We start from the raw sequence: 72,089 nt of genomic DNA on the forward strand, positions 1-72,089 counted from the left end.
TGAAATTCGTTGAACAAGAAAGGAAAGTCTCTGGGTAGCGTCAAAGTGGTTAACTGGAAATGCATTTTGTTTACGCATGGAGGTATAAAGAGAGAGTCGTCTTTTGCTCGTGATTAGGACACCAAGACTGGGCAATACTGTATCGTGTTTCGAAAATCAATGTTGACCTGGCCTGACACGAGTATGCCCGTAGCCTATCGCGTTCATGGTAGGCCTGCCCGCAGCTATGTGTTGTGGTGGGACTGTGGTTTACTTGCACGCGTGCGAAATACAGCGTTTTGGTACCATTTAGATTTATACAAGCTGGCAGGATGGTGGACTTACGCACAAAATAAACCTATTTGCAACGTTTTGATTGATACCTGTCAATAGGCTTACGCCCATACCAGTCACAGTTCGATAGACACCATAGGACCTAAATATTTGCAATATAGCAACCTTGACATATGGTCTACAAAATCAATGTACAGAATTTTTATTGATCAATTTTTAATGTTACAAATTTACGTGCACTGTGATTTTGAAAAATACTGGCCCTCCCTCCCTATAATTTCTCTCGAGTCCCTTTCTGCATATGCACAGAATTCGCTGGTAATTCGCTGGTCCCGAGTTCATGCATTTAGAAGGCGGTGTTGAAGCCGGAATGTTGATTTATTCATGAAAATGAATCAATGAATTAAATTGGAGTGAAATGCGTCTACTTCTGGCTCGCGGCACGTGGCACGTGAATTAGGCTTACCCGTCCGTGAGAATTAACCAGACTCGCCGTACATCGGTGAGAATCAACCAGACTTACCATTTACTGGTAAGAATCAAGTAGACTCACAGTTCATAGGTGAGAATCAGTCAGACTCTGTGTATACATTTTCCATCTGTTGTATATCTGAAATAAGCGTGACTGTGTTAATTATTTGTTTTTTTTACATTTCGCGCCTCGTACAATGGCGTCTCGCGAAGAAATATGTTGTTACTAAGAATTGTTTCCTCTGGCACCGATGTTGAATGTAAAGTTGAAGACACCTCTGGTGATTTGAGTATAGGAGAATAACCCTTGTAACTTGTTTTAAACTTGCTGGCTTCACCATTGCAAGGATTGGGAAATATTGATCGCCGCATTGTCTGAGGAGAGGTGGCCGGCGGCCACGGGCAATTGCCTTTGCCCTGGTCGACACTGGTATTGCACTATTGCTTGTCGATTTGCTCGGTCATGTGTTGAATTTGTTAGCAGTCCCACTCAATAATAGTTACTCATTTGCTGTTGTTGATCTTCGTTTGCTATGTTTCCGATTAATATTGCTGACGTAAAATCTGGCAAGATTACGTAGTGGGTCAAGCTCGACTGGTAGAGATACTCTCGAGTCTACGACATTCTGTTGACATCAACAAATTCGCGACGCTTTTTAAAATCGATTTTTTTAGCTTTTTGCAACCAGACGAGAGCTTTGACGCCTTCGGTCGAGACTGCAGGAAGACTTGCAGATATCGACGGCTTATCGTGGCCGGTACCTTTTGTATCTTAGTCGCATTATCTTGTTCCGTCTGTGACTAGATATTAGTTTCACTTCGATAATATAACTCTGATTCCAAATGTTCGAAATACATACATTTCTGCCAATTGCAATCATTATTTTTTCCACAGATATACAATCCGCTTCAGTATTTATTGATGTTCAGGAGCTGACGAAAATATTTACCAAGGGAAAGTAGTACGGGATAACTAATTTGTTTTAATTTAGCGTGGAATAATTTCTTAAATTGGGCTTTCTATGTAAACATTACTTAATGGCACGTGACCTGTTTTCAAACTGCTTTGCAGTTTTGAAAATACGCAAAATATTTTACTGAAAGCAAGCGATTTCTAAAATTTTAAAAGCAGTGATAATTAGCGCAACCGAAGCTACAATACCTTTCTGTGAAAATAAACAAACTTTATTACGCTGCCAAGACATTGGTTATCTCCGGTACATAATGTACTAAAGGTTCATATTACTCTATGAGGAATAGGAGAATAGAAATACTCGCACAAAAAGCAACTTGAACAATACTCGTTTATGTGCATTTCATAATTTAAATCTGCCTACCTATTAGGTAAAGATGAGCATATGATATTTTGCTTCTTTCTTTTAGTGATTTACAAGTGTAGTTCCCCGATACAGTCATTTTTGTATTATACATCCGTAAGTTGTACGTGTCTCCGTCTATGACAAGTTCGTAGTGGTCTGCTGAGTCTTCTACAGTTTCGCCTATTGATATACGATTGTCTCCATGAAGCTTTTTCTCTCAGTTTTTCTTTGAATGTGCAGTTTAGTTGCGTACCATCGCCATGATAAACCACCGTATCTTCGGGTGTTACGATAAACAAGTCAGCATCTTGGGGAAGAAGGTATGACAGTAGACATCATGTACAATTCAACGGATATAATTACGTGGCATGTTTTCATATATGATATTTAATCATATCTCTCTCTCTCTCTCTCTCTCTCTCTCTCTCTCTCTCTCTCTTCTCTCTCTCTCTCTTTTCTCTCTCCTCACTCTCTCTCTCTCTCTCTCTCTCTCTCATATACAGATGTCCTCGTTGGAATTTACAGAGCCGATGCTGAAGCAGAGCATTATAAATAATACTTAAGTAAACTTAAGTTAATAGTCATTAGCTTGTACTAGTACATGAAGTAATTTGTTATATATATATATATATATATATATATATATATATATATATATATATATATATATATATATATATATAAATCGAAGTATACAGATGTCCTCGTACAAAGTAATATACACTGGACAAAATGCTTGATATGCGCTTAGCATATTTATGTATATTGACGTATATGGATCAAAATACTGAATGCATACGCAGTGTATATCTTTGTATATGGAACATTCCAATACATTGATATGCGTAGTGTATTTCTAGGCATATCATGAGTATACATAATGGACATCTTTGCACAATAAGTGTACACTGTAGTTTTGCATTTTATTAGCATACATACTGTATACTTAATGTATTTGACACATGTACAGAATCAGTATATGTGTGTATATTGTTGTATATCAAGCATTTTGCCCAGTGATATGTTACTTAAGTTTGATGTATCTTGCAATCACCCATTTGACTTTAATGCTGCGTCGCACACAGCCCACATTGAATATATCAAGACCAACCAATCAGCCAGGAGAAACAATAACAGCAAACGTAACATCACATGGTTCAACCCCCTTTCAGCAAGAACGTACAAACTAATATCGGCAAGAAATTTCATATATTATACTGTCGAGCTAAAAATCCTTTCACTATTTGTTCTGTCTGATGATTACAGGATGCACTGAGCTTTATATATAAGAAAAGCTACACATTGCCAATGCAAACAAATCTATGCGGTTAAACCAACGCTCTGATATTGTTTGAAAATAGTCCCAAGTACCATCGATCATATGTCACGGACATAAAATTGTGTTTTACACGAGCTGTCTCACTTATGTTGAACGTAAAGATTTTAACTACACATTTGGTTTTAATCCATATTCAACACAAACCTCTACGTGTGGCAGATATAAATATTGAATCGTATTTTGAAGGATTAACTCACCTGATAAAAAAAATACAAACAAGAAACAGGCGGTATTTGCACTGACTGAATCGCTATTCCTCTTCTTTACCATCGTTACATCATGGATAAATAATTCTATCGGTAAAATTTCAAATCGTGTTGTTACCCCTGACTGCACATGAACAACAACCAGTACGAAGGCAGGGAGCGAAAATGGCAACAAGAAATGTAATTTCTGTGTTCAGCGGCTATGCAAGCACAAATTTGGATACGCTACCGAGGAGATCGGCAAACATTCAACGGCAACCCAAGACTCGGCACTCACAACATTTCACGCTGAGGTCCGGACTCAGAAAGGCGAACTGTACTCGAAGAAGTCTTTGTGTTTTTGTGTCTTTGCATGTTTGCTTGTTCGGTTACGGCTCGGGCATCATCAATATTTCGATCATGACCACCATCCCTTGGGCAGGCAATAAATCGTGATATTGCCCTCGCTCTTATGTGCTATTATTTAATTATTACTTGTAAATGGTAACATGTAAAGAAAAACGAGTGTCTTCAATAATCTACATTTGACATTTTTGAAAAATATGACAAAATTTTAGCTAATCACCATATTATTAATAATCGAAGCGACTACAATGAAAAATAACAAATTATGATCGCAAAACAATTCCTTTTTTTTGCCAGTCCTATATACAATTGTATATAAAGATAGTATTCGAGGTCACATAGAGAAAAACAAAATCTAATTTTAACGATGTTTTTGGACAACAATTTTAGTGTAGAGAAAATGTTGATGATCCATGATTTTTTGCAAATCTACGGGAACAGCGTATTAGATTGGTTTCATTCATTTCATACAATATAATATATCTTAGAAGTTTTATTTTATCTATGACTCGGAGTCTGAATTTTTCAAAGTGTCCAAAATTAATCATGAGGAGTAAACTTTAAGGTAAAAATATATTAATATATATGTACAAATTCAATCCAAATCATCTTAGTCGCTAGACTAAAGGAAGTCATACTTAGTAATCGATAACAAAATATTTACGTGTAAATATCTCATCAATTGCAAAAATGTAGTACCAATCCTAATTATGCCACCTACGTCAATCTATCTCGTAATATCAATCGATCTCACAACTTAACGTCTACATCATGATAGTTTTCCCCACACAGTTTCAAGACATGGTGAGTATGGCTGATTTGCCCCAAAACTGCTATTCCCACCACGTCAGTGTAAATTCTGAGTTTGCTTTTTTCGTAAACTCAAAAGGGTGATGTCTATTTCAGGGCTCCAAAAGAGAGCTAAGCCGAGCAAGTAAAAACCCTACATGAGCAAAATAAACATACGCCTGAGCAAGAAAACTCCCAACATGAGTTAACAAACACTTTCCAGAGCACGAAAAACAAAGTGTTGCATCGTAGGTATTTTCAAGATGGCTCCCGCCATGACAGGCTTAAATGAAAGCTCTAGCGAGTACAAATTTTGGTCGATTGTACCGTTGATGAGCATTGTTTGGGAAAAATAAAAACATCAGAGTATGCAGCAGTGTTCCAAGTGTCCGGGCACATAGTTCATTACATAATAGAAGCTCAAAATACAAAGATAACTTAAACACAAAATCGATCAACGGGTGAATAACTGCTACATCTTTACTTCACAGTATGCTGTAACTGTGGACGAGACACTGAAGCAATGCATGTGCATGTTTACAAGTATTTCTTGGGTCATTAACACTGCATAAAAACCCTATAATACTTACTGTATTAACATGGATTATTGCCTGTATTTTAGCTGAAGAGTGCATATACAGATGAATACAGTCAATAATCCATTTTTGTATTCAGCAAGCCTGTATTCATGTGGATTCATGCGAATTCACGTGTATTATAGTATAATACAGGCAACTCATTAATGTGAATTTATCTGAATTATTGGGTTTTCATGCAGTGTAACATACTGTGTCCTCCATATGTTAACTTACCTTGCCTAGCATGTAAGACACATATCTTGAAATGCAGTCTTACAAATATAAATGTCAATTTTGTGTCTTTCATCTTATCTATGTTTGTATGGTAGTTAGTTGTATAATGAATTATTAATCATGATAGGTTTTATGAGACTGATATGGCGAAGAATGGCAGAGACATTACTTAATATTGACAGGAGGTATTTTATTTAGCCTAGTTCTAGCAAGTTCCAACAACTCAGTCCACTGAACACCATCCCAAATTATGTATAAGAGACGACTTATTCTCTCTCATTCATGAATTAATACTGAACCTTTATGTGAACTATCAAAAATGTTATTACCTCTGTAGTTTAAAAGCTCCTAAACTTTTCCTTCATTTACAACAGCATGCAACTTTAGATACCTTGTTGCATATCGATGATCACGGGTGTACTAATTGTCAGACGAAGATTATGGCAATAAGAATGTCACTCTAAGTCCAGATGACACAATAATGGTGAGACTGGAACAGCCGATGAAGCAATTGGTACTGATGAAAACGAAGGGATTCTAACATTCCGGTAAACACAAACTTATGTCTAAAGTAAATAACAAAATTTGTAGATTGTTCTACATGTTTTAAATCAGAGCAAGATGACGCACCTGTTATTTTATAGATATAAAAGCAGAATAGTAGGCATGAAAGGAAATATACTGAGTTCAACCAATTTCTGCATTGAGGTACCACTTTTTATTTTTATCTGCATTATTCTACATGTAATAATTAGGTCATAAACGTGCATTTACTTTTCCTTTATTAGGTACAGCTGGCAGTAATACTTTTCTAAAAGAAGAACATTAATCTCATTAGAACTGAGAAGGTGTTATCAACAATTGTGTGATACATCAAATGACTTTGTATATGGGACAGTAGCTGTAACATTTGATGATTATCTGATGTTTACTCTCTGTATTAATTTCAGTATTTTATTCACCCTGTATAACACATTATTTCAAGCTTATCAGCATAGCGTTGGCAGGTGTAAAGATCATCTTTAATTGCTGAAATATGAATTTAGTCCAGACAAATTATTGGTAGATACTATCAGTGTGCACTGTTACACATTAAACACTGTTAAGAAGTTGAACAACGGTATTTAACATATTTAAGGGAGTTTAACAAGAAACGGGTGTAACTGCACAGAGCAAAAACATTGAAAGAATCTTCAAAGTTGCTTGTACTGTCCTTTTATTATTTAATGGAGAGGCTCTTTGTATAAAAAGGGGCTTTGTGTCCTGTATGGTAACGACCATTAGAATTGTTTTTGTATTTATCATTTTCACTTCATTTAACCATATGATTTTATTTACCTGACCACCATAGCCTGGTTCAATTAGTTTCTTGATAAATATCACTTCTTTAAATAAAGGAGTAAGTATATATATATATATATATATATATATATATATATATATATATTATATATATATATATATATATATATAGATATATATATATATATATTATATATATATATATATATATATATATATTATATATACTTACTCCAGTATCATCTTCGGATTTCATGACATTACCCGAGTTAAGCATTTTGCACTATTGCTCTCAACCTAGTACTGGATAACCCACCTGATACATTATTCAACTTGCTTACCCTGGACGTGAATCAGAGAATATGACCCTCTATTGATTGGATTTAGGATTATAGTGCAGGCAGGGGTTAAAATAATTGTTATCAGAGTTACACCTCACTGTTCAAATCATTACTGGTATGCACAATGAGTAGAAACACATTAATGTTGTTTGCTGCCATGGCTAGTCCTATTCATTCTACTCAGCATGCTTTCACTGGTATTAGGTTGTGCACTATTATACAAAATGCTTGACTCTATGTTTAACAAAAAAAGGACTAAGGACGTCCTTGATCAATGTGTTGCACACTGTCCGCACATGTGATTTTATTCTAAAGTTTTCATATATTACAAGTTATGCCATTTTTTGATCAATGTCTAAAACCTCTGTGGTGATACCCTGGTCTTCAATTACAAATATATCATACATGTAATTTGTAGAAAACAAAACAACACTGATTCATCTGAATTACTAATAAAATAAAATATGACAAGTTAAGGACTGTATCTTCTTACATTTAAAATGCATGTGGTATAGGTTAGCAACACTGGGCCATAATAGCTTTTTTGTTGGTACATCTATTCCCTGATTTGAATTTTTTCCAATTTTTTCCAAGTCTAATCAACAAATTAAACTTCCTTCGAGTTTGTGGTAATGTCAAACACCCTGTGTCAAAACTCATCCCCCCCTTGCTGCCCCATCCAAGTGAGACTTCCCTACTGGTTTGTGTCTTGCTCATCTTCTGTTGCTTTTTTTGTTTGTTTGTTTGTTTGTCTCAGAGAAGCGGTTCTGGAAAACAAACGAGAAGCTGTCATGAGTTATAAAATATTTTAATTTTGATGATATATGCCAAGTTTAGCTGTAGATTAGTGTAAAGTACTAACAGTACAAATTTGATTAGTTTCTGATAACAAGACAGTTACTTCAAAACTGCTAGCCATGGTGTGACCTGTGCTTCAATTTAAATTTGGAACCCTCTAGAAAATACAGGAGCACAGAGAGTAAAAGAGAAATGATGTCAAAGACAACGACAGGCTAATCAAGATCTGAACCTCTATACGGTATTTCATGAAAAGATAATCATTTAATTTTTATTTAAAAGTCGACAAGTTTGACTGTTCAAATAAATGGGCAGTGGAATTCACAATTTTCATTGCACGATAAGCTGACGGTCTCTGACCCGTAACTATTCGTAACATTTCTGGGTTGTTACCACCATTATCATAGTGATATTTTGCTCTAATATAGCTTACACCTACATATATATGCTGTATGAGAGACTGCAGCTGATATAGTTCTTACAATTGAATGGTTAAAGCTGGATAGTGCAATTGTCAGAGTTACATCATTTGCCTGGCACTTGAATATTTCTTACAACAATGAATGGTATTGTTGTGCCGCTTCAAATGTCTATTTTGTACTGTCGCGATATGGTTAGTTATATTGCTGTGTTCACTGCCTTTTAATGGCTCCCTAATTATCTGCTAAATGGAAAAGCTCACACAAACATGCACACAATGCATGACAAATAGTAAGCAGTGACATTTTGAAGACATTTTTTCAATAATCTTTATCTTGAATGAAACATAATGTATTTTAAATCATCTGAATGTATATTAGGGATACATCTGACTGCACATTATAAATTCAACTGTCTATATGCACATATTTCATTACATCTCAGATTCTCAAACTATTCAGCACTAAAACTCTAAGTAGGTAAATGAATGTAGCTGTCAATTACCCACACATTTGAGCTGCAGGCTGTACTAGAGAATAAATCCATCGTTTGTCTGCTACACATTGTACGAAAGAGTCATTGCAATGCTTCAGAGAATCGGTAGCTCCGTGTTCACAATGTAATGAATGTGTACACAGTCTATCGAAAACCAATTTAGCGATATTGTGTTGAAATTATCTTTGTAGTTTGTAGTTTGAGCTTCTGCTATGTAATGAGCTATGTTCATAGCCACTTGAAACACTACTGCATACTCTGATGCTTTTATTTTTTACAACTAATGCTTATAAACGGTACAATTTACCAAAATATGTACTCACCAGAGCTTTCAGTATAGGCTGTCACGGCAGCTGCCATCTTGAAAATACCCACGATGCAACACGTTTTTTGCTCATGTAGGGCGTTTCCCGTGCGCAGGCAAGTGTATTTTAGCTTATGTAGGGTGTTTTCTTGCTCTCGCAAGCGTTTATTTTGCTCAGTAGGGTGTCCACATGCTCGACTTAGCTATCTCTGCTGGGAGCCCTGTATTATATCAGGTTTTATAACCCCAAACCATGGGCAGTGAATTAGGATTACTCTTTGTAACGATTCCGAATAAAGCAAGAAAACTGTGTAAGTTTCACATGTTTCACAAATACAACACTAACGCTCATTAAACAGGGAAAATATGCAGACCTTCACTGTTAAGTTTAGTGTTCAAGGATATAACACAAATTAAACCTGGTTAATTTTTTTTAACAGACGTGTGCAGATTTTGAACGCTACATGTTCATCAGACATTATATTGAACACCATGGTGTTCCATATATAAACACACTTGCATATGAAATGTCTTCAAAAAATTGAACGCATTTACTCGCTCGAAGGGCTGTAACACTTTTTGAACGCATGGACGCCGTTCAACGATAAGTGCCTTAAAGGCTCGAACACATGACGCGCGCTTGTTGAACAACTTTAATTATTGGGGTTCAGGGAGTGTTCAAGCCTTGAAAAAAACATTACAGACCACTGATATTCAGTAAAATCATTTCATTCTAAAAATACACAAAACATTCGTAGAGTAAAATACAATACTTTAGTGTAAAATGGGCAAATAAACATTGACAATTTGTAAAGATTGTCAGAGGAAAATACCAACTGAGTTAGCATCCTCCTATTAAAAACATAAGCAATAAATAATTACCATAAACACTGTAGATCGTTTTAAAAAATATGAACAAAGTAATTACAAACCAGGTTATTCTTAAATATTGTGGATTTCGTTCTATGTTCATACTGGTTTCAAAAATATAAACAATCATCTAACAAAGCTAAAAATTTGGTGTACGTATTGTGTTTAAAAAAAGTATATGTATGAAATGCATATTACATTTTTGTAAGATAGTTTCTTAAAGACATTTCCTATTGTATCGGCAATTGTAAATGTTGAAGAAGAAAAAGTTGGTCAAGGCGTCTCTGGTGCGCATGGTACATAGTTGTCCACACTAAAGTAAACACAACATGTCAAGTTGTTAAAGTGTCACAGTAAGGCACCACACGTGCTTTACGTGAAAGTGGGAAAGTAGGTACTTGGCAGCGTAAAATCTCTTTCCTTTTCCAAAAAGTCCGTCATAAACAAAAAGGGTTTGTTTGTAATATATTTAAATAAAGTCTGAAAATAAATCGTGACACTTCAAAAATCTATTCCTACAGAAATTAAAGACATATTAATTACTTTTGACTTCGTTTCATTACTTCTGTTCTGCGTTTCAATAACAATTTGCTGTTGAACCTGGAAATTTTAGTCCTTACTGAAATTCACTTGTTAAAGGAAACTGCCGTCTGAAACCAATGGCAACTAACTGAATACTAGCCATTTCCTCACCAATGTAGGAATACAACAAGCAGCCTAGCGGTCTACAGAGCTTGTTAGATTACGGTATTGAGCACTGTTTTACACCGTGAAGATTTCCGAATTTCATAGGAGCTTGTTGGATTATATAGAGCATCTTTGACAACTCACTTAAGGATGGCCTGACGAAAATTGGAAAATAGCTACAAAAATACGCCATTGAAGAGTTCATCCTAATTTAAACATATCAAAAATAGTATCATCCCTCAGAACAAAACTATTTGACGGGTAATTTTTGAGATACATTTTTTACCAAATGGTAAAAATCGCTCCCAAAATAAAAAAATATATAGATTTCACCATGCCTTTAATATATCACATACTGGTAATCCCTAATGTCTTTAAAATGACTTAAATGTCTCTAAAAGTGTCAAAATTACAATTTTGAAAATTTCTGCATATTTTTGAACAATCTAAAAAAGGCTATCAGTAGAGATCGAAGTCCCAATACCAACCTGTTCAAGTAATAGTTCTGAAGAAGATTTTTTTTGACAAAAAATTACAAAAGTTGCCATAAAATCTAAAAAAATTAATATTTCATCACAAGTAGCACAAATTTGACTAAGGTCATTCTTGAAGATATGTTTACCAATTATTGAAGATTGTAGAAAAACAAGAGAGGAATATTTTTGCCGAAAATAGTAAAATTAGCCTCAAAAATATAAATTCACATATTTCATCTTTACTTGAACATATCTGAATAGGGTAATCCCTTGGGACCTGTAATCCATATATTAAAGGATTCGTACAGTCTGCTTTGAATAAAAACCTTGGGATGTACAATTTTTAGGACAATGCTGCACACCGATCTATTTAGCTGACAGCTAAAAACCAGTTGCTAAGAACAACAGACGTGTTGAGCTACATACAAAACAATCTTAGCTTTGGTAAAAGGATATGATCGACTAAATGTTAACGAGGCGTAAGCTTTCAAAGACGTGAAGTCTCCTTCATCATGTGCGAGGGGGAATGAAGAATTGAAGAAGAAAGTGACAGAAGATTCAGAACGAAGCTTTCAGAAAGTTAAGTAATTCATAGTGGGCATTTTTAACTCTGAATTATCTGTCGCTTTCAGCTTTATTTTTCATTCCACTCTTGCATCTGATAAGGGAGACTACACGTCTGTGGAAGCTTATTCTCTGCCAACATTGAGTTGACCATATCATGCTATCAATATTTTGATTAGTTCAGAACAAAAATAAGAAACTTATCAAAATTTAGTTACTGACCCTTGAAAGTTTAAATCTACATTAGAGATGAACTGAGGTTCTCAAGCTTGTTTTCAGACAGCTACACTGTAAAAATAGCGGACGCTAGACGCGTCTTTACGCGTTCAAAATGTACGTGTCGGTGTTCAAATTTGAACGGCTAGTGTTCATATTGTTAACACTAGTGTTCATATTATTAAAAATGATGTTCTAAACCTGAACACGTAGTGTTAACAACCATCTCCTTCAAGTGTTCAAAAACTGAGCATCACAGAAATTTTACAATACTGTGAAACAATTAACAATCTTTTGTTTATTTTACTTTACAATGGCTATATTAAATTTACTATTGCCTCGCTGTCCGGCAAACGTACACGGACTTTGGTGTAACGAATTTCCCACTAAGTGAAAAATATTTCCGGTCTACAATTGCTGAAAGCATGTTATTTTCTAAAAGAGAAAGTATAAAAAATAATTTTACACGTTTATTACGTGTTGATATTTTGAAAATTTGAAAAGAAAATCAGAAAATCACAATGAACGTTTTGATTTTAACATCGGCATGCAAGAGGAGTTCTATTTCTAAACACTCGGTGTTCAAGTTTGGTGCTTTTTCCCATCCCATGATGCATCAAAACGGAAGTTGCGACATTTTTCTTCTAAGCGCACCCTGAAGCAGTGAAGTCGTGATCGTGCGGGAGCAAGACCTGAAAGGGTAAGTTTTCTCTCCAAAATAGTAACAGGTATTAGATTTTGAAGCATCTGTATTAATATCCTTCGAAATTAATCGTATTGTACTTTGAAATAGCTTAACTACGCGAAGAAACCTTTTTTCTTTCAGTGGCTAGTATACCAACAACAAGCTGTGAATACGCGGTGGTACTTTTGGCCATGGCATATCGATCGATCTCACTCGGGTCAAGGGTCATCGCAACCGTGACAACTGTAGCGATAACCCTTGACCTGAGCGCGATCGATACGCCTTGCATAGTACCGCTGCGTAATCACAGCTGACACATGTCTTTCAGTAGAGACAATCGTATGTAAAAAATCAATTGAACATTTTAGAGTATACAATGTATTGTTTCAGCATATGAGAGTTTGGCTTTTTTATTTTAATCAGTTGATGGCAAGAAGAAGCCAATATTTTGTAAGTATTGAAAAGAGGCACTGTATATATGAAAGTATCCCCTTTTCCTTAACCTAATCAGCCACTTGTCTTTCATTTAAAGTCTCATCTCGCCATATTACCTATTGTTGCATTATTTTCAGGATGTAAAACGTTGAATTTAACTGAAAAATCGAAGAGTTGTTACAGAAGCTGGTGGTACAGATAATGAAGAAGATGAGTGTAAAGGTAGCTGTGTTGAAACAAGCTTGATAACCTCAGTTCATCTCTAATGTAGATTGAAACTTCCAAGGGTCAGTAACTGAATTTTGATAAGTTTCTGTATTTTTTTCTGAATTAATCTAAGCTTTGGTAGCACGCTATGATCAACTAAATGTTGCCGGAGAATAAGCTTTCACAGACGTGTAGTCTCCTTTATCAGATGCAAGGGTGGAATGAAAATTAAAGCAGAAAGCGACGGAAAATTCAGAATAAACTGTCCACTCTGAATTACTGAATTTTCTGAAATGTTCACTCTGAATTTTCTGTCACTTTCTGCTTCAATTTTTCATTTCTCCTTGCATCTGATAAAGCAGACTTCACGTCTTTGGAAGCTTATGCCCCTATACAATTTGGTTGATCATAGCATGCTACCAAAGCTCAGAGAACTTTGTATTGTAACTCAACAGTCTCTTGTTCTTAGCAACTGGTTTATTTTTATTTTTATTTTATTTATTTATTCTTTAATTCGAGAACGTACTCTTAAAACCAGAGGAAAACACAAAAAAACTTACTCTACAAGAAAATAAAATAAAACTAGACATACTCTTCACTTGGAACAAAAGTACATAAAGTTTAAAAACATTCTGAAAAAATCTTGCGCCAAAAGATGCTGTGTCGAATTATATCAAAAGATAAAGCTGCTGCGATGAGATGATTTTCGCTTCCATCAAACGAACGTAAAAATTAGAACGAGCCATCCGTTGTTTACTTTGAAATGTCATGTTGCAATGACTGACAAAAGTTTCTGAAATACTCAATCGGTGTTTAATACCCAACAATATTCTAAAAGCGTTATTATATGCAACTTTGACATCATTGATACATTTCTCAGTGTAAATACTCCAAAGATGGGAACAATACAGAGCAGAACAATATGCCTTAAAAAGACATATTTTAACTGAAGAAGAACATTTATAGAAAGTCCTAATCAAAGAGTTGGCACTTGCATAGAAATTTCTCATCTGTCGCTTAATATCATCAACATCATTTCCTAAATTATTTAACATAACCCAAGGTACAAATGTTTCTTTACAAAAGTAAGTACTGAGCCATTTAAATACACATGAGGAATTCGAGTGATTCCGCATTGCTTTGGCATTACAAATATACACTTTGACTTATTTGCATTGAAGACAATATCATGTGAAGATGCATAATAACTACAAGTTTTTAAAAGTCTATTCAGACCTTTAACAGAGGGACATATAAGGACTATATCGTCAGCGTACATCAAATGGTTGAGACAATGTCCCGCAATGTGACAACCTATTTTAGTTTTACATAGCAAGTTGCTTAAGTTATCCATGTATATATTAAATAAACGAGGGGATAATACACCTCCTTGTTTAACACCATTGTAAACATGAAAATCTTCAGAAATGACAGAGCCCCATCTGACACGAAATTCTTGGTTTCGGTACCAACATATTAAGATTCTAACAATATACACAGGAACATTCCTGTCAAGTAACTTACGAAACAGAGTCCAATGATTGACTCTGTCAAACGCCTTTGTGGCATCTAAAAAGCACAAGAAAACTGGACTGTTATAACGTTTGTAAAAGTCTATGGTCTCTTTCAGAAGAAAAACACACATGTCTGTAGAATGGTGGGTCTTAAAACCAAATTGATGATCACTAGTATCAAGATATGTTTCACATCTGTGAAGTAACAAAAATTCATAAAGCTTAGAAATTGCAGTAGCAATAGCAATTGGGCGATAATTGCCAGTCAATGTAACATCGCCAGTTTTATCCTTGACAATGGGAATTAAGATTGTATCTAACATGCGAGATGGCAAATAACCATGAATATGAACACTTGTAAATAAAATTGACAGCAACAGTGAAGACGTCTGTCGGCATTTTTCAAATGCTCAGCAGAAATACCATCGGGCCCTACTGCTTTTCCACAAGCTAGATTACTGACACACGTAACAATCTCGTCTGTCCTAACAATCATGTCATTGTTAATATCAACAACTCCTAAAATACCATTCATAACATAGGATTCACTACCTTTGTCGGTGACAGATGACATTAGGCCTGCAAAATGGTCGCGCCACATTTTAGCGATATTATGTGGCCATAACATCCACCAACACATGAAGACAGAGGAGCAGATTTCTTATTACTACTTACTCCTCTCCAAAACACTGCATGAAAACGCAATAATACAGATAAATTCACATTAATGAGTCGACTGTATTATTGAATAATACATGTGAATTCACATGAATCCACGTGAATACAGGCTTGCTGAATACAAGCCATGGATTATTGACTGTATTCATCTGTATATGCACTCTTCAGCTAAAATACAGGCAATAATCCATGCAAATACAGTAAGTATTATTGGGTTTTCATGCAGTGAAACTGCTTTGTATTTCTATTTGAAAGGTGCTCAGCAAGGGCATCAGCTTATAGCTTTGCTGTCCGCTAAATAGGTGGATGAGTAGCATCGTCATCAAATCTGTACATCCCAAGGTTTTTTCTGCAAAACAGCCTGTATGAATCCTTTAATATTTGGATTACAGGTCCCCAGGGATTACCCTAATTACATATGTTCAAATTATGATGAACTATGCAAATTTATATTTTTGAGGCTAGTTTTGCTATTTTTGCCAAACATCTTCTTCTGTTTTACTGACGTCTTCAATATTTGGTAAACATGTCCTTAAGAATGACCCCGGTCAAATATGTGCTAGCTGTGATGAAATATTCAATTGTTTATATTTCATGGCAATTTTCGTCATTTTTGGTCAAAAAATCATTAAAAAATCTTCTTCAAAACTGCTAATTGAACAGCTTGATATTTAGGACATAGATCTTTACTGATAGCCTTTTTCAAATTGTTCAAATTATGCAGCAATTTTGAACTTTGTATTTTTTAGACATTAAAGACATTTCAGACATCTTTAAGATATGAGGGATTACCAGAATGTGATATATTCACATTATGATGAAATCTACATTTTTTTATTTAAGGGTGATTTCACCACTTTTGGTAAAAACATTTGTATAAAAATTAATAGCAATGTACACCATAATTCGAAAGGTCTTTACGAATATGTTTTTAATTTCTGAGAAGTAGATTTTTGAAATGTCACCGATTTATTTCATTGCTTATTTAAAGATATTACAAACAAACAAAGCTTTTTGTTCATGAAGGACTTTATTGGACAAGAAAATAGGTTTTACCCTGCCAAGGACCAACTTCCCAACTTTCTGCATGTGTGGCCTCACTGTGACACTTTGACAACTTGACATGTTGTGTTTACTTTAATGTGGACAACTATATACCATGTGCACTAGAGAAGCCTTGACTAACTTTTTTTCTTCAAAATTTACAATTGTCTATACAATAGGAAATGTCTTTAAGAAACCATCTTAAAACAATGAAGTATGCATTCCATACATATACGTGTTTTCAACACAATAAGTAAGCCAAATTTTGAGCTTTTTCAGATGATTTTTTGTACATTTTAAACAAGTATGAACCTTAAAACGTAATCCACAATATTTAAGTAAAACCTGTTTTGTCATTACTTTGTTCATATTTTTTATGTTTTTGATAGAAGGGTTTAACACCGTTGGTTTTTTCCTCTGACAAACTTTACATACAAATTGGCAATGTTTATTTGCCTATTTTACAGTAAATTATTGTATTTTACTCTAGAAATGCTTTGTGTATTTTTAGAATAAAATAATTTTACTGAATATCAGTGGTCTGTAATGTTAATTCAAGGCTTGAACACCCCCCTGAACGCCCAAAATTAACGGTGTTCAACAAGCGCGCATCATGTGTTCTAGCCTTTAACACACATCGTTGAACGGCGTCCATGCGTTCAAAAAGTGTTACAGCCCTTTGAACGCGTAAATGCGTTCAATTTTTTGAACACATTTCATGTGCAACGTGTGTTCAGATATGGAACACCATGATGTTCAATATAATGTCTGATGAACACGTAGCGTTCAAAATCTGCACACGTGTGTTCAAAAATTGAACGTTGGTTGAACACGTAGTGTTAACTTTCGCGAACGTCTAGACGCGTTCAAAAGTGTTACAAAAAGGCTTTTAATTGGTGTTCTATCATTTAACACTCCATTTTTCAGTGTACCCATACACTCATCTTCTTCAATATTTGTAGCACAAGCTTCTGTAACAAATCTTCGATTTCCAGTTAAATCCAACTTTTTACATCCTGAAAATAATGCAACAATAGGTAATATGGCGAGACGAGTCTTTAAATGAAAGACAAGGGGCTGATTAGCTTAAGGAAAAGGAGAGACTTTCATATACAGTGCCTCTTTTCAATACTGTTACAAAATATTTGCTTCTTCTTGTAATCAACTGATTAAAATAAAAAAAGTTTCATATGATGAAACAATACATTGGCTACTCTACGATGTTTAATTGATGTTTTACATGCGATTTTCTCTACTAAAAGACATGTGTTAGCGTGGTCACGCAGCGGTACTACGCAAGGCGTATCGATTGCGCTCAGGTCAAGGTAATTGCTAAAATTGTATTGCGATGACCCTTTACCCGAGTGAGATCGATTGATTGGCCATGGCCAAAAGTACCACTGCGTATTCACAGCTAGTTGTTGGTATACCACCACTGAAAGAAAAAAGGTTTTTTCACGTAGTTAAGCTACTTCAAAGTAAAAAACAATGAAATTCGAAGGATATACATACAGATGCTTCAAAATCTTAAACCTTTTACTATTTAGGAGAGAAAACTTACCAATTTTGGTCTTGTTTCCTCACGATCACGACTTCAGGGTGCACTGACAAGAAAAATGTCGCAACTTACGTTTTTATGCATCGTGGGATAGGAAAAGGCACCAAACTTGAACACCAAGTGTAAAGAAGTAGAACCCCTCTTGAAAAGTAGCGCGCAAACAAATCCTTTCAGACTCAAAATGACTTGTCTGCGACTACTGTGCGATTGTCATCTATGAATGATATTCCGTAATGCGTTCCTCCATAAATAAGACGAAGCTAATATCCGATCTAATCATCACGTGGTTTATTCGAATATAAGCAAGTCTTCCAGAGAACGTATAAGATCGTAATGGAACGATTAATTGAAATATATCAGAAAAATACAGAAACAATAAGAACTCACCTAAAATTCATACTCTGTAATGACCCAGGGGTCAAAGGTCAAATCAGTGGGTCAAGTCATAGGACCTGCCTCATTAAACGCGCCTCTAACGGTGACTGAACGCCTACCTTTGTTTACAAGATCTCATTTGCATAAGCAGCTTTGACTTACAAAGCATGAATAATTAAATGCTTTGCAACAGTTATAACTAAATCAAAGTTTCACGAAAATACAATCACTAAAGCAACTTAACTAATAAGTCTTAGATTAAACATGAATTAACTCAATCAATGTCCGTACGGGTGTTCTTCGTCCTTGGTCATTGTCCGTATAGATTGCCCTGCAGGGGCTACGCCCTTGTGTGCACATGGCCAATAGAAATCCGTGGAAAACTCATCTAGCTTATAACTCAATATACAATGAGATAGAAACTCACCAGATATTTTGTGGGTTCATAGACAACTGTAGCACTGAACAGGCTGAAATCTGTTCCGCAAAAACGTCTTTACATGCAATTCTGGCTAGGAAAAATGTGCTTCGATCTCCTTGACTTAAACCTTTCAAGGCGGCATTTCCCACACTAATGGCTGTTAGGTCACGTACTGTCGTTCTATGCATTGCGTTGTGTAACAGAAAGGTAAACACTGATTATCAATGAACTCAGTCTTCAAAACATGTCATAGGTCAACACACTCTACACTGATATCAACTGGAATCTGTAATCTCTTACTCAAAATAGTGAACAGAGAATTTTGGCCATAACAATCCGGTTCCCTAATTGTGTAGATGGTTTTTCGAACAATTATAAATTCAGTATGTCTAAAATGCCAAAATTCAACTCTAACTAAATAAATGCGAATAATATACTGTTTATAAATTGCTAATAAAGAAGGTTAAATCTCTTAACTGTTGTTGTGTCCTTCAGATGAATCGTCGATGACATCGGCCTCCAGGATCACACACAGTAGATCCACTAGGCGCTGTAGAGTAGTTGTTGTTGTCTTGACTTCTGCAAACCTGACAAGTCCCTTCTTTTCGTGCACGCCATTGTTAAAATTAAAACTTTCATGGTGGTTTTCTGATTTTCTTTTCAAATTTTCAAAATTTAAACAGATAATAAATCTTAAAATTATTTGCATACTTCCTTTTTTTAGAAAAAAAACATGCTTTCAGCAATTGTAGACCGGAAATATTTTTCTTTTAGTGGGCAATTCGTTACATCAAAATCCGTGTACGCTTGCCGGACAGCGATGCAGTAGTAAATTTAATATAGCCAATGTAAAGTAAAAAATACAAAAGATTGTTAATTATTTCAGAGTATTGTCAAATTTCTGTGATGCTGAGTTTTTGAACACTTGAAGGAGATTGTTGTTAACACTACGTGTTCAGGTTTATAACATCATTGTTAATAATATGAACACTAGTGTTAACAATATGAACACTAGCCATTCAAATTTGAACACCGACATGTACTTTTGAACGCTTAAAGACACGTCTAGCGTCCGCTATTTTAAAGTGTAGATAACCACACTGTAAAGTTAAGTGTTCAATGATAGGACACCAATTAAACACCTTTTTGTAACACTATTTGGACGCGTCTAGACGTTCACAAATTTAACACTACGTGTTCAACCAACGTTCATTTTTGAAGTAATTTTTGAAGTAATTAGTCAAACTCTCCGTAAAAGACGACAAAATGCATCAATCGTGTAAAAGGTCACATGTTTCCTTTGTATTTAAAAAAGTATGCTGGAGACATTGCTCAATATGTTAAGTGCTCAAACATCATACCAGCAAAACACCAAAAGCAGTAAATTTGAACTCAATTTTAAATTAGTATATGAATATTGATACAAATGTATTGCCTACCGACAGATATAAAATTTCTGCAGACAGTATGTCATCATTTGTTGTTTTTAATGTCTCAAAATTCGAGCAAGAATGCGCTTTTACCTTACCATGAAATGATAGCACACATAGACCTACTTAAAATATCTGCACTAATGATAAACTTAAAGGGATAGTAGCTGTAACTTTTGAGAATATTTTCACTATTTTTGTTGCACGTCGCGAACTATTCACATGATAAGCATAGTGTATCATGAACAATCACCTACTAATTGACCTCAGTACGTAATGTTTATCAATTCCTCGTGATAAAGAATGTTGACGAAGTGAATTTCTTGACGGAGAGAAATTCAACGGTGTTGACACACGGAATGCAACGTAGTCGACTTTGTACACATGTGCAAGAGCAGTACCGCACAGTTTAACTCTGGTTTGCCTCCACACCACAACGCAAGCAACCAGTGGGGTCGACCGAACAATGTATCTGCCATTCACATTGACAGCTGCAGCTGGGAATATTTTATTTTTATTTTATTTTTTTATTAATTCTTTATTTCTGACAATGAGCATGTCCATATATATAAATGGTTACAGGATTGGGAGAAAAGAATGATACAAAGAGGTTTCATCGAGAAATATTCATTTATTGGTTAGACCATGAAGACATATTTCTTTACAAAGATTAGAAGACTGAATTTATCCATCTTCTCCTCAAGTCAGAAGTGAAGTACACAAGTAGTAAGGAAATGTTCCTTTCTATGATAATAAGAATACAATCTACAGGGAATGAAGGGAAAATTCCCCATCCAGTAGCTAAGTGACCCTGACCTATATATAACTCACGTACGCGCGACAGCTGGCACATAATGACGATGAGTAATATACAGCAGATAGTGCATTGACCTGAACTCAGTGGGAAATTCCCTGCTGAGTCAGGTCCTGAATGAGACTTGCGCAATACAGTAGCTATGACTCACTGGGTAATCCACTATCAGAACATCTGTCGGAACAGCATTCTATTATCGGATCATTTGTTAGATAGATTCTGACTGAGATGTACCGGAGCGAGTCTGCTCTTACAAAGGCAACAGGGCCCGTTCCGGAGGTGATTCTCGTCTTCTGGATGTAAGTATGAATTTTATCAATATCTGTCGGCTGGTCCCTTTTCACTATGTTTCTCATTTTTCCTACGGAACAATATTAACACCTATGTTACCTATCGGAATGAGATTTTCAACCCCTACCGGAACCATAGGGATGTTGCGCAATACCTTTCCAATAGGGACTTTCCAGTAGGACTTTCGCAATACCGTTCCGGTAGGCTTCGAACGTTGCTTAGCAGCCTGTGATGTCATGACAGAGGTCTGTCATTCTACAGTTTTCATGAAAATTTTCTACAGAATTTTTTCTGAACTCGAGAGTTAACTAACTTTCATATCCATTTAATCCATAATGCCGCATGTATCTTTCTAGCGGCGGACTAAATCCTTCTTGTTTTTGTATTTCTAGTGCCTGATGAAATATGTCCTGAATAAGTTCTGAGGCCTCTTTTGTTGCGCCTTTTTCTTGTATTTGTGTAAGCAGCTGTTTATATTGAACGTAACAATGTTCATATTTCTCTCTTCTTTTTGATACTCCTGTTTTTCCTTGTATTACATCAATAATAACACCTGGTATAGGAGTTAAAGCTAAAAGAACTGGAACTGTCGGAATTGTTGCTATTACAGCTGAACTTACAGGAATTCCCTTAGTCACATTAAGAGCCATATCAATTCGACCCATTAATTTATAACTGCGGCGATATGCAGCGCTAGTTCTTTCGATATAGTCGGCCAATTGTTCAACGCTTTCAACAACTGAGACGTGCATTTTTTTTTACTGTATATGTAAGGGATGATAAAAAATAATTGTAGTAATATAGAGAGACAATATGGCAGAAGGAGGAGAAGATATACCACTCCAGGATTTCGATGATGCAAATTTGAATGATGATGATGATGCTACTGCTGAAACATTCTTTATAGACGATGATAATGCCCTTGCAGAAGCCGATCCTTTTCTGGCTAGTCCGTATGTGGATGTACGACTAAACATAGAGTAGAAATTACAAAGCAAATGGCTGAACAATTCTTAAATGAGAATAAAATTGAAAATCCGACAGCACGAAGCGAATTAATTTCGAATGCTAAGATTAGGAATGTAAGGCTGTATTATAAAAGTCTCAGGCTATCAAAACTTTCAGGACGTGGATTTAGATCGCTCAAGACAGTAAAAAGAGAAGGGGGAGGATATGAATTTGTAACTAAAGTATACAAATGGAGTGGAGTCGAATATCACTCTAGCGCAGAGCCCGAATTTGTGAGTTCAACATTGTATTCTGAAGATGTGAAAAACGATAAAATACCGGCTGAGAAGATGACACCAGAAGACATGGGTATATACAAAGATGAACTTACATTCTTACGGCAAGATGCTTCTGGTAATGCAGATAAAATACAAGCTTTTGAAAATAAAATCGATGAATGGAATAATCTAAACCCCGAATATAGAGCTATTAATGATGAATTAAGGATTGCGAATATGCGTCTTGACGAGCTTAACAATGAAAAAGATAAAATAAGGCTAGAGAAAAGAGACGTTGAAAAACAGTTAAAGGAAATCCTGTAGAACACACCCAAGGAAAAGAAAAAGCCGAGAAACTACTAGCTGAACTCATAACAAGAGAAGCTAAAATTGTTTATCGAATTGAATACAAACATGAAAGATCAGTGAGGCACGTGAAAGTCTGGCTACGACTAGGTCTCTTTGTGATGTAATTTCCGATCCAGAATTGTCACTCAGGCTGAAGCTGACAGAGTTATTTAAACGAAATGGTATTACAATCGCTGCAATACTGACTGCCCTTGGAATGACAATATCAACAATTGCCCTAGCTGTGACTAAAGGAGGACGAGGAGGATCAGCAGGAACTGGAGCAAACACAGGGGGTTCAGGTCCGCCCAAAGTATATACAAAAGCGAAAGAAATTGTAAAGCAATTTGGCGAATGGTTAAAAACATTGGCCGCAAAAAGTGCTGCTGCAATACCAGGTTTAATCGGCTCCCTTGTTAGTTTTCTATTAAAAACAGCAGGATCGGTTGTCGGATTTGTTGGAGAACAGCTTTGGATATTTTTAACAGGTTTAACATTAGTCATAATAAATAAAATTATGTATTAATATATGACCCTACGGAATCGACATGTTTGGTGAAAAGAATATTGCAAAGTTTCTTACTTAAAATAAAGACCTGTTTGGTTTGTCTGTTGAATTGGAATGGTGTAAATCGACATATCCTTCGAGCAAATCCAGGTGTCCGACTCAAAGATGATAATCTATATCATAACATATTAGCTTTCGTGAAGGAATGTCAAAAGACTAACTTCTTTAAGCGACTAGAATTCATAAACGTCTTTCAGGAAATTGACAATGATGAAATGGAAGTCCAACATTTACAAGAATATTGGGTTCTTCGATTGATTCGCGACACAGGTAATCGATTTATATTTCAGGCAGATGGTAATATTTATGTGAAGATGTGATTTATTTTTTCTTTTTAACTGGAATGTTTTTCTTCATAGTTACTATATACATTATACGAAAAATAGAGTATGATAGAACATTATTACCGAATTTCAGCGACCGAAAACCGCGGGAACAAAGGCAGAAAGGACTCATCATGTGGTTGCTCATAATCCAAGTGAGGCAGATCCAGACCTAACACTTATTATACGATGTCCAAAGTTAGAAAGCGGAGTAGTATTAGTTCCAGATACTTTCGACCTGGTTTTTGATCTCGAAGTAATGGGTCATGAAGATAACCGAGTAGTACAAAATGTTGCAAAAAATATAATCGAGCGTATGGTTCTCACATTTGAGGGGCAGGCACTTTTCAATTTGAATAAATATAATCTTATTGAATGTTATCGTGATCTCTTCAAACATAAAAAGGAGAGAACGAACATGACACTGTACGGAATTCAGAACAAAAATCTAAGAAAATTGAGAAGTGGCGCGGCCGATGCAAATGCCGACGTCGTTGACGATAATTTACTTTTTGACCACATATAAAACAAAATATGCTATTCGTCTGTCTCATCTCCTCATAACAGGTCATGGGGTTGCGTATCCATCAGCGTAAGGGAGTCATATCGAATGGGAAATTACGTTGGCACCCGCCTCCCAATTACTTGCAAGAAATCATGTTCTTACACCCAATTATAAATTAAAAAACATTGAAATGGAATACGAAAAATTTCTGATCCTGTACTCGCGAGAGAAACTGCTGGTTATTACAACAGTGGGAAAAGTTACCTTTACGAGCATATACATTATTTTAGAACAATCCCATTCAAAGAATCAACAACAGTTATCAATGAAATATAAATGTACCACAACATAGCATGAGAGGTATCGTGATACTCTTCACTAAAATCAGAATCAGTCATTTCTTAATAGTGAATTTTTCTTTAATCCATCCATTGAATCTGTGTCTGTAATGATTGAGGGCATTGCAAATAAAATATATGCTCAGAAGATGTTACCAAGACAATTTTGGAAAGAAACACGACGGTATTTTGCTGAAGATAAAGATTGGTGTGAAATTGATATAGATGAAGTCGATTATTTGAAGGACAAATTCTGTCTGTTTATCGATCTGCGTAGCTTTAAAGATATTGAATTTCATGGAAATGGTCTAAGAGTAATGAACACAAAAGATGGTATACAACTTGAAATCCTAAAAATGGATACTTCAGTAAAATGTGGCGACGACGCTCGCGATGATAATATATTTGCCCACGTTTATGTTATAAGCGATGCCCAGGTCTCTGTTGAAAATAGTAGATTAAAGTCTTTACTATTTTAACTCCGTTTCTATTCTGAAGGGGAGGTCTGTCCTATCGGCCATGTTTCTGCCAGCCATTCGCCCGTGTCTGGATTATATAACTGCACACGCTTGATATCATTTGGCGCCATCATGATTTTACTACGCTTTTCACTACAGATTTCTCTGGTTTTTTTTCCGTACAAACTGTACAAATTGTGCCCGCTCGGTCTCCTTCCCAGTTTCAAACAGATCCTTATAGTCTTCAAAGTTCAAATGTTTTCTAACACAAACATCTTTTATACCTTTATTTTTTTTTCGTCTCCGAAGTTGGAGTTCAAAAGCATACACTTTCGAGTGTATGCCGACAAAATCAAGAATAGGTTCACCATTCAACTCATCTTTAAATTTACCTATCACCTTTTTATTAATCTTTGGAAAATTGGGGGCGGAGCTCATCCCACTAGTATCATATATAGACTTTTCACCATTCTGTTCTACATCTTCTCGGACTATATCATTGAAAGTTGTGTCTGCAGAAGAAAGAGGTACACTGTAAATAAAACTATCAGTATCTATGTAGGCTAATCGTATTCCAGGGAACTGCTTTCGAAAGTAATTGTAGTGCATATCATACATAAGCAGCTTAGAAAGTTCAAGCACTGCCGCGCCAATGAAAACTGGCTTTTTATATTCATATTTATCCCTTTTCAGTTCCAGTAGGGCACTGTCGCAGGAATCGCCATCCTCTTCGGAAGTTATGAGAGTTATATGTTTCATCTTTGGATTATACTTATGAATCTTTTTACGGCCACTACTATCCGCACCCTATTGGAACGGTTCCAGCCCGAAACAAATTTAAAGTCTCTGTACTTTCGAACGTCTTCTATTGTCTTGCCGAACATTGCATTATTCTAAGCTTATAGAAATTCTTTTCAAAATCTGTCTTTCCGTTTGCCCTCATTTTAGTGTTAAAGTTAATATATTCGGCGAGACACGGAGCCTCTTAAAAGGCAAGCGCCCGATGAATTTTTTCAGTCGCATTCCCATCCGAAGATAGAATTCAAGCAACTTATAATGTAAGACGTATCTCTCTCTGTCCATAAGACTTGTAATCAGTCGACTCCCTCCGGCGGTAGCTCCCTGCCTCGGAAATTCGTAGTGATGCGGCGCAAGTGGTAGATCTGAATGTTCTTCATGTAATTCGGCGCGGATATTCTAAGTCTACTTCTAGAAAACTTGGCGGAAATCTAGCGCCCGGTCTCCAATCCAAGCCTGCTCCACCATTCTGAGCAGACCATTCTAACAATTCTTCCATCGTCATCCAATGAAGTCCGCCCACTGGCATTGCCTGACTCATTGCCCATCCGTAAAGATTATTAGCATCGGATATTTTATTTTGGTTAACGGTTTCTCTGGATCGTAATTTGCGCCGGCGTAAGCTGGATGATTTGTCTGTAAATATGAATATTACACTGGCTGATACCACCTCTAATTCCCCTCTGAATGAAATTCATCGGCTCAGCATCTTGAATGAGTTTAAATTTATTACCTGTGTAAAGTAACATAACATCCCATGTCAAGCCAGGCGCTGACATATAGTGGGCTGGATCCAGCTTATATGCTTCTAAACATGTGTCACGGAAATTTTCGAATATATTTGCAAGAAGGAGAAAGTCTGTCTCACAATAGAATTCCATATAATCACGAATCGTCTTACTTTCACCTTCGTCCCATACTCGCAAAGCATGTTCGTGATCAGACTCAGAAATCCCCTCTTCCGTTAATTCGCTATAAAATGCTCTCCGGGAGCTGGTCCTTTTCCAATCGCTCGGGAGAATCTTAATATTCATACGGGAAGAAACCTTTTGCCCGCTGAATGTCCGGGTACGAAAGTGGTACTGCCATCCATCCATTCTCTGGCACAGTCTTTGCCAACTTCGCGAGCGACCCAGACATCAACTGAGCACTGTCCATAAACTTTATAGAAAAGAAACGTTTCTTTGTCTCCCTCTCCCAATCGACAACAAGTGAGGCACTTAAAATAAATGTTTTCATAAGACACATAATTCCACCATTACCCGTCTTAGCTATGATTTTTGGTTCTGGTTCCGCCTTATCCCCGATTTCATGTTTTTTTGTAAAATAAAAGAACCATCGTATCCCTTGAGGTTGTGAAAGTAGATTGGAATGGTTCTCGACGGGCGGCACTTTTCACAATAAAAAGTCGTAGGATCCTTCACTATTCGGTATCCGGCTTCATCTCTACATGCAATACAGTCTGGATCATTGTAATTAGATCTATCTTTCATCGTTTTTATTTTCTAATAATACGATTTCGAATAATTCTCAGCCCTTTTCTTCATATCCTTTAGAAATTCTGTAACACAGGAGAGGCCCGTGAATGTTCTTTTACTATAAACTTTCGGCTTCCCTTCGGAACGGCCTGGCCCCCAGCGTTCAATCATAACATACAAAATACAAATTGGAATGTGTCGGCCGGTGTCCCGCTCAATAATTGCCTCAGTATCTGCATACACGACGTAGGGACAGGGCACCTTCTTCTTATGTCCTTCAAATTGACATACTTCCTTAGGAAAAACTGGCTGAGCCGTGTCTGTCCCACAGTATACCTGATGTATTTCTAATTCTTCTGTTGACGCAAAACCTCGCTTACAAACCATACAAATACACTTCTGCCTGTGCTTATTCTTACGATTACTGTTAGAATTAAGAAGGCGATTTAACGCAGTAATTGGTACATAGTGGCACCTTTGGGACGCGTCTTCGCCAACTATCAGTAAGATATTTGCTATTTGATTCCTATCACCTTTGGAACGGGCTCCGTTAGGGCCTTGGGCTCTGCTACTATATAACACAGTTATGCCGGACGGATCGGGATCATTCTCGTAGATCTGAAATACTTGAAGTCTAACGTCCGGATTTTGCTGCTCGAAGCGCTTGAATACAGTCTCATCGGCGGGCGTAGGAAATGGTATTCCATCAAAACAGTAGTCGGCCATAAATTTGTCATACGTATTCCATTTTTTTCTAGTCTGACCACATTTCTTTTTGCGAAACTGGGGGTCGCCCAACTTTATACTTGAAACGACGGCATACTGAAAACAATTCTCGCTGCCGAAAGGAAGAATAAGATCGCTCACACAATGCTTATTTTTTAACCATCCTGGAAGTTGGACTCGTTCCATTCCCGTAGGGGCGCCGGCCCCGAGTAAAACTTCTACTAGAATTACTTCAAAATTAAGTATCTCCTCGAGAACGAGACCAGAACCCTCAACATTGCTAATTGTATCAAGCATATGGTCGTAGCGATCTATTAATTGTTGTTTTATTTCCGATTCCGATCCTCTTACATCTTTTGTGTATGTATCTTTTAATTTAACAGGCAATGTACGAATTTGTGTATTACCGTTTTTCGGATCCAATAATTTGACTTCCATTTCTGCATAAACAGAGTACATCTTTCTTTCTTTGGTCATACCTTCGATATCCACCAGCGTTTCAATATCCACGACTCGCTTGACTTCAGGAAATTCTTTTCGTAAAACTGCTCCCTTGAATGCTGTACGTAATCGACGGGCCATAATAATCTTTATAATATATACTATCCTAAAATTTTAAAAAGAAAAAAATAATTATTCTATGATAGGTCATTGAAATCCACTATAATATTTTGTTTCTCGCCTAATCTTTTTCTGCACCTTTGAATGATGTGCATAAGTACCATTTATTGTAATGGATAACAAGTCTCCTTGGAATAAACTGATAATAAGACTTTGTCTCAATTTCCCCCGTTTTCTTTTTATAATTTCCTCAAATTCCTTTGTTAATTCTTCTCTAAGATAATTGAAACCAAACCTGGATCTTTTTTTACTGAAGGGGTTTTCTTGAGCAAATACGTTACCTGAATAATCTGCTAAATATGCGAATTCCGCGGTGTATAAGTACTTTTGAGTGTCTAGCCCCCTATTTAAATCGAGTTTAAGTATATCGGACAATTTTCTTATCTTATATTCATTCGCGACTGTCTCCACCGTAACTGTACTATATATACTATCCTAATTTTTTTTAAATATTCTATGATAGGTCATCAAAATCCACTATAATATTTTTGGCAGCATTTATTTGTTTATATATCTCGCCTAATCTTTCTAAGTCGACTAGTTCTTCCGCATCTTGAATTTCTGGTTTAGGCGTGGCACAAAATAACCTCTCTATAGTGAAAGAAAGGGTACGCTTATTTAAGCGCGGTTTAAATGCTAAGAATTCTATCTTACTACCTTTTCGGATATTACGAGGTACAACAGCAGGATTTTCTCTGGCTGGCAATTGGCTCACTGCTTTAAAAGCGCAGTCAATTTCTTGAACTATATCAATACATGTGGCAAAATCGTGAATCCCTCTTTTAATCGAAATTTAAAATACTTTGTCTGTGTGTCGCTCCCTCGCTTCTGATACACTTTAGATGGATTGTAAAATAATCCGCAGGTATTCCCTTCGGTTCCGATAGGATTCTTGGAGTGAGCGGCCAGGCTTGCAGCATAACTTTTAGCGGTGGATGCATCAAAACTTTCACCTAAGGTACGGAATACTATTAAATCGGTAAACTTTTGAAGACTTTGTTGCCAACGGATACACATTTCATCGCATGTAGCAGGATCTTTTGAACCATATTTAGGCCCGATGGGGAAAACCACTTCTAGCTCACTGTCTACATATATAATAGGATCTACATATTCACCAAATATGAGTTTGCCGTCACTGATTTAATTTCTCAAGTTTCAAGTATTTTTATTGCATCTGAAAAGAAAGGATTGCCATTGTCTTTATCGTATATATCTTAATAAAAAATAATTTTAAATTTTTTTTTCTATGATATATAGCACAAAATGTCATACATATTCATAAATGGACTAACTGGAAGTGTTAAGAGTTACGACGCAATAAATTTGGCTGCGTCTCACGTACAAGAATTTAACACTAGTTTTTCTAGCAACATTACCGACTTTTATAATGGAAAGTTTCGATTGCCGATTTTCAGAACCAGTTTATAGAACATACTCTTAGTTTACAATGTCGGGCTGGAAAGCCAACTACATTATTTGTGACTCTTCCATAATTCAACATCTAACTTTTTCTAGAATCCGGGGCGTTTCCGTGGCAGCGGAAGAAAAAAGATTGTTTCTAGAGCATTTGACCATTTAAATAGTTTCATTATCATATTCAAAGATATGCCTTTTGATTATTGCAGGCGGAATATCCTAACTCGAGCCAGACAATATGAAATAACCGCCTTAAAAGAATAAGAGGAGATTCATGATAAGTTCAAAAAAGTTTTCTTAGAAATTTGTAATGACCACAGGCTTCCATGTTTGGTAATTCATCAATCTCTTACGCCTGCCCTTCTCAAGAATATACTTAATCCTACAATTGATACAGAGACAGTCGGGCCAGTACATTTTCCACGAGCTTTTGATTTTGGAATTGCATGGGGCGGCGCACGCGATAGCGGCAGCCAGGGATTTTTAATAGACGGTTTTTCAAAAGACAAACTTGAAAAAGCTCATTATCCACCTAGCCAAGAACAACTAGAAGAACCTTGAGTCTCATCAAGAACCTACACAAACTTCTTAATGCTTGTGAATCTGTGTGTTCTTATAATGCTCCGTTTGACTTACAGGCACTTGATATGATGAAAAGGCAAGACTTTGAAGTTACTTGTCTATGGCTCATGTCAGTTGTGTACATTATACTTCAACCAGAACTTATAGATGAAGCTGAACAAGGAGGACTCAAAAGAACAGCTAATAACAACATGAGAAGTTGCTTTGAAGATCTTGCAAACTTAATATGTGCCCCTTCGGAACGCTCCGGAGGATCCTCCCCTGTACCACCTCATCCAGATACAGCCAAAAAAGATGCAATAAGTGAACATTACGTACGACAGTACTTGATAAATACTTGGCCAGGTGGTTGGAAGTGGGGTGGTAAACTGACACTTTCGGCTTTCAAGAAATTAAGGCTTGCTCCATGGTACTTATTGAATAACTTTCGTAATTACTTACGTTAGTACTTACGTTAGTACTTGACAAGTACCAGCACAGGAACTTGGTCGAGTACTCCTTCGGAACGTTACGAAGTTCTAATAACATTTTCCTCTGGCTCCCAACTATTGAAACTTTCTGGATAACCTTTCCATTTTATCAGATAATATTTCTTTCCTCTAATTTTTTTCGTCTTCAAAATTCGTTCTACTCTGTACAGCTCGTCAGAACCAGCAGCGCTCTGAAGTTCATGGAATAGAAAGTGCCGAGTATTTTCCTCTCCATTCAGATCTTTTATCTTGTAAACAGGAGGCGCTCTCTGTCCAGCTGCATACACCACTTTTGAAACTATGAAAATCTCCTCTATCCAATTTGGTAAATGTCCTTTCCTGAAAGTTGTCTTGTATTTTGTAATTCAGACCCGTTCTCTCGGCTTGAATTCAGGGTTAGCGCCCATGGCTGCCAACTCAGGACCGTAAAGTGTATAAAATGCCTGCCAATCGTTGTCTTCTGTTACATCGACGGGTTTCATTTTGATACTTCCGTGAAGGGTGTTATTGTAATTCTAAAGACGTTGTGGTAGAATAGAGAGCCAGAAACGTATCTGTCTGTATGTGAAGTATTTCCACATCATCGTCTTGAGGGTCCGATTAAACGTTCAACAACCCTAGCTTCTTTGTCACTGTAGGTGTGAAACCAGTGATTTCGCGACTCCTCCAACCATTTCTGCATTTTTCGGTTAGTAAATTCCCGCCCCTCATCTGTCTGAAGTTTGTCGGGTTGCCTCCCGGATTTCTTAATTATGTCTTGTAGCGCCTGTAACGTATCATCAGCCGTTTTTGACTGTATCGGCCTGGCCCATGCATATTTGCTGAGCACATCGATTACTGTTAGCATGTATCGAATGTTACTATTCTCTTTTGCGAACAGTAAAGAAAACTCCACGAGATCCGCCTGCCAAAACTCGTCTATCGATGTTACGAAAACGCGCCGGCCGCCACGAGTACGAGGTACCGGTTTATGTAGATTATAAGTTAGCTGAGTTTTTAACCACTCCTGCACCTCTTTCTTAGTAACTTTTAGTCCGCTGGCGCGTGCTGCGTCATATAATTTTTGTACACCTCCAAACCCAGTTTTCGGGTTGTAATATAATTCTCTAAGAGCACCTTCGGTGTTCCTATCGGTAGAGCGTTCAGGTTACATGATTAGCTATATTAAACGAAAAATTGAATGTCGTACGGATGCCGTAAATGAAATACTAGTTTACTGAATGGTATACTTTTCAATTGCTTGATTAGGTCCACGGCTTCCCGTTCTGACAACTCCGTTACATATTCTTTTATAATAGTCTTGTTGTCTGTCTTGCTTGGTGTGTAAAATAGTACTAACATCTGTATGTTTTCCCTAAATGGTTTACTAATACTAGTATATTGTTGAGTCAGAACCCAGACAGATAATCCGTCGTGTCTTGCACTGAAACCAAGTTTGACTAAAACGTCACTGCGCTTCTTCATATCTTTGGACGAGGCGCAGTCGTCGAGGATTATTAAAGTGTTCGTGCCGGCCCATTCCTTATGTACGAAGGCTAGTGTATCATCCACAGCATTGAGTCCGACCGGAAATATAAACACGTTGTCATCTGTGAAAATGAATCTTTTATCATACGTTTTATTGTTCATGAATGTCGGACAAATGAAAACTATATATTCAAATTTCCTTAAGTACGGACCGGTGAGGAGATCCATCACATATTCTGTTTTGCCAGAATTTGTCGGTCCAGTTATAATCATGTTGAATGGCGGGGTCGCGTACATCTGATCTATATACTGTACATAAATGTAATGAATATGGCTAAAGATAACAAACCAATTTTGCCATATTCGTGAATAGGATCCGCGCCGGCGACTGTCACGGATGCTGCCTTCGGAATCAGACTCGTGTCATTGTGAGGTGGCTTAAGCGTTAGCTCGTCCTGCCACTTCACAGGATCCTCTTCCCCTTCCATCTCGTGTATAGCACTTTCTCGAACTTCCGTGTTTATATCACCATTCACCCTGAAGACCATAGATTCTGTAGCGTATTGCAATTCATTATTATAACCTGAGATTGCCGGGCCCGAAAGAATAACCATTTTAGGCAGTAATAGAAGTAAATTGGGTGAAACTGTCATATCAAGTTTGACACAAGTATTCATTATTGTGTCTTGATATCGCCTATAACTGATTACTTTGTCTGTATTACGAATTTCATCTTCGAGGAGAACGCCGAATTCTTTTCTTACTTGCTGTGCACTGCCAGTATCACCTACTATTTTACTGCGAATATTCGCTTGTGCGCCGAGTATGCAATGTACGTAGGCTTCAAGGCTTTCATTGAGGCGGGCGAGACCGGCCTTTGTTAGACCCGAGTCTCCCTTCAGAGGGATGAAACTATTGTATTGTCCCTCTGATCCATCATTTCAGAAAATAAAAGTGTGGTCGGTCTTTGTCGGGCAGTACATGTTTTTTCTTTCCAAAAATGGTATGTGTGTAATAAACGCCTCCGTCGGCGGAGAGGAAAAAGTCGTGACCATTGTATATTGCTTTTGGCTGACGAATGGGCCCACGATTAGTGTAATATTCATAACCGTAGCCAAGACCTGAGTTTTGGCCGTTTCGATATCGAAAGTCGGACTTCGTGGGACTTATATTTCCAAATTCTGTACATAGAAGTTCATATTGGATGAGATTGTACGGATTGTCGCCGGCTTTGAAGATCTCTTCCTCGTCTGGAAGTGCAACGTCCATTTCGTGAAGGATATGACGTATTGTAAAATATACATGAAAACGACAGAATGATCGTATTTGTGGCGGAAATTTCTTATCAAAGAGATGGGCGAATGATATACCACAACCAGTAGTGCTGCACCATATGGCGAAATTTAATTGCTGGTCCCAGTATTTCATGTGCGGGCCGCCCAGCCAGACATTACTTTCTTTAGCTGATCGATGAGTGATTACATTATCTTTAAATATATCCCGCGGGTGGAAAGTAAATTTATCTGTCGGCGTTAAATATATATTTCTAAGTCCATGAGGATAGGTTTTACTCCCCCGTTTGGATTGGAAGGAATATCGGCATGCTGTACTGTCAGTACGCTCGTCTTATTCAATTGAAAAGCAACTGGGAATACGTCTGTACTCATGATTCATGTTGTCTATATACAGATAGATTTTAATGGAGGAGAATTTTCCATACTTCGGAATCGTACTAACATTCCAGACTATGTTAATACTATATTTCGGATTCAGGTTTAAACGAATTTTTTATTTTTTACTAAGAATAGATAACATACTGCAAACAATGGAGAATTTAATAAAGACATCGGCAGCGGCAAATACGACAGCGGCCTACCGGAACGGTTCCGAAGGGCCAACCGCAGCGTCGGACGCTCGATCCATAATAGAGACAAAGCGTGAAAAAATACTCTGTGTCATCGCAAGTGGTCAAAGTAAGTTATTTTTGGCAGGGAGTTTTCAATTGCGGACGTGGAAAAATGGGGTGATGAATCCATAACACGAGCCTTTAAAGTCTTTGAAGCGAAATACAGTTCTCTTATAAGTGATACCATCACTCAAAGTTTTATAGATCTAGGAGCCCGTGCAATAAGTCAGGTAGTTCCAATCGATGACCGAGATAACTATGCCACTGATCTTAAAAAGGATTTTATTCTAAACAGTGAAATAAAACGATTATCAGGACGGATAGCCTACACATGGGGGCCCATACTTGCTCTAGTTTCCACCGGTTTAATTACGGGTAAACATGTAGATTTTAAAAAAATCGGGCTTAATATAATACCCGAAATAAATGGATTCAACTTCGCAAGCACCGACTCAGCAAACGGTTCCAACACCGACTCAGCAAACGGAAACGACTCCGTCACCTCCGACGACTACCATTCGGAACCCTACGGAACGGAGCCACAGCGCAATATAGAGAAAATTACGTTACCGATGAAGCATCCAGGGAGAGTTGCTGCGGGCAAGAGATTAGCGGAATGGAACAGGCAAAACAAGGAGAAGAAGCGTCAAGCAATGACCAGCGATAGTATGACTGAAGCAAACTGTATAAGCCCCTTTCGGGACGTTCCGCCACAACAGTGTGATAGCTGGTATAATAAATGTTATCTTGTTTTAGGAATTATAGGAGTTTCATTGACTGCATTAGGGCTATATTGGGGGCGTGCTCGGCATATTTGTCCCGTTAAGCGACCGAGTCCAGATTGGAAAGATGAGCCGCTTCAGAAAGCGAAAAAAACAGAGCCCGGAACGGTAGCAGAAAGTAAGTTTTCTCCCTCCAGAACGGAACCAAGTCCCAGCTCCTCTACATTGTATGAGATGGATTAACTCCGTAATTATTTTATTTTTCTATTTTATATACTTGTCAGCAATCATGGATACTAAAACAGTTGTAAACACAATGTACGATGGTATTGTAATCGCAGGACTTACGATGGGATATCTAATGATCTCCAGCAAATTTCTAAAAATAGATATTGGCGATCCAAGTCGACCAAATTTAACTCGATTGGCAAAATTAGGCGGTGCGACTGCTGCCGCGGTTGCGACCAAAGATCTCCTTGAACAGAAAAATATTATTCCTGCAGAACCTTATACTTTGTAATGTATATACAACATACAACGATGATCATTTGGATTGAAAGCAAAACAGGCAAACCGGTTACTGTTAATTTTTACCCTTGCATTGACATATCACAGTTTACTACAATAAGACTATTACAGTGTTCACTATATAATTCATGGCATAACATAACGGGGCAAATAGTATATTAAAATATCAAGAAAATGGGCAACGAAGAAGACTATATCAATACGTCCAGGTAACTACAATATCGATACGTTAAACAAAGCAATCGGGTTGAAGCAAAAAATTAATTTTGAAAAACATGTGCCGACAAACCGCGTTTATCTAGCTTTAGCTAAAGATATTAAAGTATTTTTTAATGCTACAGGTACTTCGCTAACCTCGTTGGCTTTTCAGATAAACCTGAGAACAACCCCGTGATAAAAAGTACTATGAGCCCGAAGAGAGCAGATTTCTTAACAGTCACTAAATACATAGTTCATCCGTTGATGTTACTGGAAATTATGTTTCATTTGGCTCTGGCGAATACATACAGGGGAAAGTATCGGACTGTTTACAAATACTTACCGTCCAGGATACAAAAGAAATAAGTGAAAAGGTCACCTATGACTTAAAAACAGCTCAATTTCCATGCCATTGAGAAAGGGTTCAGACCATATGAATTCAATGCGTATTTGGATAACAAATCAGGATGGAAACATGGTCAATTTCAATAACTGGCCAATTAGCTTTTGTACTGAATTGCTGTAGCTAACGCAGCAGCACCAAATAGGAACGGTTTCGGAGGAGCTAGCGAAGCCCTACCGGTGTAACATAAACCATCCCACGACCAATCCTCCAGCAATAGAAATCATTTCATATTTCTATTGCTCAGGACTGGGCTGATAATAATCAGCAAATTGTGCTGGCCCTGACGCAGAGTTGGCTTGCGCCGCTGCTTCTTCAAGGATTTCTGCATCTGTATCTCTTAACTCAGCTGCAGCATGCGCGTCCTTTGCTTGATTTTCTCTTTCCCAATCAGCTTGGAGTAATCTTTTTTCTGACCAGACACTTCGATCATGTTCAAATTTTTCTAATGCTTTATCATGTCTAATTTTCTCTTCAATAAGAGCGTCACCATTCCCGGAAAGCTTTTGTCCGATAATATTTCCTCCTGTGAATGCCGTTGCATTTAATACAGCACCGAGAACTGTCATTCCTATAGCTGAAGCCATGATTGTCAGTTAGTTGTATATTACAAGGTATTATTTTAATTTTCACTGTATATAGGTTAATTATGTCTGGTCCAAGTAACTTCGGTCTAGGTGCAATTCACGTACAAAATCTCGAGCTTGAAGATTTAAGTGATGTTAAAGTACGTACGTACGTGAGTTCATATATAGGTCAGGGTCACTTAGCTCCTTCATTCTCTGTAGATTGTATTCTTATTTATCATAGAAAGGAACATTTCCTTACTACTTCCACAACATCATACACCTTACGTATATTTAAGTTCTCACTCATAGAAATCTTTTTCATCAAACTGTTGATTTGCTTTCGAAGCAAAGCATCAAAAGTGTCAGTCCTATTATATACAAATATAGTACAAGCACTGCTGCGTCTATCATATCGTAGAAGTATGCGACCAGCGTTATTGTAAGCAACTTTCAATTGTTTCAGGCGCTTTTATTGTAGCTGACTCAATAGTGTATATCACCGAAGTGTGATCATCAGGATTGGGAATTACCAAATTTGTAGTTTTTCTTTGAAAAAAAGCTTTTAAGAAACATACAAAATAATTTTCAGAAAGGTTGTAACGTTAGTTTTTCTTTTTTCAATTTCTTTTTTTATATTTCTTCGAATTTCATTTTCTTAACTTCGACTCTGTTTATTGAAAAAGAAGTTAGTTGTCTTTATTTATGCAATTTAAAGTGAACACCATTGGAACTATTTTGTGATTATAGATGAACAGTAAAAGTCACAGAATATGCTCTATAAGAGAGGGTTTACTCAGATCATTTAGTAATTATCAATTTTTCTAGTGAAAATATCAAAACTGTAATTATCGAACTAAATGTTAAAGTAGTATAAAAAAATTGTAGTATTTAATGCCATCTGCTATTCAAAAATTGTAAACGTATCCTTTTTGACAATTTTTGAAGGATATTTGATCTCATTGATTCACATTCTTGAAAATGTCAAGATTAAAGGTCAAAACTTCATGATTGCTGTATTGTTTAGAGGACCTGGATGCATTTGAAGGTTTCGGGATCATATCTGATTGGTTCTTTACTATTTAAAACAATGTTTAGGGGTCATATCTAAGTGGTCCCTCAAAAAATATTAAGGGACACATCAGAGTGTCCCCGAAAGTTTCAAGGACTCATGTGGGTGGTCCCTCAATGTTTCAAGGTCACATTAGGATAGTCCTTGAAAGATTCAGGGACACCTCAGGTTGGTCCCTGAAAGTTTCAAGGACTCATCCGGGTGGTCCCTGAATCTTTCAAGGACTCATCCGGGTGGTCCTTGAAAGTTTAAAGGTCCATCAGAGTGGTCTCTAAAAGATCCAGGGACATATCAGGGTGGTTCCTGAATGCTTCAAGGACTCGTCTTGGCGGTCTGTGAAGTTGCACGGTCACATTAGGATAGTCCTCGAAAGATTCGGGGACACCTCAATTGGTCCCTGAAAGATTCAAGGACTCATAGACTTAGTCATGTTCACGCTACGATCACAGTTGCTGACATCATTGTCGAAATCGGGAACAGCACTGTCACTCCACAAAGGACCTTGGTAACATACATCAAATTCATCGGCGATATCCAGTATTCCGTTGCTTTCCATGTAGTCCTGTCATTAAATAACTGAGGTAATGGACGTCCTACATTCAGAATCGGTAACCTTTCCCGACGAAGGAATTAGTGCAGTGGACAAAATTCATTCGAACGTCGCGTCGTTTACACAATCGACTTGAAACAATGCAGAGTCTCACAACAATGTGACTCGTGACCTTTATTATGTTAATTAGCAAGGACCATATTATTTGGTGTACGATTCCGTGTCTCGCTTAACGAGAAAAGCATCATTGACAACATCTCCAAATTAATCATGAAGACTGTAACATACAACCACAGTATTTTAAACGGTGGGAAAACTTTACAGCATGAAAGAGCAACATGTACCTTACCCGGGACCTTACACAATCGCGCGATGCGCCCTAGGTGTCCCTGTAGATTAAAATGGAATATGCCATCATGCAAATTGTTTACCAGCGTCGCGTCGGCTCGGACAGCATATTCAACAAACGAGTACATTGCCATTAATCGTCAAGAGGCTCGTTTAAACCGACTGAAGGTTCAGCCACTGCCCAGTTCATCACATTTATGCCAGGGAGAACATGCCTTGTAGATCTCGTCGCGTGATTAATACGCAAAGACGTGTTTCAGCGCCGGCCGACCAGTCACACATCGGAGCCATGAGGACGCCGGGTTAAGCCATTACATAATCTTAACTTCGAGCTGCTGAATATTGACGCTTATGTGCAGCAATTGGACCAAATCTTTCCAGTGATTCCTCTGCCTGCCAGCTTTACCAAGTAATGCTTGTGAATGCACAAGCTGATGAGCGAAGGTCACATCAGGATAGTCCTTGAAAGATTCAGGGTCTCATCTGGGTGGTCCCTGAAAGTTTCAAGGTCACAACAGGATAGTCCTTGAAAGATTCAGGGTCACATCTGGGTGGTCCCTGAAAGTTTCAAGGACTCATCCGGGTGGTCCCTGAAAGTTTCAAGGTCACACCAGGATAGTCCTTGAAAGATTCAGGGTCACATCTGGGTGGTCCTGAAAGTTTCAAGGACTCATCTGGGTGGTCTTTGAAAGTTTCAAGGACTCATCTGAGTGGTCCCTGAAATTTTCAAGGTCACACCAGGATAGTCCTTGAAAGATTTAGGGTCACATCTGGGTGGTCCCTAAAAGTTTCAAGGACTCATCTGGTGGTCCCTGAAAGTTTCAAGGTCACACCAGGATAGTCCTTGAAAGATTCAGGGTCACATCTGGGTAGTCTCTGAAAGCTGCAAAGATATCTCTGCACAGTCCCTAAAAATTCCAGACAAAAACTGTTGGTTTCCGCCGTTGATATTTTAAGGTTTCAACAGACAGATGATATTGATTAAATTTCTTTGCATCTACCAAAAATAGTTCATTTTTAATAGAAGAGCTGAAATAATTCAGTGATTTTGTAAAATTTTCCAGCATTAATTAGCACACTTACAAGAAAAGGGTAGTTTAATCAAATTTACCAGGTCTCATTTCTTTGTATGTGAAATAATAAATGTACAAGACATTTTCTTAACATCTACCAAATCATTTGAAAGAGAGATCACCAAAAAACATACACTACAGCAGAACTAATTTAGGTAGAGGTAGAAGGCCATTTTCCTATCGAAAATTTAAAATTTTATCATGCATCGTTTGGTGAGAACAGTAAATGCCTACAAATCAACCTTGGAAAGGGAATTTGTATTTTGACTTAAACTAAACAAAATTGACAAATCAGTTACGTTTAATTGGTTCTCCTTTCCTAAGCAAGTGAAAAGCTAGACAAAAATGTAAAATTTGTTCGAGATGTATTTGATGATTGTGCAGTTATCAATAATTTATGAAATTTGCCCCCGCCTTCACACAAAAACACTGTTAGATTGATGATTTTTAAATAGATTATAACAAAATGCTCAAGATCTTATAATCACAAAATAGTTCCAATTGTGTTAGTGGTACTCCCATCTGGTAAAATCTTTAAAACACACTTTTTAATGCCAACAGTCGATATTTGACGTGGCGACTGCACTCGGATCGCGAGATATCGATAAACACATGTCCTCAAAGAAAGTAAAAGTTTGAATTCCGGTGGCCCACCTCAATTCAGCTTCCGAACATCGAACGTTCGGCACTGATGCCAATGTCAACTAAGCTAGCGAGTACGAGTCCACGCTGACGCTGCTGTACGCCATAGTAGCATTTGCGTCTATGATCGGTCATGGCCCTTGAGAGAAAGCCGAGACTTACTGAGTCGCCAAAAAAAAACGAAAAAGAAAGTTTGCTGGTTCCACCAGAATTCGCAAAGGTGACTTGTGTAGCCGCTTTGAAAACTATCGGGAGTGCCTCGGCTTTCTTACCTATTGATAATCGATGCATCTATTGTCTTTGACTCAATTCTGGCGGCACACAAAATAACCCCCTCTAGAGAAAAACTGTACAAATATTTAGAGTACATTTGACTCGAAAAAACAACATTTCATCACGTAAAAAACCCCCGGATAATCGCGGTCGGCACACCTAAGTATAACACATTTTTGCCTTGCGTACTGCACGGATAGCCGACTCGAGTCGACAATGCAATACAATACAGTGGCAATGTACATTGACAGGATTTCAACCTTTTGAAACTGAATATGGCAAAACCTACCTTGGCACGGTAGGAGATGATGTCAGAGATATAAATCTGACCTGTACATTTTCTTGCTTATTCAAATTGGAACATTTTACGAAACGGAACTGAGTTTCGGCCGACACTGGCAGACAACAGAATGTTGTCACCACAGGCGCCTTATATTTCACACGTAAAAATCTATGTCTATGTCGTATTGGTTAAAATATAATACAACTTATTGAGAGTAATGAAAACGGAAAAAACCTAAAAAGCAGTTTATAAAGTCTTCACAGAGGAAGGAACATTAATTGCATCGTTCGAACTTGTAATGGACCACCTAGAATATCGCCAACCAGCACAAACACGACTTCAAACCATCGGGGTATTCGGGTCATAATCAGAAACGATCGTAAAACTTCGGGAAGTGGAAAATACGCTCGGGAAATGACATGCTTTTATCGATATCTCGCGATCCGCGCGCACTCGCCACGTCAAATATCGCCCGTTGGCATTAAAAATGGGTTTTAACTGGGTTACAGGTTGGAGTGCCACTTTCAGCAAACAGTATCATCATTCTTAAAAATAGAACGTTGAATTTCTGTAAATTGAGTCCCGACAAAACTTATTAACGGTGGATTTGTCAAGTGTATTCAAGTGTCTGTACACAATTCAATGCGAAAAATCGTATTTTATATGCAATTCAAACTTATATAGTTTTTTGGCCATCTCATGACACTGCTTATTCCCAGAATAATTATGACATATTTAATAGTAGCCGCTTTGAAAACTCAATCATATGCGTAATCAAAGTGATATAGATGTTACCTCAAATCTACTGCACCACTACTGTTTGTAAAAATATAAATCAAATCATCGGAAATTAGTGTTATTCTATTGAAGAATGCCTTTTGGAAGTACAGCTTGATCACACGGAATGCAACGTAATCGACTTTGTACGCATGTGCAAGAGCAGTACCGTACAGTTCAACTCTGGTTTGCCTCCACACCACAACGCAAGCGACCAGTGGGGTCGACCGTACAATGCAGCTGTCATTCACTTTGACAGCTGCAGCTGGAATATTTTATTTTATTTTTTTTTCATTAATTCTTTATTACGGACAATGAGCATGTCCATATATATAAATGGTTACAAGATTGGGAAAAAAAATGATACAATTGAAAAAAGGTTACATCGAGAAATATTCATTTATGGGTTAGACCATGAAGACATATTTCTGTATAAAGATAAGAAGACTGAATTTATCCATCCTCTCCTCAAGTCAGAAGTGAAGTACACAACATCATACACCTTACGTATGTTTAAGTTCTCACTCATAAGAACCCTTTTCATCAAACTATTGATTTGCTTTCTAAGCAAAGCATCAAAAGTGTCAATCCTATTATATACAAACATAGTACTAGCACTGATGCGTCTGTCATATCGTAGAAGTATGCGACCAGCAGTATTGTAAACAATTTCCAACTGTTTCAGGGCGCTTTTATTATAGCTGACCCATAAGTTACCACCATACAATTGCTAGCAATATGCTTTAAATAGTTTACATTTAACACTCTGAGAGCACATAGCCAATTTTCTCAAAAGCATGTTAGCAGAGATATAAAAAGATCTCCTCTGACGCTCGATATCAGAATTGTCACTGAAGGTATTTGTCAACAGATAGCCGAGGTGTTTTTTTCTTTTCAACAAATCGCAGTTTAACTCCATTGAGATAAACAGCCGGAATATGTTCAATCATACATCGCTTGAGAATTATACACATACATACAGTTTTCTCTATATTGAAAACAATATCATGGATATTGCCATAATTGCTATATATATTTAAAAGTATCTGAGTTCCTTTCACTGACGGGCTAATCACACATATATCATCTGCATACATAAGATGATTAACAAAAATACCACCGATGTTGCAACCAACCTGAGAATTAATCAATCTACGGCTAAGATGATCCATATACATATTGAAAACTTTGGGGACAATTCAACACCATGTTTGACACTGTTTTTAACGATAAAATGTGTGGAAATACAGGAGCCCCATCGAACAGAGATTTCCTGCGTTCTGTACTAGGTTAAAAGGTATCTTACATAGCAAATAGGAACATTACGGTTGATCAGCTTCTTGAATAATGACCAGTGATTCACACGATCGAAAGCTTTAGAAGCATCCATAAAGTAACGATAACATTGCTACCATGACTTCTATAATAGCCAATGACCTCTTTCAGGACAAACATACACATATCAGTAGAATGACAAGTTTTAAAACCAAATTGGTAAGGTGAAGATCCGAGAACGACTCAATCTTATTCAAAATGACTAATTCAAAAACTTTTGAGGTAATAGTAGACAGAGCAATCGGGCGATAATTGTTCTTATCGCTTACATTTTTGTTCTTATCTTTAACAATGGGCACTAACAAAACTTCAGATAACCTAGGAGGACATACATTATGAATAAGCATTGAAGTGAGACACATGCTCAAAAGTACAATTACCTTATTACTAGCATATAAAAAATGCTCAGATGAGAGAGAATCTGGACCAGCAGATTTTCCTTGTTGTAACTTGTCAATGGCTTTACGAACACCACTAGGTGACAAACAAATCATTTGATCAAGGTTGCAATTGTCCACCTTATTTAACACGAATTCTTTGTCTCTAACCGAGTGCACCACATTTAAGAGATCACTAAAATGGTTCCGCTACATTTCAGAGATATTGACATCACCACTGCAGCCATCTACAGTGTTGGGTCTAGGCGGAGTCTTTGCACTAATTCTGTTGATGGACTGCCAAAATGCATTATAATTACCAGTAAACAAACTATTCGCAGCCGCATCAGCTTTGATTTGCTCCTCATTACGTCCGCAACTTCTTAAAGCATATTTAAATCTCGCTTGCGTACGACGCTTGAAATCAAAAAGGGGCCTATTCCTTGGTTGTCCACTTTCACGCCACAGTTTAAATGCATCCCGATTAACAGAATGGATGTCTTTGAGGTAATCATTCCACCCTGTCACAGTATGATCAACATTATCACGAATACATGGTGAAATCTGAAGACCTTCGGAATACAAGCTATCAATAATATCATCATAAAACTGAGAAATACACTGAGTATGATTTGTGTTGTGGCAATGTACATCCTTACAACAAAGACTATCGGTTGCAATGTGAACCTCAGCAAGAAGCATGTCAGAGATATAACGATATTCATTACGTTGATTACAGTTTACCTTAGACCAATTTACAGATTTCCCAGAGTACTGCCTATTGTTGTTATTAAGATTTTCACATGACGGCAATGTATCAGTATTAGAACTATGCTGAGTGGAAAATGATCAGAAGATATTACATCATATAAAACAGACACGAATTAATACACTGGTGAGTAGAGAATAACGAAATACAGTGGTCAAGCCATGAAGTGGTACCATGTACGTCACTGACATAAGTAATGGATTATCTCTCAGTAAAAGCTTATCAGAGATAAGATAGTCATACTCATCACAGAAACTTTGCAGAGTTGTACCAAATAGTGAATCCGTATCGGCATTCAAATCACCGATCATCATACAACTATAACAATAACTAGATTGAACAATGGCGTGAGCCTTAGCCAATCGCTCTATAAATTCGTCGTGATTTTCACTATTACATGTCGGCATATACACATTAAAAATAAGCATTTTACAATTGGCTATATCGAGCTGAATGCTTGAAATTCTGCTATCATTAAAGGAACGGACTTTAACAGTATGACTTATCGATTTGCGCCATAAAAACGCAAGACAGCCATACGGTCTACCTATTAATAAACTCTCACTAGTATCAACAGCAGATTCACTAAAAGTAATCAAAATCCTGGTGAATCTTTTGTAGAAAGGATATGTTATCACTTGTCAACCAGTGTTCCTGTAATTAGCAAATGTCATGAATATTATACAGATCACGAACTGCATTCAACGAGTTCTTGAAAGAGCGACAATTATATGATGCTATACGCAGATTCATTGGTTAGTTTCTTGGTTTATAGAACTTTCGAATCAGCACTCCTTCTGGCCAGACATAGGGATTCAGCAGTTTCTGAAAGTTCCGCGCATTAACAGTTACACGAAAGACGCGTACGATCTATATTTCGTTGCTAACTGTTCACAGTTCATCACGTCAGTTGAGCTGTATCCGCAATATATCTGACAACTTGGACGGGTTTCGTGTCAGGTTTCAGTCTGCTGACAAACAGTGACTTGCTTTGTGAAACAGCTGGAAGACCTTAATGCTTCTTACTGCCAACTATATACTTGTAACGTCCTGTTGATGCTGCAAGTGCAGACTCAGCTGACGATCCGGAAGACACAAGCTTACTACTAGGTTTTGAATTATGAGCTTGGTCATCGGGTTTACCGTTGACGACTGCCTCGGCATAACTGGATCGATTACGTTTACGTCGAACATATGACACCATGGTAAACCCATCATCTGTGTTGACAGCCGCAGCATTATCGATACTGTTTTCGTCACTGTTTTCCCTTGACTCGCACCTTGGAATTGGATTGTCGTAACTGGCATGCACAGCGTCATCTTCACAGAGAGCATTATCAGAGTTCAAATTTGAAACAGGTGGATCCTCAACACGCGTTTCATTACCAGAGCCATTGATATGCAAATTTTACATTTCAAACAGTAAAAGCATTGTCCGCTGTATCTACTGCTATAGCTTGATGCACTGAATTTCCAAGAACAGGATTGTAGACTCTGTCCTTCGTTTGCCGAATATCATCAGACGTTTGCAAATAAAGACTGGACATATTATTGACATCTTCTTTGAGTCCATCAAACTCGACTTGCATTCGATTTATCTTTGATAACAAGGTTCATACATCGATGTAATTATAATCAACTGGAGGTAGCTTTGACAGATCTTGAGCCACGAAGACAGGAATATTCTCAGGATCAATTTCTAATAAAAAGCGTCTCAATGTCTTGAACATTCGATTGCGATTTATTCTGACTCTGTCGTCTCTTCAGACGTCGAGAGGTTAACTCGCCACATACATCGTATAGAATACCTTGTGTTGTTCAATTGCGTGATCATTATACGTAGATTCACACAGTTTCACAATATATATATATATATATATATATATATATATATATATATATATATATATATATATATATATATATTTCATATACTATATCATCAACTGGCAGAACGTCCATCTTATTAACAACAAAACACAAAGTTCGTTAATGATGACATTACCAGGAAAATGTGACTTCTGATGAGAGTTGAGATGTAATCTGGAGCTTCGCACCTTCTGATGACCAGCAGTCCCGCTTCCAGAAGTACCAGATGCTGGAGAGTCAGACGATACACCAGTGCCGCCATTGTTGCAAGACAAAGGCGACACGCCACAATCATGGTCATGGCCAGGTACAGGAAACCGCTTTTTCTTGCAATTTGGGCAGAAATCCGAGTCACCTTGGCAAACTCTGACATTTTGGCAAGTTACACAATCTTGACATCGCAACATTACCGTGATAGTGACGGACAAATCACGGAAAAAAAAGATCAGTAGCGGAGCGACTAAAGAGCGTGTCTTCACTGAAGAAGCAACACATTATTATTATGCCTTTTAACGCCTTTATTTATTTTATTTTGATACTATAATTACGTCGAAATTTTTTATATGTATGCGTCAACAACTCTATCCGAAAATTTTCGATTTACTCTGTTACATGCGCATGTTATTCCATTGTTTTGCAGTAAATTGTGGAAGATGGTAAAGAGAGCAACGTGGATTACTTGTGTTTCATATACACAACAACACGTCATTGGTGGTATATGGGCCATTCCATTGTATATAAAGACAAAATAATAAATTAGCAAAAAACAGAACAAACAAAAAATAGACAAACAAAACATGTAAACCCGTCGGTAGTGCATGTAGCACAATCGTAATTCGCAGTAATTCGTCATGTTAATGAATTAATAAACAATAGTATCCCATTTAACTACTAAATGTACGTTACTCTGACGTTATACCCATGTCGATATTGCTTACATCTAAGCAGTATCCACTGGATCCAAAAACGCCTGAACTTGTTAAGGCATAACAAATTACTTGTGATTTATAAACACAAGAACACGTACTTCATAAGTGGTAAAATTATCAACTTTACATGTAATTGAACTCGTGCCGTAATGTTTTGTCCGTGAATGAAAGTACGGTTGATCACTCCATCGTATACATATAACAAAACAAAACAAAACAAAAACAATCAAACCAACCTACAGAAAAAAAACAAAAACATGTAAGCCCATGCGTATTGCACTTTAGAAGTTGTCATCATTTCACTAAACAATAATAAACAATATTTGTTCCAGTTGGTCGGCACCATAAAGCTTTTTTGTGAGTAATTATCCATTTACTCTATTTTGTCCCTTTGTCAACCATGACTTCGTCAAATGAAACTTATAACACGTTTTAATTTGCGCCGCTTGGACAGATATATTGAGTCCGAAACTTTTACAATAGTTTATGTCTATTGTAGCACTTGTTTGGGAACGTTTTGAAGAATTTGGGGTATTAAAAATTATCTGTTTAAGTTTTTCGAAAATCGAAAATCGCATTTTACCAAATATAATTGAAACAGGGGTGGCGCGATTTTGAATTCCAATCATTGTTTAATGTCGGTAATTTGTTTTTCTAGTGCAAAGCTTTGCACGGTGAACCTCAATGTGTTATTGACTTGCAAGAGAATGTTTCAGCGTTTCCCTTAGCCGAGTTTTGAGCAAATGTTCAAGCCTTGCACTTTCAAGGCGTATTCTATCTTAACGAAAGGAATAACGTGCACTGGAGCAATGTGCGTCCGGTTGATATGTATTTAGAAGGAAACTTTAACGAGGAGCGTTAAGTGTTAATCAGTTTTTGTAGATGTCAAGACCGTTTAAGCAAGAAAATATCTAGTGATTGCTAGACTAGTCTAAAACTATGTGTCGCATGGTGTTGATAGTTTCTCTCTTTATATTTTCTTTGGTCATTAAAAATATGCTGTAAATTTCTTAGGATAAAAGCAGAAACTTGAACATGTATTTCATTACATAATCCTTCCACAATAAAACAACAGAGATACTCGGCAGCCTCATCTGTTTGTTATTGTATAGATGAGATGTAGCTAGTGAAATTAATTATACAAACATGGTAACTTTTCTGCAGACGTAAGTTTCCATTATTTCTTTATAATCTTTTGATTGAATAATTCTTCTCTACTAATACCATTGTCATTATCGTGTTTTGACCCTTGTGCTGCGCTGCGAGTTTTTGTAATACTGACGTGTTTTGTAATAACTTACGCAAAATGTAATAAGGGGTATCAGCATTTTGTAATAACTGACGCTTTTTGTAATAACGCCTGCAGTATTTTGTAATAAACCAGTCTACATGTTTTGTAACAAGGGTATCAGCATTTTGTAATAAAAAATTGTCTACGCATAATGTAACAAGGATATCAGCATTTTGTAATAATTTTAAATTTTTTCCCAGTTTTAAAGCATTAAAAGATATTTTATTGACTTTGGAATGGTATTACAAAGTGTGTGTGTTTACTCGGTAAGTAAGTACAAAAAATTGATCGCTCCCTGACTTCAATTTCAAGTTAGACACCCTTAATTTTAGATAGCTGTAAACAAATTTTTGACAAATCAATCATCTGAGGCAGGTAACTACTAGATTTTGACTGGTTTATTGTCATATATCTGAGAGAATCATTGGTATACACACTCAGTTGATTTATTAAATAGAGGATAACGACATTGGTTTCTGATTTATTGCAGACAACCAGCAATCAACAGGTAGATACTCAGATAAAATAAAATATAATAACATAAAATAAATTATTATACATCTGCCTTCGCAAACAATAGAATCGAGCTTCCGTAAAAACGGGCACGTAACGGGCATGCGATAACCCCTTTACTTTCATATTTGATGATAAACATTGCGTCATTGAATGGCTTACATGGAGGAAACCCCTAGCGCGACGTCTGTCACCGGCAGGCACCTCCATGTTGTGAGCGAAACTCCATACTGTACTTTGAAAATAACTTCTGATAAAAGAAACGGAGGTAAATGTATTACGACTGTTTGAAGGTGAAAAATATTATGAGGTAATAACGAAAGTGTTCACCAAGACGGCACTGTACAAATATGGCACGACATCGCTGCTCGGCTCGTGCTCGAAAATAGGTCATAATAATCTGATGTTTTAGTGATTTGACTTGTTTAGCTACTAAAGCGGAAGTATATCTGACCTGTTGAGTATGTATGTATGTATGTATGTATGTATGTATGTATGTATGTATGTATGTATGTATGTATGTATGTATGTATGTATGTATGTATGTATGTATGTATGTATGTATGTATGTATGTATGTATGTATGTATGTATGTATGTATGTATGTATGTATGTATGTATGTATGTATGTATGTATGTATGTATGTATGTATGTATGTATGTATGTATGTATGTATGTATGTATGTATGTATGTATGTATGTATGTATGTATGTATGTATGTATGTATGTATGTATGTATGTATGTATGTATGTATGTATGTATGTATGTATGTATGTATGTATGTATGTATGTATGTATGTATGTATGTATGTATGTATGTATGTATGTATGTATGTATGTATGTATGTTTGTTTGTATGTATGTATGTATGTATGTATGTATGTATGTATGTATGTATGTATGTATGTATGTATGTATGTATGTTCGTATGTGTGTATGTGTGTATGTGTGGTGTGTTGTGTGTGTGTGTGTGTGTATGTATGTATGTATGTATGTATGTATGTATGTATGTATGTATGTATGTATGTATGTATGTATGTATGTATGTATGTATGTATGTATGTATGTATGTATGTATGTATGTATGTATGTATGTATGTATGTATGTATGTATGTATGTATGTATGTATGTATGTATGTATGTATGTATGTATGTATGTATGTATGTATGTATGTATGTATGTATGTATGTATGTATGTATGTATGTATGTATGTATGGTGTATGTATGTATGTATGTATGTATGTGCCAAGTTTGACGAATCTTAGTACAGATGTCGGTCACACACAGCCATTATAGCACATAATGACATTTGTCAGTATTGTATCAATTAATTGCTAACTTGCATAAATTATGAATTTTCATAATTCCACTAATATTTCGAAAAATACTGACTCAAATTTAATGAAACTTCTTACAGATGTATGCATACCAGAGCTGTTACTTTCTGCAAAGGCATTTGGCAGGATTATGTCAATTAATAGCTAATTTACATATTTGGTGAATTTTTATAATTAGGGTACTAAGTCAAGAAATACCCACTCAAATTGGATGAAACATGATAGAGATGCTGAGTTTCCAGAGCTGTATCAGTATGCAAAGGCAATTAGCAGGATCATGTCATTTAATTGTTAATTTGCATATTTTCTGAATTTTTCGAATTAAGAAAATATGTCTAGAAACAATACAGCAAATTTGATGAAACTTGGTACAGATGTTGATCTCAAAGTGTTGAAATAGCTAATAAAGACATTCAGCAGTCTCTTGTCAATTAATTGCTAATTTGCATATTTCTTGAACTTTCCTGATTAGTGTGCTATGTCCAGTAATATCGCACCAAATTTGATGAAACTCGGTACAGATGTCGATCTCAAAGTGTTGTAGTAGCATGCAAAGACATCAATCATATCATATCAATTAATTGCGTATTTGCATATTTAATGAATTTTCATAATTAGGCTGATACGTCAAGAAATAATTCTTCAGATTTGTTGAAACTTGGTATAGATGTTGAGCTCATCTTGCTTTAACTGTGTATAAGTACATTTACCAGTATAATGTTAATTAATTGTTAATTTGCACATTTAATTACTTTTCCTTATAAGTGTTATACGTCAAAGATCCCGCATCAAATTCTATGAAACATGGTACACATATTGATCTTCCAGTAGTGTAAAACTGAATGGTGGCATCCTGTTGATAAATTATTTATTGACTTATTTAATGACCTTTTGTGATTAGGATGGCACCCCAGATTGGCTGAATAGGGAAACAATGTTTGTAATGAGAGATTTTGAATGACTGCACTAAATTTGATGACACTTGTTACAGATGTTGATCATGCAAAGATTTACCAGTCAAGAAAGGCGTTTTAATTTTAGCAGTATCAATAGCTAATTACAGGAAGTCTCTTCTTTACTGAACATGAGGACATTTTTGGTTCACATCTGGTGTTCTGACTTTTTTATGTCAAGAGCCATTACTCAGACATGCCTAGACCAGTTTCTTGCATATAATTTGAATTTTGACATTTAAAAAGCCAGGGCATGGCATACCTAATTCTGTCAAACTTGGTAAAAGGACATAACCCTATGCCACTACTTGTTTACAATACCCTATGCCACTACTTGTTTACAATACCCAATAAGGGCATCAGTCACAGACAGGGCTTTGGTACCCGCATTCCTTGTTTCATGCACATCATATCGACTTCAATTTTTAGTCACTTCCAGTGACAAAGTCCCAATTACAAGGGGGGACTTTGTCATTGTCAATGGTTTGTTTAAGTATATTTTGATAATATCAGCTGTCAGTATTGACATATTAACGTGCCCCCTCTTATTACCGTAATCATCGGCAATAAACTTTAGAGAAACACATATCATACGTATAGAAGTTGCTTAGAATACTGCAACCTTTCTTACGTTTATTTTTCACTTTAATCGGCCGTCTTATGTCATATTCACTTTTTCTAATAAAATGTCATGACATCGCGCTTCAGATATGTGAAAATGTTAGTAGTGAGAGCATGTGTTCAGTTAGCGGTAGTCCGATTATGGAGAGCATGATAAATGAGAAAGCAGTTTCCTGTCAAAAGTGCATCTCGGCCTCAATTTTGACGTGCAATATACATTTTAAGAATATACTCGGCCGTGCGTGGTAGTTTTGTCTAAAATATTCAGTTGCGCTTTAAAGAAAAGGTGTAAGAAAGGTCTTGTGATAAACTGCGCAGAGTTAGAACAGTGCTATGAGCAATCACGTATACTTTATCAGTTTTATAAAACGTAAATCTGTAGAGAGTTGCCAACATGATCGACAGCTATATGGGAATACAGTTTGACTTGTAAGCTGATGTCTTGAATGAAATCAAGTGTCTGAAAAAGTAAATGTGACAGATGTACCTATATCAATTTGAACTGTCATACTGACATATTGATTTATTTGCCAGGAAGCGATCCATTTCTGGTTTACAAGTAAAGATATATATAGAAATAAATTTCAGCTACACTAACTTGAAAGTAAACATACACTTAGGGGTGACCTTGTTGTCTTGACCGGGCATTATGGGTTGAAAAAATGTTTCAGGGAAGAGCAGAATCGTTACCTTAATGTAGTTCCAGCTGCCTGACATTTGGTTTCACAAAAAGTTAAACTGACTTAATATTTGTTCGAACAACGCCACGCTGAGGTTGATTTGGTAGAAGTACGTGATCACTTGTTCTGAACCGTTCGTAACAGTGTTGAAAGTTGAATTGACTCTTGAAATAAGGAAACCAACGCCAGTGGACGAATATTTTACCAACAATTATACCCATAATTGTTGGCCTAATACTGGGAATCAGTTGAAAACAGACCCCTCATCTGGCGTTATTATGATAACCTAGCACTGGTAGTGAGATATAATATCTACATCACTATATGCTATTGCATTTTTACGGATTCAGAAACGACAAAACATTTTGAAATACCTACAATATCAGCGGATGTTTATAATTATTACAAAATGCGTTAACTAGTGTTACAAAACACGTTTTATTACAAAACGCTGATACCCTTATTACAAATCGCGTAAACAATATTTTACAAAATGCTGACACCCTTATTACAAAATGCGTAGACCATTATATTACAAAATGCTGATACCCTTATAACATTTTGTGTAAGTTGTTACAAAATGCGTCATATTACAAAATGCCGCAGTACAACCCTCGTAAGTTAAAAGTTCCTCAGCCAAAGTCTGCTCCTAATGTAACGATCAAGTATGAATCTTTCAAAACCTCTTTCTCTGGATACGTGTTTACTTGAGCTGTGTGAGTTTCCTTGGCCGCTTTATAATAGTGTTAATAAATGAATAAAAATATAGATAAATATCATCGCTTGGTTGTATGCGTTTCTGTCGAATATTGATATAGTTGAATTGAAACTAAACATGTACTGTATATTTTTATGTACCATGGATGTGTTATACATTATAAATTAAAGCTGCTCCTCCGACATACGTCATTGTGATGACTATCAATTGAGAACATATTTGTCCGCTGCTTATTAAAATGGACTTACATGTACATGGAAAATTGAATCATCGATTTTATACGAGAAATGTTTCGTTAGACAGTTCACAAAAAACATCACTCTCTCTTGATGAAGTACTATAAATTTAATCTTTTGTACAAACAATGAATTACAGATATTGCTATGTTTTGTAAACTCTATTGACACGGACCAGTGGCTTAAGATCTGACAGGACGAAATATTTTCACTGTGACCGATAATCTACATCGAAGTGTACCTCGTGAGATTCATTCATAGGAGCGCTGGCAAATTAAACATAAATTCCCATACCGTGGATTTAGTGACCGCATTGTTTTTGTTTTTGATCAGATATTTTCTGGCTAATTACGACCGAAACCGTCCATATCACACTATTTGTTGTCGTGGTATTTTGTACGTACCGGTCGCCTGCAGCTTTGTTCTCGATGACAGTCCAGTGCGGGAAAGAGAGGAGAAATTACCGCGTCCGTATGATGACAATTGTCAGGCACAGATATCGCGCCTGTACAATTTTTCCTCTGCATTTTCAGTCAGGCTTTCGCTGTCATTGTTCTGGTACAACATCACACAATGTGTAACCACCGCGGCCTGTTTTAACAGGGGGTCAAGTTGCATAGTGCTAGCAATGTTAATAGCGACTGGTGTTTTCTGCCGTGTAAAAACGATATTAGAGTTGTAGTTCTCACATTTAAAGTTGACAGCGGCGCCGCTAAAAGTTACTTTATAGCCGGTTGGTATTGTTTTGTATATTTCGACGGAAAACGTCTTTGTTTTCTACCCAAGCATTTTCAATGGGGAAATAGCAGTCACCGAGGGGTCCCCCGCGGCTCTCCATAGATAAGTGATCTGTAGATAGTCAAAGAGGCCTAGAAAATGTTCGGTAACGGGAATAACAAGTAAGAACGGTTTGTACAAGGTTGTAAAATATCTGATGTATGTTCACATGTTACCAGGTCATCGATTCAACTCTACTGACAACCCAGTAAATCCAATGTCGACACTAGCAAATATTAACCTATACAAGCAATGCACCCGGAGTGAACAGTACGGTAAACAAAATGGCATGAACTGTGGCACTGTGCATATTAATATTTAACTTCAGTGTATCAGCAAAATTAGTTGAATACACATAGCAGAACTTTCTGTACAAGGATGCAGACGACGTAAAACAAAGAAGCTGCAATAAATCCTTATTATATTTAGTCATAAATTAAAAGTGTTCTATATTCGAATTTTGATGGAACATTTTGTAGTTTCACCCTCTTCGCCTCTTCGAGGAACAACCCAGTGTGTTTCAAAAGAAAAATCCACAATTTTCCTCACTCCACACTCTGATTTTCCCCTTGCTGTCTACTTATTAAGGAAATAACTGAATTTTGTTGCCTGCTCGACTGCCCCTCTTTTATGATTCGACAGTTTAGCAAAATAATAATATTTGTCATAATTATAATTATTTTTATGTGATTGGGGATTTAGCCGCAAGCGGTTTGGACTGTGATGTAATCGGTAGGTGACTTGGTTCTATACATTTTTGAGTTCGAACCCGATCTTGACTTTACTGAATTTTCTGACCAATGTTGATAAATCTGCAGGTTCACAGATTGTCCACTAAGCTCTCTTTCTCATTTGTCCCCTTAAGGGATTTATTGATTGCTTTGATGAAGTTTGTGTGCTATGTTCATAGCGAGTGTGTGCGATTACTTTTAAAGTATTAATTCTACAGCGTAGGGAGATATCGAATTCAATCCGCTGTTAAACAACTCTTTTCTTAGCGTTTTGGATTTCTGTGTCTTCCCTTGATCATCGGGTGCAGTAAGACCTGTGTTTGAAACCTCTCAAGAATATAGCCTCAGTAAATTCTACCCTGCGTTGATACTGTAGCTCTGTTGGTTGACACATCTGTCACTGATGATATCTTTCACCCTTGTAAGCGATGTGTATTATAAAGTTCGTATGTGATGTTGATAACGCGTATATGTGTCCGATTGTTCAATAATACTGTACAGCATATTGAAAATTGCAATAAGAAAATTGTAACAATTTTACTTGGTTATCGAAATACTCTGTTAATGAACAAAGGGCCATGGGGCGTTATCAGTCATGGCAAAAGTGTAAAAATAATAGATTTTTGATTTTGAATACTTTTGGTAAAAAATATTAATTTTTTTCATTATTGTTAACTTTAAAAAGTACGTTACTGCACTATAATCTTGATTTATCACCACTTTTGGTGACAAATTCGCGCTGTTGTAGTACAGACCAAGTTATTCATAAATTAATGATTACGAATATTTTTTGAGAAATGTTCAATATTTCTTCGTTAATGTATACTCACGAAAGTACCCTACAGCACTCAAATCCTAAATGATGATCAGTATTTATTCAAAATTCATGCCGTATGTAGTGCAGATCCTCAGAACTATGGTCAATATAGTCACTGCAGCAACATTGCTCAGTAATTTGATGCGCGGTCATAGTACTGCCTCGGAAGACTCTCTGAACGGGAGGCGGTCGTCGAACTGCGCTTGTGTGACTTTCTTGTTTACGAACAATGTATTTCATGTACTAACGTAGATAAACACGTTTCAACTGTCACATTAGCTACAGTATTAAATCGGTCGTGGGGATTCCTAATCCCTTTGAGCACAGTTACAACGACTGCATCCCTAAAACAGTGAATAATAGGAAATAGGCCGACTTTGACAGTCCAACAGTGCACAGGTCTTCAAATAACTCCCGTTTCGTTACTGCCGCTTGTAGATTTACACAATTTCTACCGCGATTGAGGCAGGGTCGATAGGTCAGACATCGAACTGGCCTGGTTTTAGATCCTCGGCCGTGCGATTTGTAAAGCCTGGACCATCGAGAAATGATGCGTCGTTGAGAGTCCAGGTCATTTTAATTCAAATCCCAATCAACAGGCTACGTATCTGATGTGTATAAATTCAAACATGGCGTGTCATACTTGCAGAAACTCGGTGAGAGGTGGAGCGATCATTTACAGTTTGATAGCGAAAACGGAGTCATATTGGATTCTTTGTCATGCCGCGCAACAAAATAAACGCAGCCAGTGACTTCTTTTTCAGACAGAAAGCCTAAACTAAACGTCATCAAAGGCATAGCACATATTCAATCAATTCAACAAATCAAACAAAAGATTTAATTTCTCTTGTTATTGTAACAAAACGTTCCTTCTTGTGATGAGTTGAGCACAAAAGCATGGTAAATCCCGTACAGGAGTTTGAACGGCGCGGTATTACGTTTACTGCGTCTGCATCTACACACAAACTTCCTTGGTCAATCGAGGTGGTAGCTTCAGCATAACTGGGATAGCGTTAGCCCTACGTACGATGCTGAGTGTTTCCTGCGTTATACGGCCACCCTCTACATACGCCGGGGACATATAATATCGTGCGGTGGGCAAGGATAGCACCAGCGGAACAAACGCAGCTGCAAGCAACTCTATATAGATTGCTTCAATCTTATTGCCAGTATTATATACCTTATTCATGTAACTCGATGCCACCGTCATCACGTACGCCCATTATAAACGTCCAGATAAAATTCCGACGACGAGCATACCGTTGTTGACTGTGACCGACTCCTCTTACCCTCCCAAGGCACACAAGCGGACTATCCATATTGGTGCATGCATAGACACTATCCGTGTTTAGCGTCAGTTCTTTTTTACAAAGAAGGAAAAAACCCTCACTTTTGTTTCAGAGTTGTATAAAATCATTGATAATATTGAAATTTAACCTTTTTCGGGTGTTCTTTTGTTCAAGACATGGCTATATTTGTCCCATATATATCCATGATGGAATCAACACGTTCAAAACAGGTAAGCCGGTACATCTCTCCAATGAAAAAGATTTAATGACATTTGCTTCATTCACTGTGTGATTTGTCGGTAAAAACGTCAGTGGCTGCGTTTATATTGTTGCGCCGCACAACAGAGTGCCCAACTTGACTCATTTTTCGCTTTATTAGGTAATGTGACATAATTGACAGAACTGCTAATAACGGATGAACCGTGGCCAATTTTGTGGTTATTGGCCGTTCTGTCAATCATGTCAGCATACCTAATAAATATGTGTGAGCGATAGAGAATATCGAGTACATGTGAGTGCTTCTTGAACTCTCCAGCGTGTTGAGGTAAGGGATCCCTTGGAAAATTGTAACTCAGTTATTGGACCATTCTTTTTCATGGTTTTGGATTAAATGCAGAACACTTATGCATATGATGTCTTCGCTTGGCGACTAGGTGCGGTATATTGTGAGTTCGACACAAATTGAAAATATACTGAATTTTCTATTCTAAGTTTACAGCTATGGTGATTGACACACTTGTCTCCTCGGCTGTCCTTTTCCCCAATGAGCGATATCAGACAGTGCAATGTAGTAAGCGAACATTGGTATGCTAGTGTTCCATGAACTCTACTTGGTGCATGGGGATCATAGTTACAACATGGTAGCAACTTATCTCGATTATTGAATCACGATGTTTTCCCCTTTTAGCTTGGAACCTACTGATGGATACAATTGTACCCGACACTGTTCTTCGACCCTAAAGCAATGTATTGGTTGCCTTGGTAGCCATTTCGCCAAACACGGTGATGTCTTTGCTTGGCGACTGGGTGTCATACATTGTGGGTTCGAAGCCGATCGAAAATCTAATGTACACAGTATTTTCTTCCCTGGATTTATAGCTCTGGTAGTTTAAACACTTGTCTCCGAGTCTGTATTTCTCCCCGTTAGAGCGATATTTAAGTTTTTGTGCAATGTAGGTAGTGAGTGATAGTGTAAGAGTACTCCATGAACTCTACATGTGGAGGGGTCGAAGTCAGTACATTGTTAGATCCAGACTGGATATTGTACCACTCTACGGTTGGGATTAGCAGTAAGGTTAGGACTGTTATGCTGGGTGACAGTGTGGCGTGCGTGGTAGACTCTAAAGCGATTGGAATATACTTAATTTGCTTTCCTTAGTGTGTTGCACTTATGGCAGATAATTACCCCTGAGGCTCTTTCTTCCCGTTAGACAGTGTATCCATTGCGTTAATTAAGTTTTACACGATTGGAACTAATTTGGGATAATTGGACGGTAAAGTAAGGTCATTTTAAGCCGCAAATGTAAGCTCAACTGATTTTCTTTTAAGTTACACACGCATGTTTTCATGAGTAATTTAGTAATTTATTAAATTGCAACATTCAGCTATATTGCACCTTATACGTTTTATAAATTTGAAAAATATGAAGATCCCGTTATCCCAAATTAGTTCCAATCGTGTTGTTTGTGTGTAGTGTTGGTCGCGAGCCTTTGTGTGCTAGTGCTTCATAAACTCTACAGCGTGTGAGGCGGTCGTTGTCAGGAGATTTTTACAACTTACCACAGTTTTAAACAAGTCTTTTCAACGTTAGGGATTTAGCCGAGCAATTTTGACTGCGATGCCTTTTCATGGTGACTAGATGCCGTGCGTTGTAAATGATAAACCGATCGAGAGTTTACTGAAATTGCTTATTTGCTTCTGCAAGCAAAACTAATACGCGGTAAAGTTTAGTTAGCTGTTTCTAATAACAACGCTATAGCTTGACCGAGGCAATCGAAGAAGGGAAAATAAGGAAATATCAACACATTGACCAGAACTTTCACGGCTGGAACCGCGCTATATGCATTTCACCATGGACTTTGCCGTCCGTGAATACAATCCCTGTATGTACTTACAACAGAACGAAAAAGAGTTCCCACTTTACGAAAAAGTCAGGTTTTTCTCAATTTTCATGTGAAAAATGGAAAAGTAGCGGCATTTGATTGCTTGTTTTGGATAATTTATCTCCAAAATTGCGAATTATGGAACTTGTGTTAAATAACTTTAATTTTTCTTTGCATTTGACAAGACTGCCATATTTTGACACAAAGATACAATTTCCATTTTCACAGAGAAAAAAATTATTTTGGTGATGTACATAAATTTACCTCTTGTGAATGGCATGAAAATGAAGGAAAAAACTGACAAATGAATTTGCACATTTTAGATACCAACACACCTCATTAATTTTCTCTGAAATATTTTTTTTTAAATAATGGAACGCACCTGTACTTACATTTTTGCAAAGAAAACTTGCATGCATCAAATTGCTCAAGGTAGTTTGCAGATTTTAAAGAAAAAATCCTCTTATACAATTGACTACAATTATTTTCTCTCATTTTTCATTATAATTTGCTAAACTGGATATTAAATGAATCAACTCCTCTATTTTGTGCATTTTTCACAAAATTTCTGTCCAATAAGCTTGTCAGCTGACAAAAGTGTATGAAAGAAGCCCATGGTACAATTAACCCTCGCCATCTCAACTTTTGTTCACTTTGAAGTTCAAGTTCAACTTTTGTTGATATTTGGAATCCAACCGTGCCTACGGTAACTCAAGTTTTGTTCACTTTGAAGTTCAAGTTCACTTTTGTTGACATTTGGAATCCAACCGTGCCTACTGTAACCCAACTTTTGTTCACTTTGAAGTTCAAGTTCAACTTTAGTTGACATTTTGAAGCTCACCGTGCCTATGCTATTGTTAGCTCTGAGTTGAACCACGCCACCCTGGAAGATATCCCAGAATTCACCACTTCATCTTCCCTTCACAAATGATGGCCATCTAGTGATATAGCGGTAAATACGCTAAATTTTCAAACTAATTTTCAGAGCCACTATGTATTTTCTAGTAAACTCATTTTCACACCACCCAGCGATGTTTTATTGCCTGATGTACAGGGGTAGTGGTATTTTTTACGAATTTTCATTAGTTTTATGCATGAATTTTTGGATCGAAAAATTGATGCTTTGTAAAGTTTGGTCAAACATCCCACGCATTCACTTTTCCAAAGACGTTTTTTGATAAAATTCGTATGGTCAACCCAATGTAGTATTATTCGACTCTAAATGGTACGAAATGTGTCAAACTGTCAGCCGACCCCTATCGACCCCTAGCATTTTGATGTAAGGGGCTTTATTTCTGCCTACTTTTAGTGATTTTCTAAAATGTGGACGCCTTATGTAAACATAGCCAGGCCTGCAGCTTGGGGCCGGGGCAGCAGGTACTGTAACCTCGACCCCTGTCCGTTTCGACCCAAGTATTCACACCCTCTTGTCGTTGTTTGTGGTCAGATCAATCCCGGTGCCTTAGTCACTTCGACCTTCAGTCACTTTTCATGTTGCATGTACCTGACAACGTTTTACTGAGTACATTATGAAACTTGTTTCTGTGAGAAAAGCTGCTTGCTTCGAATTCCCTATAACAACCTGATACTTGTGTACGCCGCGTGATACTTGTGGGAGGCCTGGTGTACCCCAGCAGCCCCATTGTCATTTACTAACTAGGAAATGTGTGTCACTGAAGTGGGGATGGAGTACAGCATGTCATTTACTAATTTTCGGAATAAGGCATTTGTCATTATCGCAATTGCTTGTCATATGCGGCAAGACTGGATGAGAGAAGCCGATCCGCTCGCCTTGGTGTCTTGACGCCAAATGAGCCGATTTCCAGTTTAAGCGTTGGACTTACAGCAATGCATTATGGGATATCTTCCAGGGCGGCGTGGAGTTGAACTAAGCTAATGTCACCTATTCACTTTCAAATGAAACAAAATTTACTGGTGAGTATTGTGGTTTTACCGAGTGTAGCAGTGCATAAATAACTTTAAAATAAAAATAGTGCTTACACTATTGAATACATATAACGGGAGAGATAATGCATTTCTAGTTAAAATAAATGTATTTTTTAATTAAAATTGACAGAAATAAGATCATACAAACTACAAACACATAGGACTATTAAGATTTATGCAAATTTACAGGGCTGCATACATTTATAGAAAATCATTGGAAATACATAGAAAATATTAACAACATACATTTGTATCTTTTTAAACGACTGGACTGAAATTACTATGGATGGCAAATCTTTTCAAAGTGATGCTACACAAAAGCGTGACCCTTGAAGTGTTTTTGCTTGACAAAGTTCCACCCTCCCAATTATCATGTGCAAAAACAGTAATCTATCCTCTGTGTGTCAAAGTCTAATAATAATAATGTCTGATTTGACACAGACTTTCTCATTTGACCTTTGAACAATTATGTATTTGTCCACACCTGAATGGAAAGTGATATCAAAGAATATAAAGGAAAAAGTTTGAAAAATTGTCACAAAGGTGGTTTCAAAGAATGTTACAATATGTAATTACATTCTCTTAAATTCTTTACAAACATGGATAAATCTACATATATACAGTGCCATCCAATAATATATCAGTATTTGAAACTTCTATCTTTTGATCACCAGGTGTTTTCATATTCAATCAGAAGATAAATTTCAAGTACAGAAACTGTAAATTGTGATGGTTTTTTACTATTCTTCTTTTTATTGCAATGTTCTATTCCTAAGGTATTAAAGATACACAGTATTTAGCTTGTCATTTCAGCCTGAACACGCATGTTTAACTGAAAATGTACATGTGAAAAGTGTATTATTGAAGAGTGAATTCTGGTGCAGACTAGAATTCAAATGTAAACATTAAAGGCCTAGAAATGCTAAATGTTGATGACTTTTACCAAATTTCAGCCAGATTGTCTTGTCTTACTCCCATAAGTATGTTTGCGTGCAGGGTTTTAAGCCTGTCAATTCAGCTTGTACATGTATAAACTGCATTGCCATTGTTGACAACTGAATTCTGGTCCGGACTAGAATTCAAATGTAATTAATAACATTGTATTTTACAAATATAGATGCTATGTTGACAAGCTAAATAGTGGGTGTTTCAACATTCTTTTGAGTTAGAATATGCAGTAGCAATTGACAAACAATATAAAAAAAATTAGAAAAATCATAAGTTAGCATTACTAGCCCAAAACAGTACATGTACAAATGCTGTGCAGACAAGCTAAAATGTGAGTGTCTCAACATTCTTCTGAGACCGGGTTTAGAACAATAAGTGACATAAGAAAAGATGTAGAAAAAATCCTAAAAGTTACAGCACTTGGGAGTTTCTATTGGGCAGAAAATGTAAAATAATTAGATGGTGTATTTAAATACATCTGTACAGGTGTACAGTCAAAGTACATGGGTAGGATACATACATTATTAAAGCAGTTACAACGGATGTACATGTTTGCGTATTGTACATACACGCATTCACTTATGCAGACATCAAGCCCGTGGACATATGGACATACATGTACCTGATTACATAAATTCATATACATACACATTAGTCTGTGCATACTCATGTACAAAAAAACACAGTACATACAGATATATAGATGACAATGATGAGGATCCTGTATGTTCATTGATACTGACGCATGTGTACATTGAATGTTTACACGTACACATATACTGGTACATACATGTAAGCAGTGTACGTACGTGTGAATATATATATAATATATATATATATATATATATATATATATATATATATATATATATATATATATATATATATATATATATATATATATATATATGTGTGTGTGTGTGTGTGTGTGTGTGTGTGTGTGTGTGTGTGTGTGTGTGTGTGTTTGTATATTAGCTTGTGTGTCCTCTGTTGATTACACAGAAAACCTGCATGATTTTTCAGAGCTATATGTATGTCTGTGCACAGTCCCTCCATCATGTCTGTCTGTGCTTCTTGTCTATGTACATGTGTATGTGCAGCAGATACTGATGCATGTGTACATTGTCTGTATATGTGTACATTGTATACATGTGGTGTATGTATGTGTGAGTATATATATATATATATATATATATATATATATATATAATATATATAATATATATATATATATATATAATATATATATATATATATATATATATATATATATATATATATCGCATTTTACATACATGTTTAAATAGTGTATTACGGTGTGCAACAGATACCGATGCATCTATAAATGCAAACATGCAAACACATGCATATATATAGACTGTACATTACATCTACTACAGCAAAAACCTTTTTGTAAATTAGTTCTTGTATCTCTTTCAAGTTACACCCGTGGCCACTTAGTGTTGATCAAGGCTACTTGGTACAGACAGAAATTCTGCTTGTGTAGAGACAAAACAGGCCCTGCCAAGGGTTGTAGATGACAGCTAACGATTACTATCCTGTGTTAAAAATTGAGACACAAGATACCACTTCTGAAGCTTATACTTGATAATTAGTTATTGAGGCAACACACTTTTATGAGCACACTGCTATTGCATCAAGTAAAATTGTATGTCCCATGCAGACAGTGTGCCTGGGGAAATTGAAATACACAAGACTTGTGCATGGACCAGTGTATGGTAATGTTACATTGTATCTCAATCTTGAACATCGGGTGCCAATCGTAAACACTCATTTACAACCCCAGACAGAGCTAGTTTTGCTTTGTACAAGTAGAATTTCTGTCTGTATCAAGTAGCCTTGATCAACACTAAAGTGGCACGGGTGTAAACAGTTCCCCAGTTTTGGAATGTACAGTCTATATGCTTGTGTTTGTATATCAGCTTGTGTGTTCTCTGTTAATTACACAGAAAATCTGCAAGATTTCTTAGAGCTACTTGTAAATGTATGCCTGTATAAACTCCCTCCCATCATTGTCATCAGTTTGTCTTTCAGTTTCCCCAGTGTTGTGTAGTGAGGAAATTTCATGTAGAAAATTAATGAGAAAAGTCCAACAACTACATCTGAGTGTCTCTACACTGTATATTTTTTGGGGGGCTTGAAAAAATTACCCATGTAGGATTGAACCCACGTTCCCCGAATTCGGTTCAAGTTGGTTTGACATGTGCTGTCCTGTTTGCCTTTTTCCTTCCGAGAAGACCTCAGATTTTACAATGGCTATTCTCCCAAAGGAGATGTTTTAAGGAATCAGACACACACACACACACACACACACACACACACACACACACACACACACACACACACATATATATATATATATATATATATATATATATATATATATATATATATATATATATATATATATATATATATACATTTGTGTGTGTATGTGTGTAGGTGCGCGGATTGTCTATGTATGCAAGTGTGCTGCACAGAAAAACTTCACAATTTTTCAGAGCTACACTGTATGCCTGTACGCAGTCACTCTATCATTGTCTTCTCATTGTCTGTCTGTACAACATGTCTATTAACACATTTGCACAGTATATATATGTGAATATACATCTATGTACATATGTACATACAGGACTATGATGTGCATATGTATGCACGTTCATGCCTGTTGCAATGTAAAGACATAAATAATGCGCGTCTATCTCAACCCATCTTGTGTCCCTGTACACCTGTAAAAACATTTTCCAGTGTTTTAACTTATTATTTTCCATTTGAGGCCTCGTGTTTCAATTAACACCAATGCAGTTACAAATATTTTAGTATGCTTGCTATGACAATGGGTCAAAATTTCCAATAAATTTATGACAAGCATTAACATATCGATTGTAATGACAACCACCATTGTTCACATCACTGGAGTAAAATTACCAAGCTGTTGTTAGTTTGAAATAGAATGAATTATATGCAGCATATAAACATACATTGGCCTGACAAACTATCAAAGTGTTCATCTTAATTTGTTCAAACCCTTGACAAGGAGTAAATTATTTTACCTACAATTTTATGGCATTAGAATATTCATGCAACAGTGTCCCTTAATGTTTTTGGATGTCACTGACACTAATTGGTTCATAAAAGTAAAATGCAAAATTGCTAGAGTGAGCATATGTTGCTTATAATATTATTAGTGAGGTATCTTAAAGGTACTCCTTTTTACTCAACATTTTGGAAACGTCAAGCTCAACTTAGATGGGTACATGTACACCTCAAACCGCACCTCCCCCCCCCCCGTGTAAATGATGAGTTTCTCCTTGCACCATACGTGTGCAATGTTTGACCCCTTGTTAACTTCAAAATAGATGACCTAGGCCTATACCTTCAACTGTTTCATCCGATGTTTTGTTTACAGCTTGTCGGGTATTCCTTCTCGTCTCAATTGCAGATTGTTGCATTGCATTCCTTTGTAAAGCTTCTGCTGTTATTAGCCGCGAGAAGTACAACGTTCATGATTTGAGGCAGATCGTCCAACGCGCTGGGATTACCTCCGGGGATTACCTCCATTGAAGGGAAAAAGTACCTGCCGTGTGCCGGTGCAGTAACGATCGGTGACCTGGTGTAGCAAACGAAGTCAAACATCGCATTTTCGGCATGGTTGAGACATCTCGCTCCTACTCTCACGGTCAAAAGAAGCGCCGCAGCCGCTTTTTCTTTGTCCTTGAGTGCAGCTGTGCATTCTTTGTTGGTATGTACATGTAAGCTGGTTGTGTTCTGACGTAACTGTATATACTATTAAAATAGGTAGGGGTCAGTTCCTTGTGCCATGCCGCCAGAAAAAATATTGCAATCTTAAAGCTGAAACTATATCACAGGACGAAAACACAGTAGTGATTGTAAGTGATATACAATAGAATTATACTCAAGAGAGAAAAGCACACCTAACGCTTAACAGGCAGTACAAGACCTGTACCCTACTGCCCTTCCCTTTTTACAATGGACTACCCGACCCTTGACCTTCACTAAGGTAAAAGGTAAATATGAACCGAATCTCGACACACAGACAGAAACCGGCGGAACACACAAGTCATGTCACGGTTTTTGTGGAGCTTGGAGGGACTGCGGTCATGTACAGTGGCTGCGTGCACGATTTTGTGGAGGGACCGTGCTGCGTATCATACCATCGTCAAAGATTCGCATAATTCAACATTTATTCGACAAGTCTTCAAGGCGACAGCTTATGCAGTGAACTGTGCGTGATGTAACTGCTTATCCATGTCATGGATAATGGCGTGCAGTTGCAGAAAAAACAGCCGGCTTTAGACTCAAGCACCTTACACAACATGTATTTTGTACCACAGTCGAATCGTGACTTTAAACAGCGTGTATGTATGACCGACACACTTGTTCATCTCAGGAATTCGACCACTTCGGTTCACTGTTGCGGCCGGCCAGGAATGTAGTGTAGTGGAGGTATCTCACACATACTCTTCCATGCCTACACAAAGGTATGTCAAGTTTGTAATCTTTATCCAAACACCCTTTTTATAGTTCCGTGGTTCAAATCAAACAAACATTGACCACTAAAGCTCAATCTTCAAATAGCAAGGGAGGAGTCCTTGGGCGAGGGGGGGGAGGGGAGGGGTTGTTACTTTGAAATGTATTATGCCAAGGGACACTTTGTAAATTTTAGGCATGTCCATTTGATCAACAGACATTCAACTGTAAACATTTCCATTTCCATTACTTCAGCATCGCCCTCCAGGTCTTTTTATACTCAATGGTGTAATTATACAGACATACATGGTATAATATTCAAAATTACCAAGGTACATTTTCTTTTAACATTGCACCTCTGTTTCTACAGTACATGCATGTGCGTTCCTCAGGCCCACTTCTCCCATTGCCAATATCTTGTATTTAAATATGAAATATATTAGGATTTCACTGAAATTTTCCAGCTCACAGAGTCAGAGTCAATCATTGTGGCACCAGAATTTTGCCAGCATTGAAGGTCGTCTAGCCTTGTGTTAGGAAAACCTATAAGTACATATAAGTTTACTGAGTTCATTGGTTTTTCAGAGACATGCACAAAAATTTGTATCTTTTAAACCTCAAATTTAATTAGGCCATGTTGATGCAAACTATCAATGTAAAAGTAGTGTACAGTTTGCAATTTCCTGAGAAAACTGACAAGAACTTGGCCATTCAAACAAATCCAATCATTTGATAACTAACACTACTCTTACATGTTCCTACATACCACAAGTTTGTGAAACTAATTGCATTCTGAATAATTGCCTGTATTTTCACCAAGTACCACATTATCTTTCGCAATATACAAATTTTATATTTTGTAAATTCATTTAACACTAACAAAAGAGCTTCCCATTAATTATATTTAAATGATTAGAGCCAAATGAATTAAATGTGAACTGACAAATATAAAGAGACTTAAATAGTACCTGTACAGTTGTGTACCAGTCACACATACATGTTTGTACATTTGATGCTGAACACTTGAAATAAGTAGGTCTTTCATACTCTGTTTTTTTAATTGCAAAGGTAATTCTGGAGTTTTAAATGAAAGAGTAAGTGAAAACTACACTGTACAGGTACATGTGACAGCCAGCTATAATACTGTACTGAAATGCCAGTGTCACTTTCTTTAAGACAAACAACTCATTACACCTTCACTAAACTGCTGAATCTACTTTCCCTTGGACCCCTCACCAAAAACAAAAAATAGAAGCATAGTCACATAGGGGTCATGATATTTTTCTATGAAATGGTCATGAATGTGAAGACAGCCAGAATTGAGCTGACAATGTTCTGGTGTAAAGTACTGAAAATGAGAGTAATTATACACATGGTACATAGTGAATTTAAATATTTTTGTTTTTTCTTTCAATACATGTCAATACATATTTGTATGCTACTTGGTTTGTATGGCTCAACTAATATGTGTGTTTTATTATCTTTGATTGTAGATCATTGCCATGAGAAGGACACCAACAACACAACAGAGGCTGAAGAATTACATGGGAACATGAACAGTACTTCATTGTGTGTAGAGTTGTTAGAGGAGATTGATGACGGAAACAAAACGGATGGGACCCAGAATACTTGCCAAGACTTCAAGACCATATTGAGGAGTAAGTAGTCAAACCCTTGATGGAAAAGCTACATCATATGTCAAAGAAAATCAAGGGACCATAGTTTAGGTAGATTCTACAAATACTCAAAATGTTTGAAGCTTTCAACTTCATTGATTTAAGAACATTGTCACAGAGTTTTCCTTTTCCTTCCTCCAATTTGGTTTTAGATGGATACATGTAGCGAACAAAATTCAATTGACATCTTTTGATACATGTACAGTAAGATTGAAGTCATGGTCAAAGATACGAGAAATTCCCCAGACAAATACTGGTTCGTTGCTTTGAATATTGAAACAAGGCCTCTAAGGGGTGTCTTTAGCTCATACTTGTATACATCTAGTTAAATACATGTAGCTTTTTTATGTGATGTGTATTTTGCATCATTATAAAAGAATGTAGCAGTTATACAGGAATTTGTTTGGCAATATTAATTACGTACGGTTCAGACGTTAATTCAGTCTAGTTTTTGTGGGTTTTAGCTTGTCAAGATCTGTTGTTACACATTTTGAAACTGATTTCATTCAAATGGCAGAGTACTAATGTGCAATATTTTGTTCACAATCTGATTAATTGCTGGTGGCTGAGATAGGACCCATACATGTACATGTACAACTCACATATATGATTGAATTATTTTTTATTTCAACTCTGTAAACCAAACAAAAGATGAAATCATGTTTACTTTGATACATGTATGCTTACTGTCAAAAGAGAGCATTGATATACTTTTATAAAAAAATGAAATTAAATAGAAAGGCCATTGCTTTGAATCTTCAACATTTTTCAAATGGGCCATGATAAACATGCAGAAATTATTCAATTCTGAAAATTGATATTACATTAACCCTTTTCCTGCCAAGTGCATATTTCACCACCAGGTCAAGATGGTTAAAATTAATGAAACACAACATATTCCATATGGTGTATTTTAACATAATACTGTACATGTAAAGGCAGTTGAAGACATAAATTGAATTTATGTCTTCAACTGCCTTTACATGTACAGTATTATGTTAAAATTATTCTATAAACTTGATTTTTTTTACCAAAGATGCTGTAACATACCAAGCCAAGTGTGTGAAAATACGTCATGTTTTGCTCAATACCACTTTTTACTGACTTGGTTGATGGGGAAGTTATACTGTCTGGCAGGAAAAGGGTTAACTTAACACTTTTTTACATCAGTCCTTAAGCAGCCACAATATTTCAACAGATCATTTGCTGTATTTGCTTCGTTAGATGGCTATTGTTTTTTGCTCACGTGTTCACACACGTGAGCATATGGTTTAGCCATGTCTGTGTGTGTGTGTGTGTGTGTGTGTGTGTGTGTGTCTGTGTGTCCGTGTGTCTGTATCCCCATTATCTCAAAAACGGCTGAACGTATTTCAGTCAAATTTGGTAGACATCTTCAGAATTCAAATGGCTAGAACTGAAAAGGTTTTGGTGGGCGTGGCTTGCATATTAATGAAGTTATCACAGTTTTAATTTTTCTGATACATGGTAGTCTATGGGAAGCATGATGACCATGGTTCTGGGTATCTGTGCACGTTACACTCTGGCCAGACGATGCTGAAGTTAGACACGGTTTCGGATTCGGTTTTGGATTCAGTTTCGGATTCGGTTTCGGATTCGAGAGACTGAAAGAAATTTTATATTTTCAGCCAATTGTTACACTGTGGAATACTGGATTTTCCTTACTTTCCCTGGACCTTTTTTCAGCTAAAATAATATCTAATCACACTAGACAAAGTGAAAATAAGATCACAATAAAACAATGCATATATTTCATGGCATAAATTGTGTGCATATATTCACAAATGGTTAAAAAATAGAAATTACAGAAAGCTTCAAAGCACTCTAATTTAAAATTTAAAGGAAGTGTCGAGCAAGGAAAACAATATTTAAAACATACTTTAATCATTTTATATGTCACAATGTGTGTCACATGGTTTAATGTGTATATGTTGTATTAATTTGATGTTTTGATTGATGTTGTTTTACATAATATGTTGCGTAATAAAGATAGCATTGATGCATTTCTTTGAATTGTGCGTAGTACTGTTAGCTTGAATAGTCTGAACTGCATAATGCCATAATTGAGATGGACAGCTCATAAGTTGTAACTTTTGACTGATTTTTCAGCAGTTTTGTCTTGTGTAGTCATGCATTACAGTTCCTTGCTCTACTGCCTAAAGTGTTTTGATTTTTAAACTTATAAATTATGATTATATAGGAACATTTATGTCATGAACTACATGCTACATTTATGTGATAAAATACATGCTATTTGTGCAGTAATTTCATCTAGTTAAAATATCTCCTTGTGTATCAGTAGTTATTATATTCTTCGAAAAAATAATAACATGAGCTGGAAATATAAGAACCGAATCCGAAACTGAATCCGAAACTGAGTCCAACTTCAGCATCGTCTCTGGCTAGAGTAAAGCCGTAGTACTCATCGTCAGAAATATCGTCGAAGGCCGGCTATTGCTGGCAATCCGGAGCAAGGTAACGGCACTCAGCTGCTTCATAAACCTTAGTACATCTAGAGGACCGTCACAGGAAAAAGTCAGGTAAGTGTTTCACTCTTTTGTATGGTAACAAGTCGCGATGATACGTGTTACTGTTAGTGGAAAAACAAGGTGGCCGATATGGCTAAGGTGTACGGTATGCGTATCCTTACGTCGGAAGATTTTGCGTCAAAAGATTAGACTTTGTATTTGTGAAAATAGACAAGATTTCATCTAGCTAAAGGTAAATTTGTTCATTATGGAAGCGATCAACAATTTTGAATCTCGAGAACGGTGTCCTTGATGAGTCGTAAATATGAACAAGTGGTGAGGACACGTGTTAGTGGAAAAACAAGATGGCCGACGTGGCCAAGGTGTACTTGTATGCGTATCCGTGCGACGTCAGAAGTTTATTGCGTCAAAAGGTTAGACTTTGAATTTGTGAAAATAGACATGATTTCATCGAGATAAAGATAAATTTGTTCATTATGGTAGTGATCAAAATTTTGAATCTCGAGAACGATGTGCTTGAGGAGTCGTAAATATGGAAAAAAAATCAAATTCGTTCAATAAAAAATACGCATCTCCAATAGAAATATGGCCGACTATGGTCATTCAAGACACAGTACACATTTTTTCAAGGAACCAAACATTGTATAGAGGGGGAAGTGTAGTTGTTGTATATAAAGGTTGTTTTTCAAAATATTGAAATTGAGCAGATAAATCATAAACGTTTACCTGGAAAATGCCTAGGGTAGGTCCGTTTATTTGCATATTTTATGGTATATGTCTTCCTATTTTTTGTCAAAGAATTTTAGAATTCGATAGACTGATATATTATACATATACAGTTCATGATGGGCTACATACATGACTCAAATTTGTTGCAGTTATTTGAAAAGTCCTGATCAAATGGGAGCAGTACTTTGGCAGTATTTTTGATAGGGTGACATTTTGTTGGTATGAACTTTCTACTGGGTATTTTTTGAACTTTAAATTTAGGGACGGACCATT

The sequence above is a fragment of the Ptychodera flava genome, chromosome 3 (genome assembly GCF_041260155.1).
Source record: "Ptychodera flava strain L36383 chromosome 3, AS_Pfla_20210202, whole genome shotgun sequence".
Lineage (NCBI taxonomy): Eukaryota > Metazoa > Hemichordata > Enteropneusta > Ptychoderidae > Ptychodera > Ptychodera flava.